Consider the following 72,089-nt stretch of genomic DNA (forward strand, 5'->3'; position numbering starts at 1 on the left):
GATTGTGTTTTTACACTCTGCAGCACTGCTACTTAGCACAGCTGGGTCTCTGTTACGGTGAAAGCCCTTTGGCCTATGCCCAATACAAATAGGACATGACAAGGATCCCTTCATGTATGCAGAGGGAGGAAAATGGGCCAGGGATTAAAGGTAAACAAAAAATCCTCTTTAGTTACACATGTGGAATATTCCTGACACAGAAAAAGTATTCCACCTGCAAGAGAAAGCCGGTCCAAAAAATACCACATAAAGGAAACTTGGATGGTTGTGTAACCACTGTAGTGTTACCAGGCAGGTCCCACTGGAAGCACAGACTGTTCTGCCAACACTAAACCACATCGCAGGGTGAGTGTGAAGGTCACTGAACACTCCTTGAATTCTGTCCCCCTCCTAAAACACCTGGACTAAATAACTCTGCATCTGAAAGAAAAACAATCATTCACTAGCCATTCAGCTTCCCTCTTCTAGGGGGAATAAGTGATGCTCTCAAGGCGGATCAGAATGCAGAATAAAACAAGACAAGCAAGCACACCTGTTCCCCAAGCTCAGGGCATTTGCAGGACACGTAGGAAGAAGAGGGAGCAGAGCTGGCATGGGTCAGCTAACTTTTCATTTTAATATAAAGAACACAATGCAGAGTTTAAGTATTTAGGAAAGGTCAGTATCCAGCCCTATCTTCACAAACCGAAGCAGAAATTAACACAAGACACCTTTAAGAACTTTTGCCTATGACTGTGGAATAAGGTACACTCTTTTTAGAGTGTTTGAAGAGGTCATGAGTAGCAAGTAAACCATATGAAGTAGGAGCCATGCCACTGGGTGCATTTTTTTAATTTTCTTCCCCCCCCCCCCCCCTTCAAAAAAAGCACTTTCTACAATTAATTTGAGCAGCAATCTCTAAAATGGCTTTTAGCTAGAACAATCTTTTAAAGTAGAAGTTACAACTGAGCAAATAGAAGACTATTTACAAACATTTATGACTTATTTACAGACACTTATGCAAATTGAGCGTTCTCCCTAAAAATTTTGACAGAAACTTAAAACAATGGAACAGTTTTCTGTGATGAGCGTATCTGACACTTCGGAGGTTAGAATAAAAGTAGCACATGAAGGGTCCCGGTGCCAGCTAACTGGAAGAAATGTTGCATCAAAGGCCTTACGCCACTAATCCCACCAGTAAGTACACCTTGTAGCTATGAAATATGGTAATATATTTTTTAAAAACTTCAAATTGCTCCTTTTGAAATTTTTTTTCAAACAAATCCATATGTTTGACAAGTCAGTTCATTTGGGGAAGTAGGTCTTTCCATTAGGAATGCTAAAGGTTTAAATACAAGAGGCCTTGGCAGGAAGAGCCCTTGTGGATGGTTTTAAACACTAAGTCAGAGAAAGACAAAAAGAAAAGAGATAAGGCCATTAACAGCTCTAGTGTCTCCCAGTACATTCCCCTGTATAAATGCTGGAAAATAAGCACATGGAAAAAAACAAGGAAATGCTCACAAAGTCCATGCTAGTTTCATGTCAAGAATGAGAGAGAGGTTCAGTGGAGATCTGGATTTTCCTGCGTTCTTTAAGTCAGCCCTACGAGACTCTGTTTTCGTTTCTTTTTCAGATTTAATAGGTTTCTGAGGGACAGCCTCAGGAAACCTTCTATAAATAGTAAGGACTTTGATTACATTACTGTCAATATTTTAGGTTTAAAAGACAGACATGGGAGCTCACTCAACCTTACTACAAATGAATACCACAATTTAAACTGCACTGTCAACATTGCAATATGCCTTTTAAAAAAACAAAACACCAACAGTATAACTTTTTGATCTCTAAGATACATTTATATACACACACTCTATTTAGTTTTTTTAAAATTCAAATCCACTTTAATTCAAAGACAAAGTTCCATTACTTCAATAAGAGCAAGATCAGATGATAAAACTAGCATATAATCAAGTTGTGTGTGATTATATCAGTAAGTGCTTCTTTACAGCTGTAGCTTTATGTTACAGTAACAAATGAAACAATCCCCATTAACACCGTCTAGAACCAAAGCTACAGCATGACTCTGCCAGTTCTCAGCAGCAGCAAAGGATGTCCAGAAATCAAACTAAAACCAAGAGCCTAAATTTTTAGTTTGCAATTTCCCCTGTGAAGAGATCAGGCGATGCCTTTGATTTGAGCACCCAACTCACTTTTGAGCACTCAGACTGCAGACTAATCCCGTATCTCAAGTGAATTTACTGAAGGGCATTAAATGCTTTGAAAGAAAGGTATTTATACCAACACACGCACAGTTCCCACAGTCACATCATTGCACAGTGCCTTGTGTCAGCACGTGTGAAGAAACGCACGTTATACGAGTGTAAACAACTAATGACATGAGACCATTCCTGTTTCGGCTATACCAGCAAGACAGCCACAGCTAACTTCTAAAGTAAGTCCTCGTTTCCACACAAATAACCACCCCAGGTTACTTGCTTCTAACACAGTGCCCATTTCCACCAAGTATTACAGTAGCATGCCTGCATCCCGCCATAGATAAAATAATGTACAGAGCTTGTACAGAGCTCCTGGCACAGCTAAAACAAGCACAGCACAGAGCAGAAATAAAACAACGGGATTTTACAGAGCGTTTCTCATACTCTGGTCTACCTCAATATATTAAATCCACTTCTTACTGTTTAAATGGACAGCAACACACCATCCCCCGTGGCCCACGGGAACCAAAGGTCATTTGGTATGTCAGGGAAAAGGCACATTTTCAACATTTACAGTAATTGCGACCTTTAAGCTGCAAGTACTACATTAGTCATTTCCATACTGGGAGACCTTTCCCATGCAGCACAACATCCAAAATACATAAGGAAATGGCAATTAGAGCTAACACTAGGCCAACCTCACAGCATCACGAGGCTTGCAACCACTTTTTACCATGTCCTCCAGAATAAGTTTGGCTCTGTTTCCTGTAAATTTAAACATACTTTGCCTTCCGCACCTCAACAGTATCAGATTTAGATTATTTTCAAAACACTTGACATCTTTGTTAAGCAATGGAGAAGTGAGTAAACCTGTGAATTATATGTATTGGCTGTCTCTAAAATACAACTTAGACCTGAAGATAAAGACCTGCTTCTAGAAGCAACTCAGTTTTACACAAAGCATCCTCTTTTACCTCCCTTTCATTCCTTTTTCTTCCCCTCACCCCTCCCAATTCTCCTAAAATGAATACACATCGAATGGATAAAGCAGTTGAATTCATTAACATTTAAGTTAGTTCTTCCAGATAGTTATGCCTTATATAGAATAAGCAATGAAGTGAGAGTATTTCAAATACAAACTGCTGCAAGCCTAAGAGTTCTTCTTTTTATTTTGAGAACAGTGTAAGTAATATGCAAATATGGCACTGCAAAGGACTCCATTGAAGTAAAAACTCATCACCTTGTGTCAAATCAAAGCTTTTTTCCTCCTCATCCTCTCAGTATAAGCATTCTTCATGTGAACTTGTGATCTAGCTAAAATATCTTGCATTTTTTACAATAATGGGTAAAAAAAGTTATATAAATGCACTTTAAAACTGAATAAAGTCTTGTAATACACAATTAGAGCTGCCAGTGTTCACAGTGCCCAAAACGTACAAAATTTATTGAATCATCAAAACAACCTTCCAATTTGCTATCACTATTCCTTCACCTTCCCACACCTCATTTCACATTATGATCTTTTAAGTGCTTACATTGGTTTGCGTTTTTTTGTAGGACATGAGGGAACCAAGGGGTTATGTTTGAAATTTAATGCAGGGAGATTGATACTAGAATCATCTGTAGCCTGAAAAAGGTACCAAAATCCAAACTCTGCTCAGCTCTGGACTGCAATCTGATACAAACTTCGTAAGTGCATCTGGGGAAGTCATTTAACCTCTCTGCCCCATTTATACTGCCTACCAGATATTTTACTTCTGTTCTAATGCTGCAAGTTACTGACATTTAAAGGGAAAAATCTGCATTACTGGAAATGTTCAAAGCTAAAAGTACTCCTCCATCTTTCAATTCTCTGAAGAGCTACAAAGCCCGGACTGAAAAAGGGATATTCTAGAAGCAGTCAAACGAGACTGCCTCTTCAGGCAAGATTTCCACAAATAAATGGGAATGCTGGGGAAAAAAAAAATAGGCAATGGAAGACACTAGGCATTAGATGCAATACATATCCTAAAGACTGCTGTAAAAATAGCAGCTTACCATGCCATGTCTTTGGAAAGTCACCACAGTGTTACCAAGCAAAAAAGGCCACTCTGGGACCAGTTTTACCCATAATACACATCTGTAGTTCATTTACCTGATGAATATAAATTACACAGCCTCTCCCCTGTGATTTCAGCCTCCTTCAACTAATCCTGATTAGTCTTCCCAGCACTTCTTATTTAGTGGTTCAGATTGGCAGCACCTAACTCAAGGGGTTAGTAATAGTGTCAAGTCACCTAATGCATACCTGAGAGAAATAATTAGACAGAGTCCCTTGGCACAAAGGCAGACACTAAGTGAAGCAAACACAGTGACAAAGATAGAGGGGAAAAAAAAAACCAAAGTCTGCTGCTTTCATACTAGTGTAATTGATGGGAGAAGCTCACTCGCCAGAATCTAACAGGTAATTCTAGCATGGACAACGGAAATGAAAAACTGCAGAAAAAGACAATATATACCCAGCTACACTTACAGCACACGGTTTTATTTGCCAAAGAAATTTAGTGTTCCATAGCAACAGACTAAAATAATTTTCTTGCACTACTGAAAATGTTAGCTTTTTTCATTTGTAATTACGGCACACCAATACTATTTTTAGTTTGATTTGATGAGGATCCCTGTATTTGTAGAAGGGACTGCTCTGAGCAATAGCGCAGATATTTCTTTTTTCTGCAAGAGATGAAAGGATTGTTTTAAAATAACCCTTTCACACATAAGTAGACAAAATAATTGAAATAAAAACTGATTATATAAGACTTCTAATTAACCCATTTGTCACCAACCCATCTGTTACCAACCAATTTGGTCAATTCATTAAAACGAATTGCCTCATTACATTTAGCAAATTATGATAAGTATGAAGCTTTAACACTGTAAGGCAACAGAAAATCTTCCCTCCTTGCGGAAAAGTTCCTAGTTGCCTAGAAAATCAATTAGCAGCACAGGCTGTTCAGTAGATCATTCACTCCATCTTTTGGCAGAAGAAAGGACTGCAATGCTATTAGGTTCCCTCTTCCTCCCCTACTCTACCAACTCTTGGAAAGCCAGGCTTCTGTAGATACAAAAGGCCTTACAACATTGTTTGTCCCACAAGCTGAAAGCTTATCATTGAATATCTGACATTTAGAAAATAAAATTAGATGTCCAATAGTGATGCCTTGCATAAAACGATGCTGCTCAAGAGCACCAAGTCTCAGCTAAGAACTGGAAGCGACTGCAAGTTTCCAGGCTCCAGCCTGATAGGTCTCCAGAGGTCTCTGTCCTCACTGAAATAGCCAGAAGTTTTCGCTTACTTAATTCATTTGAAAAACAAGATCCATACCAAAAATAAGGAATCCAGAACATCTGTAAAAGCACCTTAAAAAATGTAAATGAAATAATACTTTGACAAACATCAAAATATTATTACAGGTGAAGGAAGCCACCTTGTTCATTATTCCCTCATAATAGTTTGGGGGGGGGGGGGGGGGGGGGGGGAATTATCTTTTGCTACCAAGTCTTTCATTAGCAGCCATGCAAAACCAAAACAATAAACAAAAATGCAGAATTATTAAAAATAAGCATGTAAAGGTGCTTTTTCTTTTTAAGCTGTAGAAAAATAAAAAGAAGGCTGACAGAACAAGTAAACAGTTAACACAGCATTTTGAACACATGCTTACGAACAGTTTAAATAACAAAGACAATACCCAGCTCTGTAAACATCCAAAAAGCTATGCCATGGACCACCACGGAAGAAAATAAAATCATTTAAGGTAAGTATCACTTCTCTTTGTTATGGGAAATACTTTCACATAACTGTTACCAGGACATTGCTATTATACTGTATTGCTTTAGGCCATATTAGCATTATGTGCAGTAATATAACCCATGATTACAGAAAGCAGATAAATGGGCTTACACAGAGCTATTTCCCGGTATTCTTCATTTGAATAACACTCGTTTTCTTCAGTTACCATAAGACAAAAACATTAAGTCTTATTCACAAATCTATTTATGGAAATATAAAAATTGAATGCTCCAGCAAGAAGCTAAATTGTTATTAAATGTGTTCTCAGAACTCCTGATTCTCTCAATTAAAGTAGCCCTAATTCTGCAACACAGAAACCTGGGACAGAAATACCCACGACCAGAGCAGAAGCCACACCACTCATCTGAATTCTGATGCCAGCTTGATCCCTGACTGCACCTCACATTCCTGACAGGGAGGAAGAATTTGGGGAGCCCAAAATTTGGCTGAGATTTACCTGTAATTTTAGAAACAAAAAGTCCACAGAGAAATTCTTAATTGACTGGAAACTGTTTACACAAAAACAGCTTGGGGGAGAAGAAACACTTTGTACTTCACAGCTATAGATCAGATCAGATACATGGAAAAAAAATGCACAGCCTCACAGGTATTTCCAGCAAGTAGCAAAGCCTACTTTTACAAATGGAGGTCACAAATAATAGCTTAGTTAAATCATTGAACTATGAACAAAATTTGAGTCAAATAAAAATTGTATCTTCATACTGAGAAGTAAACAAGATAATTATAAGCAAGTTAATAAACTCTTCATTACTTTAAGAAGTCAAACATTAATTAACAAAATGAATTTCACATTTTTATGCTGGAGGATACAGGCAGTAGATCTTGTACAACAGGAGAAAAAGAGAACCCAAAACCTGAGACAGAAACATCCAGAGAACAAGGGAATCTAATGGCTGGCAATCAGGCTCAGTGGTAAGAAAATGCAACTATTGAAAGGGCAGCATATCCAGGCAGAGAGGAGGGGAGAGGTACAGAAGAGATGGAGGGAAAGGGAAGGTGGGGAAAAAATAACAGAAAACAACACACTGTGTAGAGGGAAACAAAAGTGTATCAGGTTAAAGCCATGAAAAAAACACAACTATGCTGAAACAGCAGTTGTGATAAATGTCACGGAGATGTTACATGATTACAAACAGGCAAGGAAATATTCTCAAGTTCACAATTCATGAGGTAAAATGCCTCCAGTTAGGGAAAGATCAACACAATTTCAAAACATGCAGATGCCTAAGGAAAAGCCAGACACACACCCCACACACACAGAAGAAAGTGTCATTTAGTTTTTACTATTAGGAATCATTGCTCTTTATTAAAAAGGCTGAGCTAGCTCTTCAGTATCTGGTACCAGCTGTTGATGCCAGGTACTTTGCTAAGCCTTTTTGCAGGTTACTTAGGTTTAAAGGAAACTCAGTGAAAGCTTCCCCATTCCACTGTGCTTAGAATCAGAAAGTTCATCTATTGACTGTGAAAAATATTTCTGTCATGCCTCAACTTTGCATTTCATTTCAGACTAGGAGCTCCAAAGGGCAGGTTTAATCAGAAAATCTGACTGGCAGCATCTGCCAAGACAATACATCCTCATGGAGCCGATGAATCATCCCTGTCCCTTTTAATTTGAGTGTAAGCATCAGAAGAATTTTGGATAATACCTATAGCATGTTAAAATCCTTAATCAGTAAATGGAAAGGGGAGCAGATTTTTCCAGCATAGAGTTCCAGCTATACAACCTACAGTATGTTCTGCATCTTTATGTAGGCTGATTTTACTGCCTCTCAAACATGAAGGCTTTGCTGTCACTTCCACAGAGATATCTACTGCCGCTAGATTTAAATGAGGAACAAATCAGAAAGTTATAATTTAGGAAAAATTCCTGCCAACTGTTGCAATTTTACCATATGCCAACTGTATACTGGTAACCTATCACACCCCTTCCTCCTTTTTCACGCCTTTCAGGTTCTTGTAGACTGTCACAATCCCTTCCCATTCTTGCATGTATTTAGCAAAGGTCTACACAATCATCTCTTGCTGTGTCACCAACTGCAGGGCAAACCCACAGGGCAATCTAAGCACATACGATTACGATAAGACATTTCAGAGCTAGTACGCAAAAACAAGCTAAGTAGCAAGATCGTTGCAGCTGCATAGGTCTCAGCCCAGCCTACCTTTCTAAGAGCACCAACCAGGTCAGGTGTTTGCAAACTTGAAGGAACCCAGCACTCTGAGAGCTGAGCTGTTACCAGTACTGGGCTAATTACACTGGATTTAGCTTGGCTCTATTTTCACAAATTGAACTCGTGTCTTGCTGTTTAGATGCAGCCTGAAAAATTCCAGTCCTGAAAAGGGTGCAGTTTTTTTAAACTTTCAAAGCTTTTTCCCCCCCCAGTCTCCTTCCATGCTTTACCCACTCTTTTGATAATTGTAATTTTGTCAACTCTGTAATGATGAAATGCCCTAACCAGAGGCCAAGTTCTAGCTGTAGAGTCACCTATATACTGCAACAGGAGACAGTTCTTAAATGTTAAATCACCTGTCCCCTTACTGCCTTCTCTTTGCCCTCCAGGAATGCTGATATCTTTAGGAGTTGATAACAGTTTCACTGGTAAAATTAGGTGCTTTTGGTTTTAAATATATCTATCAGCATCAGGATCTGAGCAGTTCTTGTTAATAGAGTCCAAAGATTTTCACATTTGCCTTGAACCTTCCACCATTAACTTCCATCAACTCATTTGAGGCTCACTCAGAGTGAAAACTCAGTTTTCATGCCTATCATAAGCACAACAGCTTTGCAGATTTGAGTGTGCTCCTGCCTTTGAGAATTCAACAGTAAGATGAAGCAATGAAAGAAGACTGGATAGATGAAACACAAAAGGGAACAAGATAAAACAGCATTTTGCAATAGAGGCAAACCCACAGGGAAAAAGTCACATTACGTGGACTGAAGAGACTTCCTCTAGTTCTACATTAATCTCCAGCACTCTGTTTGCCAGCTCTCAGGCATCAACGCGTCTTCTAGCCTCTTATATCACTTTCTTCCATTACTCACGAGCCCTGACAGTTCAGAAATTTTTTTCTAGATCTGGATTTCCATGTTGCCTTTGAACGTTTTTCCCACCTGAATATCTAGCTACAGGTCTACAAGTTGAGTGTGTTTAACTATTTTCAACATCTGGTTTCAGATCCCCCTGCCATAAAACAAGACAAACCAACTGCTGTCACATCCCTCCCCCTCATCCAAGGCAACAGTGTGGTTTTCTTGTTCATTTTTGCAGCTTACCATCCCTGCTTGCCTTCTCATTCCCCTTTAGAAGACGGCTGCAAAAGGACTGCATTTCTGTATTTCAGAAGAAACAGGAAATATACTTTCTATAGAGTGCAGGATCACCCACTCAGACAAGCACACACAACTGTCCACACTGCAGCAAGGTTTCAAACACAAGTATGAGTATAAAAAAGGATGAGCAAGAGCACACAACCCTGGAAGGAGCAGAGGGAAGTCAAGAGCACAAAACCTACTGAGCAAATGCTGGCTGATAAAACATTTCATGGCTTCCTAACTGCTCTCTTCCTGTCTTATTCCCTTCTTGTCCATTTTGGGGAAAGAAGAGTTGCTTTTCTGACACTATTAATACAGCACAACATCATGACAGCCTCCTGGTATGCGCTTGATGATCTTAGAGGTCTTTTCCAACCTTAATGATTCTATGACTCTATGATTCAGCACCTCCTCCATCTTTCATTTTGGGAACACAGTGATTGTCATTAGGGATCCTGTAAGTCTAGGCCTGGGATAGAAGAAACACATTTCTTCACCCAAGGACCAAATAATTTTATGTCAGCCAAATATGTATTAGCTACCTAATAGGTAGGAGGGAGAAACGCACTTTTAGGAAAGCCAGTATGTATTACATACAAGGTCCAAAACTATGCCTTTAAGAAGCCAGACCTGCACCTAGGGAAGCAACATGAAGGTGCAGGCGTGTAGCCAAACAAGGTGATAAAGAGCACAGACTTTTAGAAGAAACAAGACGAGGAAACAAAGCAAACTTCCCCAAGACAGAAGCAGTGACATGTTACAAAAGGGTATCAAACATATAAAAAGAAAAAAAAAATTTTTTTTCACCTAAGTTCAAAATCCTTCTTTTATAACTATCTTTTTATATCTGATGACTAGTCAATTTGGCTCTCCAAGTAACAAATATCCTAAGGAAAACAGACTCTTGTCTAGTTCATAGATTCTATGAAAATAATAAAAATTGGTAGTCGAATTTGAAGCTAAGTAATTTTTCTTCGTTCCCTAATACACATATACAAAAAAAGTAAAAGTATGAAGTCAGTTCAACCACTTTTCAGTCGTTGTGATACAGCAATAGTCCTGACTTTAAAAAAATGTAAAAAGTTAGAAGAAAGCTGCCAGAGAAAAGAGAAATTATTAAATATTTTAGTATCCGCACCCTACTTCTATGACATAAATCACCCAAGAGTCATACCTTCAGAAGCAAAAAAAGCCTAAGAGAAACCAAATACTTACCAGGAGAGATACTTTTCACGTTGAATGCCCAAGCTATCAAGCCAAAGTTCAGAAGAAATATTTTGGGTTGACAACCTGAATTGAATACTGAGCCATATATTCCTTTCCTCTCTACATATATAAATACAAAGTACAGTGAAAGTGCAATTGTGCAAAACAAGGACAAGCTATTCTAAGCGTACAGAAAGCGTCAGGATGATAAACCACATAAGCACAGAATTAAATCAAAGTTAATGGCCACTAGCTGGTATTTAACTTACTTTCATTTCTCTTTTCTTTCCATTTTTCCACCTAGCCTGCTCAGCTAATAAAATTGCCATTATAAGTGAGAAGCAAAGGCACGATTCAATGCTACATCAATTATTATGACTTTATTGTGACATACTGGTATTCAGCTGATCCCAGAAGGCTATACTGATGCCTTGGATGCAATTAATTTTTGATTGATCTAACTCACTCTAGTACTGCATGTAAAATGTTCACAGACATTTGAATAATTCTATTATATGTAGGAGATTACTGCCCAGAGATCATTTGAAATTAATTGCCAAGTTATTTTAGTAAATGTAATACACCATTCCAGTCCTATTGTGGTAACAGTTATGTAATTGCTTGACAAAGTAAACTAATGAAATAAATGAACTCTGACTAATATGTGGCATAACAGGGCTGAAAAAGTGAAATCACTCTGTAGATTTCTTATCTACCTCTACAGGGTTGGGGTTGGTGAGTTAACTTTACCATTGCAAAACTGAATATGAGAAGAATGACCTCATAAAAAGGATTTTGTTTCACTGACTGAAGGTGACCTAAGGGGGGGGACTTGTAAAAGAACTGATAGAAGATGACTACTTAATACCTTAAGTGTTTGCAAAACCTGAGGACAAAGAAATGATCATTATCGCAAGGGGTTGCCAGAGTTTGTTTTGGTTTGTGTGTGTATGATGAGTTTTTCTCAGGGCTAAGTATCAATTAGCACTATCTGCTACACGCAGAAAGTGAATTTTACATTTTGAGCTGCTGGCTATCACCCAGTTAAGTCACAAGACACATTCAGTTTACAGGACAGCTTTGACATTAACTGTTGAGACTTTCAAGTGATCCAGATTGATGAGTCCGCTTTTAGCAAGAAGGCTAAGAGTTTGAAGCTCTGCAAGTCAGGGCCTGGGGAAGGCAACTGCAAAGTTAAAGCAAACCAGGCGCAAGAGGGGCACAGGAGAAAGGTGCTCATTTCTGAAGGCTGACTGCAACTGCAGTCGCCGACTCTCCCCTGGAAGCACTGCATCCATATTTCAAATCATTACTCCAAAGTAAAGAAACAGGATACTGTGATACTTTCAGTAGGGTCAGTAGCCCAGAGAGCCACAGGTGTCAATACAGCCATTGTAAAACATTTCTTTTAACTCTGAACCTCGCCTCCAAGGATGTCAGAACACTTCCTGCCCTCAGCAAATATTCACTAGAAATTACAATTTAAAATTGTTATTAAAAATACAGAAGACGACATCATGAAATGGAAAAGAAATACTTAACATTTATGTATCTTACATTTTTTATTGTAGAGAATTTCTTTTTATAGATGAAGTTCCCTGATAATGATCGTATAATTTAATATCAAATCCTTTTTCAATGTTAAGAGGGATTGGATCTGCTGAAGTCCCACACGACTTAAACTTGCACAAACTAACTCATAAAGAACAACAGAAAAAACAGAATCTACAAAATGCTGACCTCTACTGCTATCCTTACCAAAGAGCAGACAGGTACAGCAAACTCTCTCAGCAACTGCTCCAAGACATGACAACTTGCACCAGCATTAGATTGCTTAGGGAATTTATTTCAGCTACTCTTTTAGTCACAAGCTCCCAGCTATACTGGGAGCGTACCCAGTAGACTGTATTTTGGCAAGCATAACTAGACTTCTATTTTAAAAAGCAGGAAGAAAAGAAGTAGTAAGAGTGGAAGCATTCTATGGAGAGGAAAGGGACAAACAAGGGAGTGAGCAACAAAAGGAAGGCAAGTTTCAGTTCTGAGATTGTTTTAGCAAAAAACAGGAAAATGCAGAGCATCATTTGGATTCTTTCTCTAGGTAGGGATATAAAAATCATCTCTGCTAAAATCAAACACAGCAGCATCATTGTGAATCCCAGCAGACACTACTAGGCATAAACAAATGAACAGTCTGTTCCCCCATTAACTCTCCTCTGTGTTTGCAGGACTAGAACTTATTTATTTGCTGTATCACGTACAGATTTTTAGAAGGAAGGTATTCTTTATGTGTTTCTTCTCAAACACATTTTTAATGTGGATTAATTTTGGGTAAACAGCCTGAAGATTTTAGTCACAATCCAGACCATGTAATACCACTCCAGCAGACTGTCATAAGCTGCGGTTTGTGTGAAATTGATAGTGCTTAGAGCTGATTAGCAAACTTGTTACATTTCATGTGTGACATTACTATTTATAATATTTTTAAATTAAAAAAATAGCAGCAAACTATCCACAGGAAACACCCTTAATATCTTTTCACAAGTTCTCCAATGTACCAGGGCTACAGATAAACATCTTTTTTCTTAAAATGTAAGTTACTAGTCTTATTAAGAAGTGAATTTGACTTTGGCTCTGCAGCAGGTATGATAGTCTCCAAATTCCAGTAGCAAAAGAACTTTTGCCCTGTTTACCCAAAGAACCATAGGTCCAAAAAAGCCGGAGTTAAAGAATGTACACGGCAGGCCTCCTCAGGGAGTCTGGACGACCTGGAAATGACGCTGAAGACCAGGATGGGCAGAGAATAATTGTCATTCTAGGAAAAGGATTTGTTCAATTGCTTTACTGTTACTGGGGCACTAACATTTTTGCTAGAAAAACCTAGCAAGCGGTCATGTTTTGAGTAGCTGGCACAGCTACAAAAAGTAGTGTCATCAGGAAGAATGAAAAAACCAGGATACCCAGGCTGGCCTGTCAGTGATCTGACCTACGAGGTAGCCCAGGGCAAAGCACTATTTTTCTGGCCAAGTTTATTCCTGTGTAAAACGGGCCACCCCCCTCACAGGCATCACTGCAGGAAGAATTCCCCAGAATTCATTGTGGCATATTTCACAGAATCATAGAATATCTCAAGTTGGAAGGAACCCAATAAGGATCATCGAGTCCAACTCCCTGCTCCTCACAGGACTACCTAAAACTAAATCATATGCCCAAGAGCACCGTCCAGATGCTCCTTGAACTCTGACAGGCATATTAAGACTGATAGAAATAAATTCTCTAGCAGCTCCAAGTAGTCACTAGCACTTCTTGTTTTGCAGGATCACAGCTTTATTTGAGGCTGGAATTATCTTTGTCTGACTTTAGAAGAAGATATGAAAAGTTGGTCAGGATCCAAACAGGTAAAGCAGGTGTCCAATGGTGTCAATGCTTTAAACATACAAGTTACATATAAGCTTTTCCTAATTATTTGAATGCTTTGTCTGTAAAAATCATCAGTACAAAATAACAAATTTATATTGTGGTACAGTCAAAAAACTGAAAAACCCTAGAGACTCCCTTGTTTCTGACACATAAAGGCAAACACCCCAAGGACGAGGTAAGAAGTTGTTACCACAGTTACTACTAGCCCAAGGAAGCATGGTACAGGAATCAAAGTCAGTTCAGATCAGCAATAGGGTGAGGGGGACTAACCAAAGCTAAGTACAGGGTGAGATCCCTTAATGTCTCATATGGATGGTATTAGCTAAAAATGAAATCTAAGAGCAAATGCAAACCATTACAGGAGTTTAAGAAACCTTACTCACATGCCTCCAGAATATTGCCTGTAAAATCACTGGCAACACTGAAAACATGGTAAGGAAAAAAAAAAGAAAGAGTTGTGGAGATTGTGAGGTGGAAATTCTATCACAAAGAAACAGCTCCACCTTTTGTTTAAGCAGCATGAGTATTTTGTTCAAACGCACCTTCCAAGCATACATCTAGGGGAAATCCAGCTAACGCAATCCATAGAACAATGGTCAAAAAGGCATCATTACAGCATCTCTGCTCTGGAGTTATTTTTTCCACTCTAGTGTTCGCAGTATTACTGGTGGTAATAACTATGCTCTCCACAAAACAGATGTTGTGTCATGACCTGTTTACTTTTCCAGGCTGAATTCAATGCCAGCACTGCATTTTCTAGTGACAAAACAACATTATGTTCAGCTGCAGTATTTTTCCACCTAATTCACAGCTGCAGGGGAAAAAAAATACCCAACCAACCAGTCAGAACCCTTCATAAATTGTTCAAAGTTACCAGGGAACTGGTTTTACGTAGTATATTTCAATTCAGGTGACAGAATCCATTTGTTATTGGAAAAGTATATTTGCTTAACACCTCCTGGCTTTGACCCTTTCTTTTTCAGGCTTTACTTCAGCACCAGATGATTTGTAAAACTTAAACGGAAATTCATGCCCAAAATGGGGAGGTATTTTTAAAATAATTAGTCTTTGCTTTTTCTTTGCTGTGACCAGATGAACACCTTCCTACCTTGAACACAAACATTTAAGTCCAGAATTAGGTAGTGGAGTGCAATTGCGTCTAAACCTTGTTCTGAATTGCTATACATGGACTTTGCTCAAATAGTACACTACTCAGCTGAAGGATAAACTGGAACATGCATGTAAACATTTCACAATTCAGAGCACAAAATGGATCTCCTTGGGGTCCCACGGCCCATATAGCAAAAGGACTTGAAGGAAAACATAGATAGCATCAAGAGAGAACGAAGAGTGGCAACAATGACACATAATATACAGGGGAGTAGTTTTTGTTGTTGTTGTTTTTGCCAAAATGATGCTGTTGGCAATGGTTGGCAGTCAGTGTATCAAAGAACCAGTGTGTACCACTGTGGGGACAGTCTGGAGGGGAAAAAAAAAGGGACATGCAATGAATTCACTCATACAGAAATTAAGAAACCTGTAGCATTCTTTAAAAATCCGTCTTGATTTGCCAAAAACAATACTGTTCAGCAAAGGCACTCTATAAAGATCCTTAAACAATTTCTCAAGTGATCTTCCAAAAGGAAGTAAGGAAAAAAGTTAAGTCACTCCATATATGTATCAAAAGAACAGCACATTTTTACATATAACCAGTGTGCCATGGCCCATCAGGAGAAGCAGAGCACTATTTCTTTGGCCAAAGGTTATCTCAGTCCCTTTGTCTAATCCTGACTTTGTAAAAGTTGTCACAGTCACAAAGATCCTGTGCATCCTGTCACAAAGAACAAACAACAAGGAAACAAAAATTAAACCATATAATTTTACAAATTATTTCAGAGGCAAATTTGCAAGCTACCCCTGGCCTTCCATAAGAAATGGTCTCCAGAAGGTATTTAGCTGAACTGCTACTTTAATAAATATTTACGGATACATCAGTGCATACTGGATTTCTCTGATGTTTAATGCTTGCTATGTAGTAACAGAAACATTTCCTTTGGTCTGTGATGTTCTAACACACATACATATTTGTTTGACGTATATGCTTACATTCATCTGGGCGAAATGTATTTGGCAGTCACTGCATGTTGTCATAACCTATACAAACATCAGTAGTTTGTGATGGCAACAAATGGCATAGAAATTGATCACGGTTTTGACATTTGGAAACAATTATTCCTGTTAGTGGCCAGGTAATTTATTGATAACTGAGATACGGCATCAAAACATTTATTAATTGCAGTGCCAAAGATTAAGGGTAATTGCATGTAATGACTTGCTCAAGTTCTGCATAAGCAGTTGTAACTTACATTTGTGCTTGTTTTCTTTTTAGGACTGTAAAGCTCATTTAACTTTTTTTCCTTCATAAAGCTTGTTTTTAGCCAAGGGATGTCTTCAGCTAATACTCCATGTCAGCAACATTCTTTAACTATAAGTTCATATGCCATCATTGTTACTTGTGATTTCTAATGACAGAGAAATACTATGTTATCACTGAAGAAAAATTAGAGTATTACTATTGGTATTATTTTTTAATTTGATGAAGTTATCCATTGAGCAAGCCCTCCACCTTTGTAAGGCATTAATTGTATTCAGACAGCAAACTTCTTACTCTAACTTTTTTTGCTAATATTCTAGCCAGTAAGCTCGAATAATATTGTGATCTGCTTCTGTCTGTTCTCTATTTGTCTGACACCCACTGGTTCCATCTTTCCCCTTCCAACAAGCAGATAAGCTTTGTATTTAGTACAAATAATTGTTACGGCAGTATTCTAATACAGCAGGCAAAGAACAACAATAACTACCAAGAATCATCATGTCGTCTTGGCATAGTCTCATTGCAGAAGTCTTTGCTCTGAACTCTTACACTTTGCACAGAAAAATTTTCTTTCATGGTCAAGATGTCTGATATTGTTACTAGACTACGGGTATCTCTACCATTCTTTCCTTTATTCTAAGGAGAGGTATTAGTTTTAGGGTCAGTTTTATCAATAGCAATCATGTTTATCAACTGAAATTGTGGTTAACATTTGAAAATATTACACAGATACACACATAAGGGGAGGGAGGGAGCTTTGGTTACCAGACACATATACGAGCCTCCTCTAATACCTACCCATACAATACTCCTTCAATGTTACATTTACCCCAGTTTGACTGCTCTTCCATTAGTAATTTTTCCTTCATATACATGTTAAACCCCACAATTCTCTGTACTCCTTACTAAAGTACTGTCAGTAGTTAGTGTTCCTCTATTTCAAACCTTTTCCCTTCTGTTTTATTCACCCCTCCTGGAGTCCCCGTATAGTTACACACTTGCTTGAGGGGACATTAATGAAGTCAACATCATCATCACTATGCTAAGCTACTTCTCTTCAAGCTGATAACACTGGTAGTGTCATCCTGTAAAATAAACCTTAAGAACTTACAATGAATATTAAGTTACTATGTTTTTGATTCACTCTTTTAAAGCTTTAACTGAAATTGATTAAATCACTTCTTCCAAGATTGGTCTATCTATGTATTTTGGTCTATTCTTCATCCTATTATTTCTTCCTGGTACACTGCACAACCAGCTTTTCCTACAATTACAGCCAGGCTGTGCCTTTTCACACACAATTAGTCCTGTATAATCCTTGGGGACAGAGCCACACATCCCAATAGATGACATGTTAGTGTTTTACCATTCCCTGAGCCCATGCCTTTCTTTCCCCGTATTGGTCACCACTTAGCAACAGCTTGTCAAGCCAATTCCAAATCTGAAAACAGTGATTTCTCCGAGTCTTCTTCTATTTTTTTAATGGCTGAAGTTTCACCTCCTCAAGCAGAAGGGATACTCCCTTTCTTTCATTTCAGTTTCTTCTTTTACCCAAATGGCTGTAAATCATACATGCACCCTCTTGTTTAAAGTAAGTGCATCTGCAAGTAAGCAATGTCTGCCAATTGCCTCTCCGCTCATTCGAGATTGAGTCCACACTTAATACATCAAATTTTCAACTATTTTAATAGTGAACATTCATACTCACACACTTCTATTTGCAATCCATACAGTATTGGTGCAAAAACCTTGTATTTTTCCACTTCTGTTCCCCAATTCATTAAACCTAGAATCCACTGTGCTAACTGTGGGCTTGCTGTATGTCTACTCTGAGTTCCTTCAAGTAGTGCGTATCTTGTTGGGAAAAGCATGGTCTGCACCACAACTTGACTCTTCATTGCCACGTGCTCCCAGTGTCCTATGGTCCTTACTAGACATGAACATTCTCACTCACATGATGTGACAGCTTCTTCTGGGAGTGTCAGAGTATTTAATCTGTCAGCCACCACCCACAATTTCTCCCATGCTTTTGCATCAGGGCTGCCCATACAGCCTGGTTAGTGGAAGAGAACTGGTCTAAATCTTGATGCAAAGAAGTAGGGGATGAGGAAAGGAATGTGTTTTCCAGGTAACTTGGTGTATCTGCATCAAAGTGGTCTGGATTGTACCAAGTGTCTCCACTTCACTCCCAAGCATTGAGGTCTTCTGGGCTAAACTCTGCACTGATGAATCCAACGACACCTTGCTCTTCCTGCAATGCTCTTTTCAAAGACCAAGTGACTCCTCTAACAAGCTGAATGATCCAATCCACAATATTGCTTCTAACTACCACCCTGAAGCTACTTAAGCTTTATTCAGCTGCCCATCTAACTCCTCAGCTTGAGTTTTTATTGTCTAGCCTTTTAGATTCCTTCATCACACACCATCTGGACTCACTTCATCACAGATGCTTGAACACGGGCTTTTTGCAGCACAGGCACGCTACTCTGCACTACTTTTCTTCTGTTCTTCCACTCTGATTCCATTTCCGTTACTTCAATAATTCAAACTCTAATTTCAAATCCACCTTTTCTTACCCTACAGAGACTAATTTTCCTTTTCCTATCTGTAATAGACTAGTCAAATTGGTTGTAGCTCTCCACAAGGCCCATACTGCAGCAACCTTAACGTAGCCTTAGATGTAATGCTCCCCAACAGATTGCAAATGCTTCTCCAGCCTTCCTCAATGCATCTTCAGCCATGAAAGCTTCCTGCTCCCACACCAGTATATCTTTCAGATGACCTACACCTCTAAATCTTCCTCTGGATGGAGATAAAGTTCTTCCCTCTTCTCCCCACCTGGTGAGCAGTCAGCCCTGGTAGAATCCTAAGTAAGTACCTCGAATGCCCAGTTACCAAACCAGTATACTGTGCATTTGTTTTCAGTTTTTGTTATTCTGCTTTTCTCTCTTCACTCCAGAAGACCTAGTTCATTTGCATTCTCCATCAATTTGCAGTGCTCCCTCTGAGTCATTTCATTGAGGCAACTTTTGTCAATTGCAAATAGACTAAACAAGCAGAATATATTCAACTTCAAAAGGATAAATCATATATTGGTTTAGATGAACAAAACCAGTGGAACTTAACAAGCTACCAAGCACAGTACATTCACAACACTCAGCATCTCTACTAGCAGACAGTTCAGCAGGGAATCTTTGCAGCTTCCTGAAATGGACCTTTGGGGTTCCTGAGTTGCCACCTTCCAACTCTGTATTTACATGCAGGAATGTATACCTGTAGGTGGTTTTCCTCCCGAATCCCTGAGCTGCTGTCTCAAGAAAGCAATCCTAGCTTTCTTATCCTGCGTGGCTTTTCTACAGACTTTTTTCACTGCTCCGACAACTTTTCCTTAGAAATCTGAGCCAAGGTGCTCACAGATGTGCAGTGTGAGACCCAGTCCGCGGGTCACAACACCTATCCCCCTATTGAGCAGGGGAGGTTCCACCCAGCCCTCATGCAACCTTTCTGTGCTAAGTAGGACTTGAGTGAAGCCTGACACTAGTCCTGTGCTTCAGCAGAGCTCCCAGATGAACACCTGTAAAGCAACTGTGTAACAAAGTCATCGGGGGGCGGGGGGGGGGGGGGGGGGGGGGGGGGGGGAGGAATACCAAAAACCATTAGTGCAATTCTGAAGGAAACACAGAAAAACCCACAGTTTCCATAGGCTAATATACAGTCAACCTCAAATGGGAGGACTGTTAGAGAGAAAGAATATTATCACACACTATGGCCTGTATTTTCAGTGCATAAATAAAAGCCTACTTGACCAGCAAAGCAGAATGACAAGCAATCTGTAGCAAAGTATACTCTACTTAATGGGCATACTCTGCTTCTTCAAAGCATGTTCTACTAGTTGCCTAGAGAAGCACTTGTGCAGATACATACTCAAGAGTTTTATTTGCAGTGACAGAAATGCATTCAGAGATAGAAGTAACTCACACACTTTTTGAGGAAGGAGACCTTTCCTCAGAGGGACACTATGTTCCTTGCACATGTACTGTACTCTACCACATTTCCCTTCTTCCCTTCCTCATACCGTACATCTCCCCATCCCCTCTGAGAGGCTGCTAAAAATCATTACACAAATAAGAGAAGGCACATGAATGCACTTTATGGTACTTGTTTTGTAAAATTATTCCCAAAAAACCCTTCCATTAGGAAAACATTAGCACTGCCAAGTCAAGCATCCAGAACCGAAAAGAAGCCACAATTAGATTTTTCAGTGCAACCTTAATTTGCTCCCTCCTCACTCCTTGCTGTCAGGTATAGCAAGCATGCCATAATACAACCTTCAGCTAGCTGACCAACACACTCCTCATTCCATCCCAGTGCAGGACTCTGGTTTTACATTGAGACTGTTTCAGCAGTCTTTTTTCAGCAAATAAAGATGAGAGATATCTACACAAGGCAGTTGGTTATGAAGGGTTTACCAACATATGAATGAAACTGTGTCAGGAATCAAAAAAAAACCCACCAAAAACCAACCAAAACAAGGAAGGAATTGAAGATATTCACAAGTGATCACAAGGCTCTTTCTCACAGTAGAGCACGACTAGGCCTCAGTCGCTCTCCGAGACACAAGCGAGTCTCTTCGGAACAGCATCAGTGCGCTGTTTCACACTCCTCCCTCTCCCAAGGAGGAGCCATGACGGAGCAAGAGTCTGAAATATTCCTCCATTCAACAAACTTATGGGCAAAACTCTGCAGTCTTCTCCTAAGCTCTCTTATGTTCTTCCCTTTTTGAAGCGTTCTCTCCAAAGTGTATCACAGAGAACAAAACAGGATTCTCGTTTACTAGCAGATTAGAACTACTCATACATCTTATCTGTGTTTAAGGACTGCTATCTCTCCATTTTTTTTTCTTCTTGACACAGCTTTAATTATTTCAGTCTTCTTAAATAGGTCACAGATATAACACGTCTGTCCTCCTGCTTATGTTCCTTTCCATTTTCTCAGTTCAGTGAGATGGCATAAAACTTTGGAAATAAGTCACGCTGGACAGAGATGTATCTGTGAATCACGAAACCTAGCTAGCAAATCAACGTACAGAGCTCTACTAGATGCTCGCTTACCACAACTAAACAGGAAGTCTGACAAAACAAAAACCGGAGTTGTTTTACCTTTCCCCACAGTTACAACAGGAAAAGCAACTATCCTACCTTAGCTGCACATGAAAGCGCACACTCAGAGTCCGTGAATGAAGCTCACTATAGCAGTGTGCAGTTACAGACATCCCAACTGAAAAGGGTTCCTTCCTTCTTGTAGATCACAGCAAGGTAGTGCATGACCCACAGTTCAGATCCATAAGCTAAAGAGAACAAACATCTTTTTGTGGAAGTAATCCAAAATGCAACAGAGATAAGCACTTCCTATCACTGTTTTGTTTAGACCTCCCAGCTGCTAACACTTTTGAGCACGCCTTGCACTTATTTTCCATGGCCCAGCTGTACATTAGATCTGGAGAGCTCCAAACTTCATTTTAAGCTTACAATGAAAATGAACTGCATTTACATAGCACTATCAGAATGCAAATGAGTTATGTATTTTGTCCCGAACAAAATCGTTACATCTCAGCAGATCTATTGATGCAATGATATGGTTCAAAAAGCCTGAGATCCTCTCTCTTCAGTATTATCTTTAAAATAAGGGTAATTAAACCACAAAAAGAGTATGACATTCAAACAGCAAGAAATACAAAATCCACAAAAAGAATTTCAGAGTTTAGATTTAAGCACTATCCAGAAGCCAGCAAATTAGGACTAGCTGACCTCAGGGTACTCAAGCTCAGGCAATCCTTCATATGAACGAACACATCAACGCCTCTTATGGGTGCTGAACTGTGGTCAACATTCAAGTTTACATCTATTACCTTTCATGCCTACTAAAGCAGATTAACCATTAAGGTAAACCTTAACTCCTAATTTCTTTTCCCAAAAACCAACAACCAAAAAAAAGCACACGTGCTCCCCCCACCCTACTTCTTTACAAATAAAGTATTTAAAATACTAGAAAAGAACAAACAGTTAAACAATTGGTTAATTGGTGAATACCTAACACTAGTATTGCCAGTTGCAGCATAATTCAGCTAACAAACTTCATTAAATATCAGGTTTGCTCCTGGCCACTTAAACAGTTTTTATCACAACAATGCATTGTTTAAAAGCAAACAAAGAAACTTGGTCATTCCAATCCATACAAACATACATTTTGACAAAAACAAAGAGGAAAGAAAGTGACTATTAATGATGCCACTTCTCACAAAAATACTACAGTAAATTTTACCACTGTGTGTGTTAGGAAATGGTATATAAGTTTCTAGGTTGATAAATGAACTTATACATAAAAGATCCTAGAAAATCCCACCAAATTTAAACATCAACCGTACCAAAGATACAAGTAACACTCTAATAAGCCTGCAACTGGAAGACAAAAACAAAATGTAAGGGAAATAAATTTTATTTGGTATTATCCTATTATATAACCATTTTATCTTACAGTTGTTTGAATGTCATTCATCCAAGTATTTAAAAAAACCACATCACATGATGTATGAAATCATAACTTTTTCTCCAAAAAAACCCCAGTTTAAGTCTCCTTTGGCTTAAACTAAAGGATTTCAGAAAAACACTGCAAGACAGCTTCATGAAATTTATAGACAAGCATCCCATGTGCCTTTGACAGACTGACAGAACTGCAAATAAAAGGAAAATTTGGTGAAGTTCAAACTCAACTTTGTCCCCGAGTTTGACAGAGTCTGCTTCTTTATAAATAAAGCAATTAACAGCTTTCATGTTAAGGATCATACAGATAAATAAGAAACCAAGAGACAGCTTCATAGATCTGTACTTCCTGTGCCTCCTTGCAGTTTCCTGCCACATAAGATATATTTAAAAAAAAAAAACAAACCACAAAACCCAGCCAACCATCACTGAACTGCTTACAGATCAAGTTTAAAAGAGGAATGTATCCTTGATTTGCAAATGAGCAATGATTAAGCCACCTTAAATGTCTTCCTGATTCATATGAAATTGCATTTTCACTTGTTGAGATGCAAGAGATATTTATAAGCCTCTCCAATATGAAATCAAACTAATTAGTTTAAAAATGCAACTTCTCTTTAAATGCATACACAGCATTTATATTAAAAAAGATTTATGAGACTAGTCAGCCCACTATTTGAGCAGTGAGATCTCACATCACCGTATTTATGACAATACTAGCAGCAGAAGTAATATCACTGCACAGCTGGGATCATAAGACTAGACAAGACAGCATGACTTCAAGCTCATTTTGTACAGAAAGTTCTTCAATCTCCAAAGCACTTTACGTGCAGGGCTATACAAAATTCCTCATTCCAAGAATTAGTTAAAATTCACTGTACAGATTGAGATATTCCCACAGTAAGGTCCCAAAGTCATAGAGAAACTATGACTCTAAAAAAAGTCTGTAAGTTCAACTGTCTTGGTTGTTTCTGAATTATGAACAAGTAAAGGAAAAGAAACCGTAGCGTTGACAATTTATAATAAAGAAGTTTCAACCCTCTGCAATGTATGGAGCTGTACTTCATAACAAACTCTGTACCTGATAGAAAAAAAGAAAAAAAAGCTGCAAGACAACTCAGAAGAGAAAAATTTAAAAGGCAAAGAACTACCAAATTCACTTAATGGGACAGAATAATGTAGAGTTTGTTTTATTTTGATAGATTTCATAACAACTTCAGAAGAATCAGCAAGTGTCTTTCTACTACCTTCCAGCCAGGCAATGGAGACACTACCATTAGCCGAGGAAATGCACCTTTCTCTTCCACTGTCACATTTTGGCTTCTCTGTGAAAATTTTTCAATCACCAAGTTCTCGTATAAAGTATGTCTGGGGATATTCTCCAAGCGAAAATTACCAGAGTTTAGAAAATGTTTCTAACAGTACCAAACTGAAGACACTGATACGAGAAAGCATTTCACTCTGTGAGCTACAGTTACCAGGATGAACTCCACAATGCCATTACAGTGAAGTAATTTTTTAAGCAGTCTGAGGATCTGAGGAATTGCTACATAATTAAACTAAAAGCTTTTGACTGTACATGTCCGAGGACACATTTTTCATTGCTTGACACTTTTTGGTCCATCCAAACACTGCAAAGGCAACACTGTTATAAACCTGCCACTTGTACATTCTGAAACTGCCAAATTCAGATCTTAGACCAGCAATAAATACACCATTAGTGAACCTAAACCAGCAGCCTAACATCTAATTTTACGACTTCTGAATCTCCAAATTTTCAACAATTGAAAAAAAAAATCAATACAAAGGTTAAGATTGAACAAGTAAAGAAACAAGACATGAGGAAAACCGGTTGTAACAAAATGAAGCATTTCTATCCAATAATGAAAATTTCAATGTGCATAAATCCTTGAAAGAAATCCTATTAAATATATTTAACATTCAATTTCACAGACAAAATAAAATTTTATTGAGACAAATTTGTTCATGCTGGCATTTAAAATCTCAGGTAAAAACCACAAACAATGGACTGAAAGCAAGAAGTTTTATGATGAACCTCCTGGAACTTCAGCATCAGTCTGATTGTACTTAACACCTTCTGTAAAACACTGCTCAAAAACCCTTTTTTCTTTTAGATAAGGCTTCAGAGTATTTTTGACAAGTTAATCAATACCCTCATAAATGAATGAAATGCTGAATGAAATAATCTTACATAGCATGGACACATGCTGTGTATTCCATTACTTTACCTGTAAACGTCAGAACTTTCTGTTCACTGCTTTACACTTCAAAACACTGACAACTCAATCTCTCTGCACTGCATTATGTTCTACTTCAGTAATAGTTCTATTGCTATTGGTCCTTGCTCTAGTGATTTATTCAGCTTTTTTTGTTTTGTAGGTTTTGTTGGGTTTTTTTTTTTTGTCAGACCATTTATTTTCTAACCGGTTAAGCAGCACACTGTGCCAAATAAGGGCATTCTCAATTACATCTTAAGATGTAAGCCATATGATGCCTTCAAACCTGTATTCCCCATTGGTAAGAATGGGAGCTCTCTACATGAAGTCTGTCAACTAGGTTATGTCAGAAGGGTGTATCTTAGATCTTCATTCATTACCAAAGAGGCTGTTTGAAGAAAAGCTTAGAAAAGAATGATGCATACAGAGAAAATTACTCAGCGCTCTTTCACTGTACTGACCAGTTTAGAAGACAAAATAATATTCAGGTGGCAAACCTTTTACATTGCCGCTCCAATATCAATGCTTCCAATAAACACATGTGGAAATCTTTTTCCATACAGATCTTATGCAAAAAATACAGTGGTTTACTGCAAGCATGTACAAGAACTGTTCTGCACACGAGCATTTCATGTTCCTTTCTTCATATACCGGGAGAGGAACTGGCTTCTGACAAAGTGGATCAGCTTGGTCTCTGTGCAGAACATAGTAACAGTGGTTGCTGCAAAGCACAGAGCACCCATGCTGATGTGAATCAGCCTTGCCATCCAACCCTTATCGCAGCAGAAGAATACCTACAACAAAGGAAACAAGCAATTGCAGGAAAACTGGTCAGCAAAAAGTAGATATGCTGTCTCAATAAAAAATAAGGTCCAACACCTCTCTTGACCATGCTAACACCACCATCAGGCTGAGCGCAGTTTTGCCACATGCACTGGTCCTACAATAAATCATCTTTAGTAGTCACAACACTTGATTTCTTAAGAAAATTCTGTCAGCAAAAAAATGAACATTCAGTAGATACCTGATAAATGTGAAAGTTACTATTATCTGACATGCAAAAATACGTTAATTGAGATATTAGGAAAACTCTGCTGGTGCTATCACACAAGTCTGCCACTTTGCAGTAATGTATTAGGCTATTTTCTAACAAACCCCACTGGAAATCTCCTATTCCAAAATATAAAGCTCTCCTTTCTAAGGCATAATGGATTTTCAATCTGTCAAATTTTTGTACATTGAAATGCTGCCATCTCCGTATTAATTAGTCTGCACAATTACCACTCTGTAGTCTGAATATATGTGATAAATGTGCTCTTGGCAATTTTTGTTTCCGTTCTTGTTTTGGTTGTTTTTCCTCTACCGCTTTTTATTACAGAATTTTTAATAACAGGTTTTTTGTGCAAAATTAGAATTATTATTAAGAACTACGGACATGGATTTATCTACAGACAGCAGAAATGTGTTAAATTTTATTTTACTTGTCAGACACACCTTCTACAGGTGGCAGAGATGACTTTGTAGCAAAGATAAAATCTCTTTATATTGTACCTTGCCCTGCCTGAAATGGAAGTCTTCCAGCCTACCCCCATCAGCCTTTTTTGCTAATGGCATTTTTCTGCTTGTGGACACAAAAGTCATTTGACACTAACTTTCACAGTGAAAGCCAAATCCGAGAAAGATGCTTACCTCTGAGAAACCAGTGATTACTCCACTTATGATATAAACAAATATCAAAAATGGTGAGGGCAGCAAGCCTGTCAAAGGTCTGTAAGTGCTTTCTTTGAAGTAATCATAGATGTAGTGGGTGCTGTGAGCTATTCGAATACCCATGTTAAAACAGTTGGCAAGGATAAAGCCTATACTGCCATGCCAGTGGGTCAAGAAGTAAGAGATGCACAGAAATGTGAAGGACAAGGCCAGCATAACAAAATTGTACCTAGGAAAAAAAAGAAACAATTTAACAATGTATACAGTTACAGTATTTATTTACTAACTTTATCTTTGAAGAAATACCACAATTTATTTTCTAAAATGAGGAACAGAAATTCTCTTACCATCTTCTAATGGAAGAAGATAAATTTGAGAACGAAGACGTTAATAAAAAAATTCATTGAAAGAATGGAAAATCCATCAAACAAATTAAACCAAGAACTACATTACGTGAAGGAAATTCTATTTTACTTATCAGCTGTATACTCATTTCAGAAAGTCAAATTTAGTAGCAATGATTAGTAATGTAAAAACCTGTGGACATTTTGCTATTTTATTTTAGGTATATATTAAAGAAAAATAACGCTCAACAACAAGATGACGCTTTATTTAGTTTCTGCTCCAAACAGTGGCTTTGAAAACAAGTTCACACTTTAAAGGCGTCACGAAAGCAGCCCTTGCTAAGTCTAAAAAGATACTACTTTGACTGTGGAAAGTAGATCTCATTGAAATTAATTTGGAAAGGCCTTGTAAGGGACAGCTGCTGTCTAAGCGAAAAAACCTTGATGGTAGCACTGGGAAGGCAACCAGGCTTCAAAGTCAACAACCCAGGATGAACACAGAATCAAAAAATAATCCAGACTGGAAGGGATCTCAGGAAGTCCTCTAGTCCTACTTGAAGTAGATAAACCACTTATCTACTCAGATAATTCTGACCCACAGTTTATATCATTCAGAAGTGTACCTGAAGTGTACCTGTAACTGTACAGGAAAAGTTTTTAACAGTTGCAAAGTTTTAATGAGTTTTAAGTGATAGTTTGTCTTAAAAACGGTATCTTCAAGTGCGTGTGTACAGAAAACAAGACTTCACATTCAAATTACTTTTCCAGTTAGTGATGTACCAAAAGTTAATTCAACAATCTTTTCATTTCTTAATTTCTGATCTTTTGACCCAAACACTTAAACATTTGCTAAAGCTTCTACATCTAAATCTACATGCAGACAGCTAACCAAGGGAGTTGGTTTTCAGTGGGGCGGGATATTTTCATGCTGATTTCAAAGGCACCAATCTCTTTATATGGTCACTACAAATAAATTTTTAAGAAAATCAATGTTTATCAACAAATACAAGCATGTAAAAAGCAAAAGTAGTGCCTGTTTGCTTGCCCATCTGTTGCACCCGGCTCTGGAGACAAGGAACATAGCTCTTAAAGTGACTGCAGGAAGAAATTTGCTCTTTGGGAAAAAAGCATTTCCAAGCACATATCCATGCACAATAATTGTTCTGTTTACATTCTGAACTCCAAGCAAACCACACGCAGATGAATTACAGGAATATTCTGGGGACACCATTTCCTACCTGTCTACCTCTTCTTTGCACATCAAAGCAAATGTAAAACATTCTGTTACTCCATTGATAGCAAGAAATAGGACATATAAAGAGTAACATCGGAGGAGATCTGGACCTAAAAAACACATTAGAATGATAAGTAGATTACTATTTCTTTTATAAAACCACTTTGTTTTTACACTCACTAAGAGATAAAAGTTGTAATGTTATCACTAATAATGGAAACTTAAGTTCATTTGAACAAGTTTCCTGTCTAGATATCTTGACAAGAACACAAATAAACAAGTCAAAATAAAAACAAAAATAAAACCCAAAACACCCAAGAATAGCAGTTGTTAGAATAAGAGAGAAGATATCCATCAAAAAAAGTATTTTATTAAAAGGGATTTCCTAATTAAAAATTAATGTTTATCATAACCCAAATCTTCTATTGTACAGAAGTTTCTGGAAATTAATGCAATAGTCATTATAAGGTACTAAAAGCAATAAAATGTATATTTTGAACACAACAGTAAGAAAAACAGAAAGGCTGTTCAATACATTCGAAACTCTGCTAGATGAAAAATGATATTCAGATTTTTATGGTTCACAGATAATTTATACATGACTTCAATATTCTCCATTCAGACCTTAATCTTTTTCTTGTCCTTTAGAGACTGTAACACTGGGAAAAAAATCCCATGCTCTTTTTCACAGGTTAGTGTGCATCCATGAATATTCCTTCTTGATGGCAGCAAAGCAGTTCATATTACCGAGACTCCTCCTGTTTCAGTTCTAAAGAACAACCGCCCAGTGAGCAAACATGGGACAGAGCTGAAGACTTTTCATGTTTGCATAAAAACATTAGACTACAGAGCACTTGGAAAGAAAAAAATATATCCAAATAAATATATCCATGAATATCTGGTCAAGTAAGTCAGTATGCATGCTCAACATTTCATTTTCACACATTATCATTAGGTAAAAAAAATAAAATTACTTGTGAGTCACTTGACTTGCATCCATATTCCTAAACATAGTTCTTTTCAGTCAAGTAAGCATGTCTAAAAGATTACGCCCAGGCACTCATTCTTGAAGAAAAAGAGGGACAGAAAACATTTTTTTCATAAAAAGAGTTGGCTGCCGGGATCCAGAATGACAATCTTTCACAACATTGGCTTTCAAAATTAGAAACAAATCTGATAGAACCAGCAGCAAGACAACTCAAAACAACATGCAAAAGTTATTAACATTTTTTCTTGGTTATGCAGACACAGGGGTTTCCTTAAAATCACTGTACATATCAAGTACTAGCTTCCAAATAACATGTAAGGGCCTAAAGCAAAAATATCTAAATGCTTAACATTTAAAAATAGAAAAGCGTCCATGGGGTTAGAATATATCAAATGATCTTAACATGAATAAAGTAATTGCAATTAATTTTAATACCCAATAAGCAATATTCCAAGGTTACGGTTTGAAGGTGCAGAACTCTAACAAGTGCAACTGTCGTCAACACAATATACTGCCTCATGCTTTCATCTTCACTGTAACTTTCTCTTAATTATAATAGATGTGAAATGGAAAATGCAAGCTACAACTCTCCCACAATGGCACACAGGCAAAATTTCCCGAGAGAAATGCAACAAAAAAGCTCCCCTGAGGTGCTGCTAAATCTTCACCCAAGATAGATCAGCTAGGAGCCGAGACATTACACAGGGCTCAGCTACAAGACAGATTGTTTTTTCTAGCAGGAGCTAATGTAGGTCAACTGACAAACCACTGAAAGAACCCAACAAAACTCCAGGCTACAATTTGTGTGTTTATGTTTCAAGAAGGAATTAAATGAACATCTACTTTCTCTCCTGAAAATCCAAGGTGACCTACGAATTCCTTGACTGCTTCTGTGGACAGATCTGTAAAACTTACCCCTCAGTATGTATAACCATAGCAAGATTGTTACCATTACGTGGTTGTCCTGGTTTCGGCTGGGATAGGTTAAATTTCTTCCTAGTGCTGTGTTTTGGATTTAGTACAAGGAGAATGTTGATAACACACTGATGTTTTCAGTTGTTGCTAAGTGCCCTCCTAGTCCAAGGACAGCTCCCGTGCCTACTGACTGAGCTAGGTACACAAGATGGGAGGGAACATAATCAGGACAGCCAGCCCAGCTGGCTAATGGGGTATTCCATACCATGTGACGTCATGCTCAGTATATGAACGGTAGGCGTGATCCAGGAAGTACCGATCGCTACTTGGTTATCGGTCAGCACGGGTGGTGAGCAATTGCATTGTGTATCACTCATTTTGTATATTCTATCATCATTATTATTATTATTATTTTCCCTCTTCTGTTCTATTAAACTGTCTTTATCTCAACCCACGAGTTTTTCTCACTCCTACCCTTCCGATTCTCTCCTCGTCCCACTGGGGGGACGGGGGGAGTGAGCGAGCGGCTGCGTGGTATTTGGCTGCCTGCCAGATTAAACCACGACAATGGTTTAGCACTATTAAAAAAAAAAAGTATTATTGTTTCTATGCTAAAACTATGGATTGTTTGGTTACAGTTTGTTGTATGGGTTCTGAGGGGATTTGTCGTTGTTGTTTGAAACAGCTGGAATTAGCAATTCTACATCATGGAGTGGTCAAACAATCCTTTAAAATGTTCTTTTCCAACAATGTCAAATTGCAGGAAGGTAGAGCCCCAAACCCGATCATACTTATTTAGAGCTCCTCAGTATATTTTAGTTTAAGGTGACTACATATTAAAGATGCTATTACAAAGGCACGAGTTCTGGATTCAGACAAACTAAGTCACTGATTTCAACAGGTGTTTTACAGAAAAAAAAAAATTCTGCTTATTTACCCAAAAATTCATCATAGCTGCAGTTTCTCTTTTTAAAGAATGGCTTCTTTGCCAGTTCCATAAATCTTTACCTGTTCCAGAACTGAGCATTGAGCCTCCGTAAATATCCAGAGCCAGCTGAGAATAGGCATAGCCAAAAACTGTGATGGTAAGGCCAATCAGAAGCACAAGTTTCAACAGCAATTCTAATACATTTGCAGCCATAGCAACATCACCCTGAAAAAAATTTTAGTCAATTACATGAATCAGAATCAATATAATAGTTATTTTCACACAGAAAAGCTACTTCACAGAAAAAAATCAGTTTTCACAGTGTAAAAAGGTGTGAAACTTATTCTTTGTAACTGAATTATCCATACACATGGTCTTAACTTCCAACAATTTTTATAAATTTATTATTCCATTCTATGTTTTACACATTACAAATTTTACACAAATGTTAGCCATGAACATGTCTGTTCAAGAAAATGTGCAAACAACACTTGCACCTGTTTATCAGTTAGTAAATGGCAAAGAAGAGCACATGGCATCTGCCCAAGGCCGCAGTTTTGAGTCAGCGGGAGGGTCAGATTTTTATTACTGCATGGGACTACAGGATTTGCCACACCAGAACAAGCAACTTCTCAGTTCTACTACCTCATTACAAGAAGCATTCTTATAATTCTTGTAACGTAATGTAATTTCAGTACATACAGCGAAAACTCATAACCATTTTGCCAGTTACATATATCAGGTACACTATGTATAAAAGATACATATACGTACATCTTTCTCAGCCCACCAATGACCTGAAGCATGGAATTTGTTTAACTGCGTGCTACGGCGCAAGTAGCAGGATTACTGCACGAAGTTGTCACAGTATCAGACAAAAGCCCAGGCTGACCTTCATGACTGATCAAGAACTTCTTTCCTAAAGCATGCACGAATATTACTCTGTGGAACAAAGCTCTTGTTTGTTTAACCATTGACATTCCACATACAATTCAGAAGCTCCAGAAAAATACAATTCTTCCCAGAACTGCACTCTTTGGAAACATTACTGTTTAATACTTAACAACTACTTATATTTTCAAGTAAGTCAGATATTTTCAGACAGCATTTATTTGATAGAAATAGCATGCTTTCATGATTTAAATAATTGCCTAAGTATATCTGGAAATACACGGTACACTAGGGTTTACATCACACTGTTGGAGCAGATGACGTTAACTTCAGTTATAATACAAGGCAGTATTACGCCACTGAATATCTTAATTTCTATTTCATTAGCATTTTACCTATTTTCTTTTCTTTTTGGTTCAGCCTCACTTGACATGTTCGTTCACCACTTCAACTGTTCAATTTTATCAGCCTTTATACTCAAATTTAAACACACATTCTGTCAATCACGGTGCTGTGATGCAACTTATCTGTAATATAAATCAAGCATTTGACACGTAATTAATCCAAAATAAACATACCTGCTTCTGATCCTTTACATTCTTCCCTCTTTCCAACACTTTAGCAAAAAAGACATAAAAACTCTCCTCAATAGGCAAAAAGATAAACCTGGCCACCAGTGAACCAAGATTATTCACGATATCATATACACCTTAAAACAAACAAACAAAAAATCATAGCAGCAACCTGTAATTTTTTTAGACACATTTTAATTCCAAGTCTTTAACAATGACATGAATTCTAATTTAAGATTTCCACCGAACAAAGAGAAAACAAGTGGAACTTAGTGCAACATTAAAGCAGTGTTCCCTAAAAATTCTGACAGTCATGGCAATCACAGCTCAAAATTACAAGGCTTGCTCCTAGATGGCAAAGCTAGGACAAAAGCATCAACTACTGACATGTGAATCTAGTAACAGCACCAAACTACATTTAAAATTCTTACTGTAGAGGAAGTTAAAAGATCCTGATGAATTTCACTGAATGAGAACAGGAATGTAGGGATTTACTGATACAGGAGAAGAGTGTGAAACTGTTTTTTCTTTTTACTTTCACTGAAGTGGAAGAGCAATCCTACATGACATTTTACCAGCACTTCCATCCTCAGCAGGATATTGCTCCAAACCTGCTAAGACATCTATGTGTATATATATATACACACAGTACAATCATTGAGAGCATACAAAGTCAGGCATATGGATAAGTGCTTTACATATTCACAGTGAAATAACAGAATAAGGTTCTGGCTGATTTCATAGGACTTGGAACCAATGTTTCTCAACATTTTGAGAGTACAGGCATTTTACTCATTGCTCTTTTAAAGACCCTTCAAGCAAGAGGCAGCTCAATTGTTCTGCAGGAGAGGGGGATCAGAAGTGGCCGCAGTTACTGGTGGCAAGCCCATATACTCAGTATTTAAGGGGGAACATACTACTGCCAGCAATTAAAAGTAATTCAAACAAGCCAAGAAACTTCTAACAGTGGGCCAACAATTACAGCTTATTTTCCTTCCCCAAGCTATAAAGACCTAAGGTGCTGGCACCTCAGTCATCTGAACGGCTACTGACATACATTACTCTGTGACCACACTGAATTCTTTTACAGAACATAATTCAGTTTTGAGATGCAATGCTATGAACAATGATGTTCTTGCCGTAACAGCTAACACAGATTCAAAGGGAAGACAGAAAACAGCAGGAAAACAGAATTACAAAAACTGAACACATAACTATAACACATCAGATACTAATGAAGTTCTTTTTTTAAAAAAAAAAGATATATGGTATCGCATATCCAATTGGAAAGTTTTGACCCACAGAAAAAAAATTAAAATCCGGATCTTAAATTAAATTATTTTCTAAATCTGTATCAATCATTCTCCGAAATGTATCTCAAAGTCACAAAGGCTTTGAAGTCATCTCAGATTTTCAAGTTATCTTCAAATACTTTAAGGCATTTTCAGAACCATCTAAAGAGCAGTGACTAAGAAAACTGTGCCACCATTCCACAACACCATCACACTTACCCTGATCTCCAAAATTTAACACGTTCAAAAAAGTCATCACGTATCGTTCACCTGTAAGTTCAAAATAAAGAACTTAAGAAAAAGTCCCTAAATCTTTCCCAGTACTTGTTCAGGCACTTCCAACATTAAGTATTCAAGAGACAAAGTCAAAGGGGACAGCACCTAACTCAGAATACCCTCAAAAACTTCATTCAGGTTGGTAACATCTCTGGAAGTCGCATGCCCACACCCCTCCCCAGCTTTCTCAAGCTTTAAATCAATTTTGTACGTAGTATTCACTGGCCCTCCTCCATCACAACTATACATCAAGCCCCACCTTCTGTCAAAATCTGTTTCAAGAAGGATTGTTTGAAGAAACTCCAAGTCAACCGTGCTTCCTTCCAGTTAACAAAGGTCTGCAAAAAAAGAAGTACTGAAATGTAATAAACAGGATTGAAACTACAGAGTAGAAATAGAAAATACAAAGCCAGTACACTACTCTAGGCTAGCTCTAACTGTAATGATGAGGAAAACCCACAATGCCATAGCTACTAACATCTAATCTAAAATATTGCTAAATTCCAACACCAATTTTTTTTTCCCTTGCTGAAAATTACTATTGTTGCAGATAAAGTACCCAAACCAGGTTTCTACAGAAAATACTATTAAGTTAGAGACTGGGGGAAAAAAAAAAAACACACTTAACCCATGTTTAACTTTCACCTTCACTGTAGATATAAATTGTTTACTGCTTTTCAAACTGTCCCCACAAGTCTTGCAACCAAGAACTGCCTTTATCTTTGCTATCTGCAAATCTTTTTCAAAATGTCTTCTTCCTCACTGTGTCTTTTCATTTCTTTTTTTGCCTCATTTTCTTTTGAGAGGACATCAGAGATATTTGAGTATCTGTAGGATACTATGTACCACCATGTTTATATTATGGAAAAGTCCAAGTACCAAAATCCATGGTAAAATCGTTCTGGTTTCTTTCCTGTCTCAGATGCAATGATACCTGGGGTCATTCCCCTGTGCACTGCAGATGTTCTACCACCAGTTAATGGTTTGTGTAAAGACACTAAAAGGTAAGTCAGCCACAAGCCCATAACAACGAAGAGGACAAGTTTCATAATGTTTTTCTGACAAGGATTTTATTGATACAAACGACAAACAGAATTTGTATGTAATTTTTTTTTAATCAGTCATATATTCTACAGTGCAGAGATATCCTCAAAATCACTCAATTAACTCCACTATCTCAAACTAATTTTCAAAGTTCTCTCAAGAAAAACTTAAAATCAAGAAGTGAACTGTGCAACCTACCTCATCTTCCACCAAGTTAGGTAATAGAGCTTTCATTCTAGCAACTGGAAATGACTTCTTTGTTGCTTCAGGAGACCCCAAAAACATCACAAAATAAATTACATAGCACATTACCAAAACACTGACATATAAAAGCTGCAAAGACAGGGAAGGAGAGAAGAAAAACAACCAGTGATATAAAATGAACTTACAAATGCAGAATTACATGCCAGAGTTCCAAATTCAGTGAGAACAAAATGTAGTAAGTAGTCCTTATTCCTGTTAAATTTTAAACTAGGTAAAAACTTTAATCCCCCCAAGAATGCTGTTGATTTTTTTTTAATCTGTAGGTTATCATAGCTCTTTGCCAACCTTCATGTTCTATTCAGCATTTTTAGAATGATTATTTAAAGTCCAAATATAAAGCAATAACTCACTCAATCAAAAAACAAGTTGACAGAGTAGCTACCATCTACATCTCTTTTTTTGACAGTTATAAGCTATCTACTACAGCCACTGCAAAAACTGAACAAAAAAATAACCAAATGTCCACATCTGAGATGGATCACATTTTCATTTCCAGGTAAACTGATATCGCACCAGCAACAACCCTATTTTTCAGGTGCCAATTCTTCATTGTAGTAAAGAAAAAGTTTTAATCCGAGTACGTATTACACGTGATTAGCACCTTCTGATAAAGTGATATAGGTTGGTGGTACAGGCTGATAAAATTACACGTGATTATAATCTTCTGCACAGTAAAATCCAAAATCTAACATTAATACTGAAGCCATGTGGTAAGCAAAGTCTTCAAGCATTAGAATGTATAACTGATTAAAAAGAAGAGTTAACATAAAGCTTATACAGAATAACATAAACTTATTGGCAAAACGTGCCTTCACAGACAGAACAAGGTGCTTTCTTGTACATCCATTAAACTGCTCGGGGTCAAAGTGCCAAGTCAATAACAAGTATTAGGAAAATACTAAATACAAGTGCTAAATCTTAAACCTCCCAGGAGCATTTTCTCTCACCTCCTCCAAGTTATTTAGCAGGCTAAATGTCAAAGGCAGCGACAAATAAAAATTCAGATGAATGAAGAATTTATAGAAAAAGAGAACACAGGAAACTTACCTGAGCCAAGGAAAAAATGTAGAGGCCCCACTGAGGGTAAAGGACTACTAAAATAACCGTCAAAATGCATTTTGACACTACTGAAAGGCTTTCAGCAATTACCTTTAAGAATGAGAAAATAGAGGAGGTTTATTTTCTGCCAACTTAACCACATACAAAAACTTAAAACACATTAGTTTCACACAGAATTTATGTAGGAATATAAGACTTTCAAAGTTGGTGTGACTTTATCACAGAGTTTCTTTCTGCTGAGTTGGCCATCTTAGATTGTAATTTCTCTGTTAATTTGCTATTCTTGCATTTCACAATTCCTCCATTGCACTTTCCCAGTCCTTTGTATGGCACTTAAGGGAGAAAATTTTACTTGAGACAATCACGTTCTCAATTGTTGCATTTCACAATTTCATGCCAACAATCAATCAAAATGCAAAATTGTGGAAGCTGTGTGCCTCTCCCTCCAATTAAAACTCATGATTAAGTATTTAATGATCACTAAGGTGATAACTTCTAAATAAACCAACTTTCCTGCTTTAACAGGTACAAATTCATGTCTATGTTACAATTATGTCATACAGCACTAAACAGTACACACAGGTTGGTTTTTTTTTATATGCTTGAGTATACAAAGATCTAGTTCAGGAATCCATTCTTTTCAATAGAGAAAGGTAATTCCACACACACACATACACCCCATGTACTTTACTAACCTTAAGTCTCACAAACAAATGAGCTTGTGCCAAAACCCAGAACGGTTCTCCCAGAAGTTCAATAACTGCAGAAAGGCCAAATGCCACTACACCAGCCTGATAATGAGGAACCACAGAAGGATCAGGTACTTCAAGCAAGTGTAGCCAGACTAAGCCCAAGAAAATAGACCAAAAAACACCAAGAGGAACCCTAAAAAGTTAACATAAAAACAATCAATAGAAACATTACTTAAGCAGAAAAAAAACAAGACAATTAGATTAAAATTTCACATATTGCCATAATAATTAAAAAAAAAAGCCGAGAATTAATTTCTCTTGTTACAATACCAAGAATAATTTTTTTTGTAATGAACATTTCAAGGCATTCTTCTGCAAGACACGGAAAACATTTTTCTGACTTGTCTATTTTCTACTCAAGAACCTAACACAAGGTCAACTATCTGCATTTCTTGTTCCCTAGGACCAAACAATTTGGATCCCATATCAGCCTGCAGAACACTGCAAACGCCTCATTGCTGCAATTTTTTGTAGTCTGTGGTTACCAGGGGTTTGGCAGACAAGCTTTGTTGGATCTTGCTGTAACAGATAAAGATGCCACCACTCCAACTGCTAGTCTCGCTCTTCCAAAAATCATTGGTTCTCCAGAAAGCACCAGCAGAGTGAACAGAAGAAAATGCATGCCTGTACCTCAGGTATGCCAGTTCACAATACTCTACTGTAGCTGAGAGCCACTTTGACTACTGACTGTAGCTAAAAAGCCAAGCTAGGCACAGGAGTGCAGACGTGTATTACCTTCTGTTGACACTGCTTCAGGAACACGAAGCTTCTGGCAGAGGCAGAAAGTTTTATATCATTGCAGCAGGATCTATTTGACCCTCCCATTATCAGATCCCTAAGGTATCTAACATCAAGCTCCTAAGACGTATTTCAGATCCTTCAAGAAAGTTAATCTTCTTTTTAAGTTATGCTTCTCTATGAGGAAAAATTTAAAAAGAAAAAGGTGCACACAGTCATTGTTAACTAACAGTTAATGCCCACTTGAAAGGCTGTCAAATAGCAGAAAACTGATTATAATACAGTGAAGAGAACAGATATAATACATTTAAAATATTAGTATTAAACCTATCCCTGAAAGGGACAATCCCTCTTCTTTACACCTCAATGCAGATGACCATGCACAACCTCCCATTCCTGGGCCAGATCTAATTAAGAGCTGTGCAGTTCCACAGAAAGTCAGTAGGGTGACCCAACGGAACACTACTATGCAGGAGTATCAGACATGTAAACTTACTTCTCAACCCACCTAACCGTAGCTGCACAGCTGCGAGATCTGACAGAGGGGAAGCAGCAGAGTGGTGGGTCCAGGAACCACAAGGGAGAAACAAGTCATAAAATCCACTTAGCTGCAATGTGCGATTACACTCTCTGGCTGCTGCTTCACATAGACTTTAAGCTATCCACTTTCTGCTATAAACAGCACTGCAGCTGAAAGAAGTAGTCCTACTTATTCCCTGTTGTTTAATTCCAACCCTTTCTTTCACCCTTTCACGTCCCTCCTATCCAACACAAACATTTGTGTTGCCATGCCATTAAACTGCATCAAGGCTCAAGCCATTGAAAAAAAAGTTGGGGAGGGGGGGAGAAAAAAAAAATCTAAAGCAGCTTCACAAATGCATATCAAGTAATAAAAGAGCAAGACTGAGCAGGCAGAGGAAAAAAGAAAAAAAAAAAACAAAGGACTACATATTTGTGCAACAGGATCTTCCTTTAACAGCTACAATATAAATGAAACTCCAGGCTAAATGACAGAACAAATGACTCCTGATAACACCTTTGGTGATGTGCTTTCCCATGTGCTCCAAAAAAAGATCCAAGTTCATAAATGCTAAAGCAACAGACTTGACCAGCTTCCTGCATCAATCCTGAAACATGACTGAGGCTATTAAATAGTCAATGCTGAAATAATTACCTCAGTAAATAAATACTTGCTCTTATTTTGTGAGCTCTCAGACAAGAATTAGAAATAAGTTCTAAGGAAGTAAATTTTTAAAGGTGTCTTACGTCAGCCACAATAGATTAATTGTTTTGGTCCAGTTTCGCTTTGTACTTCCACTCAAACAAGCTCTGCGAAATGCCTCCCTGGCTAGGAAGACAACTGTTGAATACAGTAGAGTTAGCCTAAAGGGGGTGGGGGAAAAAAAGGAGAGAAAATTATTTCTTTACATACTACTTCTGAAGGCCTTCATACAGTAGCATCACTGGCAGTGTTTACACAGGACTGCCTGACAGACAAGTCTATCAGGTATGCAAAGAAAACGTGGTAAGATGAGGTAAATTATCACCACCTCCTAAAAAAGGAGGGAAAGTAATTACCTGTGATTATTCAAATGGCAAAAATACTTTAAGCATGCTATAAACCAAAAACGCAGTTGCAAAATTTATTGTATAGCAACAGCATGTAATACGCAATTGTGTCCAGCTTGTCCTCAGCAAGCTGATGGATTAACATGAAAATAGGCCAGCAGTACCTCTGCTTCACACCAAAAAAGAAACTCGGAGACATTCAATGATCAAACACTGTAAAACAACAGTAAATTAAACAGCCTTTTGCAAAGCGTTATTAGCGACACACCCTACAGTCCATAAACCCCGAGATCCTATACCAAAACCAAACACTTTCAAAAAGCCCCATCACGCCGGGAGCCCTGTTCCCAGGGAAGCCTCACGTATGTCGGGCGAACAGCGCGGTCGGGATGCGGGACACGGGCTTCCAGCCCGGGTGCGCTTCAGCCTCCTCCTCACCTGACGTTGACCACGCCGATCAGCTCTCTGGAGAGGTAGCGCAGAGTGAAGGCGTTCAGCCCGAAGGTGACCACCCGGAACAGCACCTGTGAAGGAAGCCGCACGGGAAACACCTGCGGGCCGAGCGGGGCTGAGGCGGCTACCGCCGGGCACCGCGGAGGAGGAGGAGGGGGGCGGCCCGGGGCGGCCCCGCACCTGCAGCAAAGCGCTGGAGGAGGCGAGCCGGGTGGTCTGGCTGAGCACGTCCTGCGAGGCCATCAGCTCCCCGCCCTGCCCCGCCGGCAGGAAATGGCGCCGCCGCCGTCGCGCCTCGATCGCGTCAGCGCGGCCGGGACCGCCCCGGTCTACGGGCGGAAAGCGGGTGCGGGGCGGGAAAGGCGCTGGGAGCGGAGGTAGCGCTCTGCTCATCCAGCTGCTAACAGGCTAAACGAGTCCTTTTCAGTAATGCTTTGGACGTAAATGGTTGACTTCCAAAACGACTGGGCACTCCAGTCTGCTCGGACGCTAAAACTAACGTTCAGCACCAGCTTTCTGCTTCGCGAACAGGTATTCCACTGAAACAACCCCCAAAACTGCACACTGGTTTGTGAGACGAGAGATCAGATTAAATAGCATTTCTGACAAGCGCTATTTTCCAGAGATTTCTGAAAAATCTCCATGCGAGTTTCACCAATTCCTTTCTAAACCATGGGCAAACCCACCACTCTTCCCTGACTCCCGGAGAAAGACAACCAAAGCTGAGCTAAAACACCCTCGCTGCAGGAAAAAGAAAGCATCTTTCTTCATTCTGTGAAAAAAACCCAAAACAAAACCAACCAAAAAAACCACCTTCAAATAGCAAAGCTGAAATTCAATTGTAACAGACTTAAATTTAATAATACTGACTTGAAGTCTTCCAAACAGGTAAGACTTTAGACTCAGTGTAAATCAGCACAGTAGTTCCACACTATTTCAGATTATTATTTAAGCAGCAATATATAAAAAGATTGTATCTTTTTACGTTACAGAACATTCCCTTCAAAAGCAGGGCTTGTGGCTCAGAAGTCACATTCTTCTTAGCAATGCTACAGTTAACTAAAACTTTTCATGTCAAACAGCAGCTACTAGAAAGTGTTTTCGGGGGCGGGGGGGGGGGTGTTATAGAAGGGTGTTCTAGTTAGAGGGGAAGAAACATTGCCGCCTCTCCTCTCCTGTTAGGCAGTTTTCCAGTTTTCAAATGGAAAAGGCAATTAAAAAGGTTGTCCTGACTCAGGCTCTAGGCTTTTCTTAGTGGCAGTTATGTGACAGCAGACTTGTGCTGATGTCAGTAGGGGTGGTTGAACTGTGGGGATTAAAACCCATCACAAATTACCAGATACGCTGCACAGTGAAACAAAAATGCAGCTGAGGAGCATAAAGCATGCAGCATCTACCAACACTGCAGTAAGGATGTATATTTTTTTTTTTATATAGATATACACACACACACACACATATATATACACACACACAAACATTTTCATGACAAAAGTAGGGAACTTCAAGAAATATAACAGGAGAAATTAGCATGCTAACTGGAGGCAAAAATCCGACCTTTTCAGGCATCTGCCATGGGCAACAGTAAGTGACAACTACTGATGTTTTGTTGGACAGTTCGGCTTGTCACCTCATAAAGCTGAAACAGAAACAGCTGCAAAGCATGGGGAGGTGGAAAAAGACGAAAAACAACTGTAACTTCAACTGTTTTTAATAGGAAACAGCTTTGCCACTTACACCCTTTTGGCATTAATGCATCTAAGCCACTAGATGGCAAACGGCTTTTGAGGCAGCCAGCAGCAAGAGACACTGCTCAATCCCCAAAGCACATGCTTGAGGTTAGACTGAAAGTGAGTATTTTTACTCCACTAGCATCTTTCAGATTCTACTGCATGTTATGTCTGAACAATAGTTAGAATAGGCCAACTCGTAACAGTAATGTGGCACAACACAGGTCAAAACCAGAGTAAGAGCAATATTTCAAACTTACAAATCTACCTATCAGCTAACTTGATTTTATTCAAAACTGTGTGTGAGCAAGGCTTAACAACTGAGTTGACAGAAAATGCTTATTTTTAGTAACATAATTTGAGAATAGGTATAACTCAAAGGAGGACCAAGTTACTGAACTGGCATACAGTGTCAAGAATATGACAGTCAAAACAATTGCTTTCCAATTCCCACAGCAGGCAATGCCCCCTTAGAGCATTCCTGTGTCCTCTCACCGCAACATATACCCCTTTTGGTTGTCTTGAGGCAACCGTTTGTGGTAGCATACTCTAAAATAATTCACTTTCCTTAACAGCAAAGGAGGCAAGATAAACTTAATTACTATAAAGCTCTTTACTCCCAGAGCTAGGCTACATCCGTAACTAAACTAGGCTGGATGTTCCTCCAGCACAGAACACGCACTCCTTGGCTCGGGACAATGGGATAAATCCCTGTTGTTATTAGAGGTATGTGGAACCTCTACGGCAGAGAACCACCTCTTTGATCTACTCCAAATTTGAACTAGTCCAAAAAGACTGGACAGTTTACATACAGACCTTAGAATGAGTTGGGACTGTTCCTTCAGACTTTCAAAATCTTAGTGTTTCATGGTGCTCAGTAGCTGTGTTCCACTAGAGATAACTGTATTTCATCACCCCATTAATAACGTATTTCAAGATGAAAGGTGGACTTTGACTTCAAATTACAACCTTTATATAAGTTGAAAATTTAAAACCAGTTAAGAGCAGTTAAAGACCTTCCATAATACTACTTCCTCAGAAGGGGTCATCTTCAGCTAAAATATTACAGCTAATTTCTTTTGGGACAAAAATTCCCAAATTAATGACGAAGTGAGACTGGGAAGCAGGAATCTATTACATCAGCAGTGAGACCTTGAAACAAGCCTGATCAGTTGCGACTTCTGTTCTAAAACAAAGATCTCACTGTAGAATCAAAATCAAATCCAATATAAAGGATCAATAGCAAATTTGCATTTTATTAACCCAAATAAATACTGCACTTTATAGTTAGTAATCTATTTTAACATCTTAATTTTATTTGTGGGCTTCCTTTCCCTTAAAGGTCACTTGAGGAATCAAGTTAGAAAATCAAACGTGCTATGAAATCATAAGCAAAGTTCTCTGTTGCTGCCTGATACCTCCTAGAATAGTGCATGAAGTAATACAAAATGACAGAGTAGGCTGTGAGCTAAAGACTGTAGATTTCTGCTGCTGCTGAAAAAACTTTTAGCTTTGCAGTCAGGACCAATTTTAGAAACAAGCAAAAGAAATACTCAAAAACCCTGGTGCTGGCTGAGCAACCTTCCCCCTCAATAGCATCCTCTCCAGTTGATTCAGTGCACAGAGACCAAGCAAGATCCCTGACGCCCATAAGGAGCAGCCAAATGCTGCTGCTCACACACCCAGCCCTGTCGTGTGCCTCTGCAGCTAGAAGGTGAGCAGCTAGAAGGTGAGGCTCTGAGGGCAGCAGACCATCCCAATAGCATGCCCTGCATTAAAAGACGGATACGCACTCCTGTGCCCATCCTTTTGACCCGCAGCATGATTCTGTCTCATGGCTGGACAGGTGGATCCTAGTAAAGGAGACAAGCTGGTACAGAACTGGAGATGTGCAGTACTGGCTCTGCAGAGCTCACTTATCACAATACCCCACACTTTGTAGGGAGCGTAAAGCTTAACAGAACTGCTCTGCTTCTGCTACAAATCCAGAGTTTGCCATTTCATTAACGAGGACAAAATACTTAATTCCTGGGGCGGCAAAAGATTATTTTCCCTAAACTGCTCAGAAGCCTTGTGCCAGCCCAGGACAAATTATGTTAAGTCTGGTTTTATTTTTCTTTGTTTCTTTTTAAAAAATAACACATAGAAGAGATCTGTCTCTTTGTTCCTGATCATATAAAGCTTGTTCCTTTACCGAAATAACTAGGAGGTTGGGGTCAAAACAAGGAGTCACACAGAGACTTACCAGACTAGGCGCTAAATCTCATTAAGGTTTTTTCCCTCCTGTGAGTACCCCTCTCAGATCAGGGACATATCTGGGCCTGAGGATGTAAAATTTCCAATTCAGCGCAGAACTGCAGGAAGCAAAAGAGATTCACAGGCCATTCACCAGCAAAGGACCCACTAAGGAGTTACTGCTGTACCAGTTTCTCTCCCCTCCAACCAAAGTGTCCCTGGAGGGCTTTTTAGATTAGTTTCCCGAGGCCTTGTGTACGGAGTTAATCTCTCTGTGCATGTTAAATGGTTAGACAAAAATTTGCATTTTTTTTTTCCAGGCTGCATTATTAGTTCAGCAAGGATTTAATTTATGTCCTTTCTTTGGGATGGAAGAATAAAGGGGCTTCCTGAAGAATGCAGAGGAGTGTTTTTTTCTGTGATATGCTACATTTGAAAAATGGACTGTCTCGGCTTTCCAGAATAGCCTTTGACTCTGTAGTATTAGTGTTAATTTTGCCTCACATGTTTTCACAGTGCATTGGCCTTTAATGCACTGTTTATATGTAATTTGATCAACTGGTTTTGCTGCCTTATCAATTTCACTTTTAAATTCAACTTTTATTTATTGAAAGATTTTATGTATTAAGTATATGGAAGATTGACACTTTCTTACATGTAAAATGTAATGTAAACCAATGTTCAATTCAAAGGAAAAGCAAAAAAAAATGCAGCAAATATACAAGTCATAGTAAAATATTAAGGATGGGATAGTGCTAAGTTTTCAAAAACAGTGTCAAATGATTACACTGCATACATTACAGTATATAGGCAGATTTTAAGAAATAGCATACATTGATTAGAAGAGCAAAAATGAGCGTTCTGCACAATTCTGTCTGCTTCCAATAAGCTTTACACTTTTCTTGTTCTCTTTGCAATTTAAAAATCTGTAACCTTCAACAGACATTCTAAAATCTACAAAAACCCTCCAAGTTCTTTAATCTGAGAGAAGTAATAAATTACAGTAGTTTTATCACTGGAACTGACAAGCTCCTTGCTTAAAATTCTTGCAAAATTTGTACGTTCCTGAAACATTTACATAATCAATTCTGCACAATCTTTACTGTCCTGCGTGTTCTAAATACTAAGCATTTCCTTTCTATGTATTTATATATGTTCAACTGAAGATGCCTTCTATCTTGCCTTCCTCAAGGCTAGAAATTCCAGCCATTTTCACTATGATCTGACTAACAGTCTCTGTCTTACCTGTCTCTTAACTGGCTTAGGAAACTTTGTATCAGCCCCTCACTTTGAACACTGAATAGACTATCTAATTGCAGTGTGCTTTGGAACCCTATCAATATATAAAATGAGAAAACTATAATGGAACATCTCTCAATCTTTTTGGAAAGTTTATAATGTCAGCAATAATCATAAATGAGAAGTTCTCTTGTGGGTTGTTTCCTTTACCTTGTAAAATATTAACTGCCTTCATTTATTGTTCATGTCAGATACATGCAACTTCAACTATCACTATGATAAGTACTGTTTCTGGGGGGTAGTACACATCAAATTCTGACCTACAAACTTGAATTATAAATGTGGTGATGAGTAGGTGCTGAGGCAAAACAGGCACATTTTTCCTCCTTCCTGTGCATTCTGTAAGATTAACTTCACAGTTATACTTGCTGCTGCAGGTTTGGTGTTGACTAATGCATTACTAGTGAACATACAGAAGTGTTTTCTGGAGCATAATACCCATAGTAAAGTTATAGAAACAGATTTTGCACTGTGAGCACTTGCACTTGAAAAATCTCTACTAGGTAGTGCTTGGCATCTTTGCACTACAAAATCACTCCATAAGCTCCAGGCTACCTCCCTTGAAAAAAAATGTACTTGAAAGATACAGAGGTGCAGAAAGCCTGCAAAAGAGACTTCTACTTGCTGTACAAACACATATGTCCACAAACACTATTTGCTTTAATAGTCATATAGAAATAAGGCTCTGTTCATTAAAACAATTCACAGCTGCTGAATACTCATGCAGAATGATCCTCCTATATTTTAGAATTCAACAAGAAGTGTTATTAAACTTGCTTTTACCTCAGCATGACTTGTTTGTGCATGAAATGGCCTTAAGGCTTTTAAAATCAACAGTGACAATAACTCAATAAACATGGTAAAATATACACAGTGGAAGGACTCAACTGGCAAGTGCTTCTGAAATACACATTAGAGGAGTTTGGATTCTGAAAATGCACTGAATACAAGATATTCCTATAAAATATTCCAGTTTCTCTTTCCTTTTCTCCTTTGAGTCATCTGGAGACTTACTTTTGAAGTAGATGGAGACATGCAGGAGTTATACTTAACAACCAGGAGCATATCTGACACAAAACAGAGTAAGTGTTTTTGCTACTTTAAGTAATTCAGCATCTACGAGGAGAAGAATCACTTAATAGAATGCCTTATAAAGGTTGAGAATACAGAATTTGTGAGTCACCATACACTACCTTCAAATTACATTTGTATGATATTATATAATATTGTGCACGATCACCTGTAGAACAGAATTAATTATGAGTCAGGTATCCCTTCATGTCAATTCATTTCCATCTCCCTTGAGAGCTGACTTCCATTCTTCACTGAAATAACTCCCCTGAGCAAGACAGTGATTAGTTTGACAAATTGATAGAACAAAGTATCTCCATCCCCCTTATGGGACCTCCTCCAGCATTCGTGGCAGTTACGGCTAAGTGAAATACATTTTTTGGATTCCTCTTATTCCTTAGTGGCAAGCAAGGAATCTCTTAAACAAAACAGTCCCAGCATATGTTTATCTATTCAGTTTCAGAAACTCTCACATTATCCTTCAACAGTTAAACTTCACTTTCAGTACAAAAACCTGAAATCCAATTAGAAAAAGAACTCACTAGCAATACAGGAAGCAGAACTTAACACTGTGCTCAGCAGACCTCTCTCAACTACAAATAAGGGAAAAGGAGAGCTCCCAAAAGGCCTATTTACCTTTTAGTGGGAGGTCACTTAAAAACAACTTTTCAATAGAGGGGAATGATACTGAGAGTCAAAATCATGTCTGCCACTAATCCATATAGTCAAGTTACTGAGCTTTATTGCTTCCATTTGAATTGAAAACATGACTTCATTGCACGTCTTTCTCTTCAGACAAAAGTACAATTATTCTCTCCTAGCTCAAGGAGGCACAAGGTCATAAGACAACTCACCTTGACAAGTCCTACTGTTCTCAGTTCATTAGGAACAAGACTCTACTCTCCAAGTTTAGCTTCACTGCAATCCTAGCTGGCTCAGTCTGTAGGCTTATATGGAACAAACAAACATAGGATGGCTTAGGTCTAAGGACACCAGCATCCCCAAACATCACAGTTCTGGTGATGGACAAATAGAAAAGACAAGCGAGATCAGTCATCACATGAGATACCTTCCTGCAAGTCTTCAAACACAAGATCTTGCGTCATGCTAACAATTTCCCCAACCTTGTCCTTAAGGAGATTGTAAAGTAAAACTCCCCTCTTGCTTCCCTACTAAATAAGTTGTTCTGTTTTATTTCCTCTTAAAGACATACTTTTTTCAGCTTTGCCAATCACTCCGAGTTTATGTGCTAAGCAGTCAAGTAGAAAAAAATACTTCCCTTTGTTCAGCCAAGTTGTAACTGTATTACAATTGAACCATGATGTGTCAACAGTTTGTCTGTAACTTGAAAGAAAAAAAAAGGTAAATCCACTCTCACTACTAAGATTTGGTTGCGGGGGTGATTGTTTGGGGTTTTTTTTAAGCAACAGGTATAGTGGGCTGTAAATAACAGCAGTAATCAATGCTTGCCTCAACTGGGCTATGCATTTTTGCTTCCTCTCTCTCTCTGCAGGTTCATGGTTTAGTTGCAGAGGGTAAATATTTGCCTATTACAACAGAAGGTGCTGTCATCCTTTAATGCATGCCTGACTACACCTACATCCTGGTGAGAATATTGGTTGTAGTACTGTCAAGACACTTGGGCATAAACTTTTAGGCAGCTTACTCATAATATGGGAGGTATAGCTTTAACGTGACTAGGAAGGCACTCTAGACACATTTCCTTTCCCTGATAATTGTATCAGGGCTGCATGGGCACCTTGATGCTGGTATCTTTATATTCTCTATACTTCCTGTGTTCCTAAGAATTTATGCTATGAAGAGAAATATATATCCTACCAGATATTCCATTTTACTAGAAAGTTTGCATCCCTATCAAAAGTCACAGTTTGACTTCTTGCCCAGTGGAAGAGAGGTTGAAAAGAAACACAGTCAACTCTACAGCCCATAAGAAGGCAAAAGTAACCCAATCAAAAACCAAAAGTAGGCCTCCCCAGGTTTATCTAAGTTCAAAATTCTTGAGAAAATGTATTGTCCTTACAAAAGGGGAGAAACTCTGGATAAGCAGTGGACAGAACTGCTCATACTAAATCAACGGAGCTGGATATCCCTCTCAAAAATACTGGCGTCTACACACAGCAATGTATGTGCCTGGTAAGGCTTTTGTATTCTGCTATTGCATCTACGACTATTACTTGCATCAGAAGAGAAATACCACTAAATGGAAGAAATTTCATCTTCCTGACTTCACAAGCATTATGTTAGAAATCTAAAGGCATAGCATACAACACACTATTAATCTGAAGCCATAGTCTGTTACTATTACCTTTACTTACGGTTCTGCAGCTTGCAGGTCACAGTTCACACCACAGTTCTTTCATTAGCAGATTTCAAAAGCACTGTACTTCACCATGCATTTTTAGATCTCCATGTCCATCCTACCTAAACATAAATTTAAAATTCTTTTCTTAGAAACTAATAATATCAGAGGCTTATTGTAAGAGATTGTCACAGGAGTCATCTAAGGTTTTCATGTATGGTAGAATACTCCCACTCACATCCTGAAGAATGTAGGGAGGTTCAAACAAAAGGATCTGACCACATGTCTGAGACTAAACCAGCAATGCATATCTTCTTCTACCCACATCATACTCCTAAAAGTTAATGTCTATTATGAAGCAAGTTCCTTTCCGTCTTCATGCAAAACTCACTATTTTATCAGTCTTGCTGAGAGTCCAATAGAAAAAGCAAGAAATCATTAGTGGCAAAAAGTTACTGGCAAACTAACCCTTGAAATCCTTTCTATCAAAGACACACAGAGAACCTTGCAACATTCCTATATAAGCATTTAAGAATACATGTCTCTTCTGACTACTCCACTGACATTGTATCCTCAGACTTTGACTTTAATCACTTAATCCTCTCTCAGATATTAAATTGTACTGGGATTCTTTCTGTAATGTTGATAATGTTTTCGAATGCTATATGCAGGTTTTACTGCAGCCTGGGAAAGTGCTAGTCAGGAAATTATGTAAGAAATCAGTCTTACTGTTACTGCAATTCTGGCAGTTTTCCAGATCTTTATGTCACTAATTGCATGTGATTATTGACAAAGAAAAGAGCGCTCTTCTAACCGTGATACTAAAGAACATAATTAATTCCATTATACAGATACAGAATAAATAATTTGCACAAGATAGGCCCAAAATCTGAGGTGCCTTGGTAATCCGTAATGCTAGAAAGTAAACGATATTTTTCATTATGTAATTCTGGATTTTTCACCAGGCTATTAAAAATTGCTCTTGTCCTTGCATATTGGTTTTTCAAACATGCTTTTAGTTATTCAAAAGACCATTTACTTTAGTACGATGAAACCTGTTGAGTCTGACTTTAAAAAATGGGCAATTTTAAAATAACTTTGCTTTAAAGTGCCATTTACTGGTTTGCTTCCCTAATGTGACATTATATATTCTTTCCTGTACCAAAAGAAGTGGAATGGTTTGGGGGGGTGTTACAGGCCACTAAAATTGAAATCTACACTGGTGGAATTGCTTCTAAACAGTTATGTAATAAGTAATGGTAACATCGACAATGGAAAACACTGCCGTGAAAGCTGTTCAAAATCTTAGATTTTGTTCTAAGCATATTACTAAAATCATAGGCTGTTTCCTGCTTTTTGTGTGTATAAACACATGAAGATTCACCAGGGGGGGAATAAAAAAAAAAAAAAAATCAAACTCATTCACTTTACTTGCTTTTTCACAATCCAGACTTACATTCAGTCACTTTTCACCTCTGAGTCAAAATCTCACATCATTAAAGAGAGAGAACGCTAAACCATTCATTTGAAGGTAATTCCATTTGATCACCTTAATAATGTAGAAGCATATAAGGAAGCTACAGCTGGGTAGTGCAGTGGAAGAGAAAAGCTCAAAATTCAGCTAAAAACACAGTAAGCTTGCTCTTTGCTAATACCATCATCACTGCTTTTGTTCTACAAATGCTAGCAAAGTAACAAGCACATCTGTGTAAAAAACAAGCTCTATGCTAATAGTGGGGCACAGGCTACTCATGCATGGCTACTCTTCCACTGGTAAAGGAAAGTGCTCTTTGCTACGCTTTTTGTTTCAAAACTGAAAAGGAGATACTTCCCAATATACAGTAAACCAAAAAAAGAATAAAGTTACTTCAAAAGTGACTATATGAAATGGACAATAGAAGAATGCTCAATACTTAATTATATTGCAAAAGGAGAAAGAAAGGTCTTGAAAACAAATGAGACTTATTGCATCAATCATTTTTATAAGAATGACGATTCTATATTTAGAAAGGAAGTCAGACACTGGATTTCACAACCATATGTGGAAAACATTAAAGGAAAAACTGGAGGTGATTGCCAAGGCAGTGTGGGGCCAAGAATTGCTATTTTTTTTAAACCCACCCCGGAACACCAGGGGAGTGAAGTTTCACAAACTCTCCTATGCAATTATTGCTAAAATAAATTTGACTAGCAATATGCAAAAACTGGCAGCACTGGACTGCTACAGAGACTGAATTATGCTGACAGCACCAGAACTAGTCAGGCAATTTTGGGACAGTTTCCAGTGTTACTGCCCATCCTCTGCTGGTGTGTGAATAAATAGGAAATTTCAGACTAATTATTCCAACACAATTTGTGAATAGACAGTAGATGGAACAGCAAGACTTCCCAATCTTCCCTTGGAAGCGCATGAGAGGATTTTTACAGTTGATAAGCAGTGCATGTTAGCCGGAATTTTACTCTGAACAGTAGAAAATTTGTGACTATATTGTCAACATAGATAAAAATGAATGGCCTGAATATGCATTGTTACCATTTTCTTCTGAATATGTGTACTAAGAATAGCAAAAAGGGTCTTGCTCATAGCCCTCAAAATATTACTTCATTATTAGTTCTTTCCTTTTTGAGAACAGATTACGCCTAGTGAAAATTCGGACAACTTAAAGCCAAACATACTTTTTTTTCATCCCATCCAGTTCTGCCAAAAGGCATATGGTCATGTTGGCACTTACTCTATCCAATCCTTTGCACATTCAGAGCATCATATCAATATTGATTAATTGTCAGAATGCTCGTACGAGACAAGCAAATAGAAATATGACAGGCAGATACTACAAACAGCACTATATTCAATAAGATCATCTTATTGTTATCTTATCTTTGCTTTTCCCTAGTATTTTCAGCCTGGATAGTGAAACTTAAGTTGCATATTCTCAATAAGCATACAATACAGTATACATCTACATAACTAACTACAAGTTGCAAGGTAAATTAATCATGGGGGGGTGGGGGGAATGGAGTAGACCATTCCTTTGTAAGATTAAAAAACATCTTGGGATTTTTATTTGAAAACTATGCCATGCAATTCCTAAACTTCCTTTTCATCCCAATGTTTCCCAGAAACTTCGTCCTTCACAAGGCTGCCTTTGCCTCTGGGGAAAACACAGTATTTCCACTGTTCAAGCATTATAACTCGGCAGGGCAAAAGAGGAAATAAAGCATGTTTAAACTAAGTGAAACTGCAAGTTGCATTTAGAGACTGAAATAATGCAGATAACCTAAGAGTGAATGTCCTCCTCTTAAAAAATGGCATGAAGGTTTTAAGAGGCACAGCTTGTCAGCTGTCTTCCTTTTCATCGCTGAAGGAGCACGCTCGCTCCTTAAAAGGATGTCTCTGTGATCCTTCCATTCTCTAAGGCAAAATATGAGAGGGGTCAAATGACTCATTATGGATCAAGACCTCACAGGACCCCCTAACGCTGCATCCCCAAGCAAAGAGTGAGCACATGTAGAACTCCTCACGATACTCCCATGGGAAGATGTGTACTGAAGGAACCAAGAGGAAACTGGGAAACAGACTGAAACGGCTTAGACTCTGAAAGGACAAAACATATAGTTTTAGTTTACTGTTTTGCCTTCTCAGCAAAACAGGAATCATAAGTTGTCCAGAACCAAAAGCAGTTCTGGTAGTAAGTCATACTCCCACTACCTGGAATGAGGGTGTTGTTGCTTAGCAATCTGTGTTTATACACCATTGAAGAAATGGGAAATAAATCTGCACGTGTAAGAACACCAGAGATTTCACAACTAATACCTTTATATTCTTCTTCTCAAAATCAGCCTGGACAGTCACATTTCAAAGGTGACAGCTGTCTTGACTGACTGATTTTTAGACTAACTACTCATGCAGTGACTCTTTAGCTCTTTTCTGTCACATTATAAAACTGCAAGCATTAGAGATCTTGTGTGCATCTGCACAGAGAAATGTACCTGCCATTTACTTAAGATATACCAATGCAGGATGTACTCCAAATCAGTCCCTACATCGCATATTATTTTATCACTTCTGAAAGCACTGGCTTTAAGAGATTACATAGTATGCTCCTACACCTACATAAACATGGCATTTATCTGGGTACTGGGTTTTGTCCTAGACTCTAGGACAACAGCTTGCTAGCTGTTATTCTGGGAGGCAGATAATGTAAATAATTAACAGGCAGCACATTCTTCCAGCTGCTAATGCAGTAAAATAATTTCTCAGAAGTTATCCCAGAATTAGATTTAATACTGATTATTAAGCACTTGATAATGATGTGTGGTAAAAGACAACTGTAACAGAATGAACAGTGCACAGGAAGTGCTGATTTTTATCTTACTGGCTTTCTACCTCTATTTTCAGCAAATTCTTCAGGAGTGATGACAGTAGATTAAAAAGCATTTTTTGCATGCAGACGGTAGTTTTCTAGCCCTCCTTCCTGCACTTCTATCATGTCTCTGTTAATAGCGATGTGTTTTCATTAGTGATGGGGCATCAGTAGCTACTGCCACAAGCTGAGTCACATTCAGGTGGCTGCCTGCAGTTTCAGGTGTGCACTGCTGTTTTAGAAACAGATGTTTCCCTCTTACAGCCAACCACACAGGCTGGCTGTTCTACACAAAAACTGTCCACATCTGGCTGGGCAGACCGAAGAGGCAGTACCAGTCATCAGTACACTCAGATCCATTCCTTGCACATAGGGCATTTTTATGAGCCACCACATATTTCCGAGGTGGAATCCACCAGGTTTTGATATTTACACTTAGTTGTCAGAACCAGTGGACACTTCCCTGAGGTTTTCTCAGCCCTGAGACCTGCAGAAGAGTCCACTGTCACTGCTCACAATGGAACAGAAGTTATTTTAGCCCTTGTAAGGGCCAATGATTTCATGTAGGCTTCTGAGCAGATATTGATACCAGTGATGTTGCTAATACAGACAAACTTACCCATGTCTGGAAAAACAAATCTTCCACAAATGTTTAACCAACCAGCAGGCACTCTGCAAGGATCTGCATCTCATCATCACTTGCAGCTTGCCCAGGATCTGGAATTAGTGAATCCAAGTTAATGAAGACTCGCTATTTAGGAAAGAGATCAGTTCACAATTAAAACTGCACATCTAAAATGGGAGTTTAAAATTATCATGACTGTAGGTTTTTTAAGCTTGACTGTACATGACTAAGTTTTTTAAGTACCCAGAAACTGTAGTATATATATGGATTGGAGCATGTTCTAGTAATTTATGTAATTAGCAAAGATACAATGTTCTTTAAAAATTTAAAACTGCAGCCCCATATACTGTCTCAAACTTTGTCCAGTCACCCAAGCAATCACATTCACCCTACTATATTTGTGGACTTCAACTTTAAAAGCATTAAACAGATTCTAATCTAGTGAGATACTATGTTGACTTTGTTAAGAGCACAGTTAGGCTACTGCTACTTGAAATATTCACCAAAGTCTCCAAGTTTGTTTTAATGTCACTATTGACACATTGACAAAGCTAAAAATATCCATTACTCTGTAAGAGTTAAGTGTTGTGGATATAGCAGATCTTAAGAGCTGAAGGTGCTCAGTACTTGGATGCAATTCCTGGAAAAGCTTCAGGAAGGTCTTTCATTAATAGTGTTAAATCAGTAGGTATCATAACTTTTCAGTTGCACGGTTATTAAGCCTTGTAACATGGTTCATTTTAAACTGTGACCGGATAGAAGCTTGACTGTGCTGATAATCCAGTTATGTTTTGGGAATTACTGTGTACCAGTTGATTAGATTAAGAGATGAAGACAGAATTAGGTACCACTTGCCATAGCTACATAGCAGTAGGCTTCTGTACGCGTCACAGGATTTACTGTAAGAGACTACGCAGACAAATTCTGAAGAGACAGATGATATAGGCAAGAGCATTCCTTTGCTGTTTAGGTTAATCTGTGAATAAGAAAGGCAGGAATTTAAGGGAGAGGTATTATATTCTCTTTGATTAACAAAGAGAAGCAAGCTGGCCTAATAAAAACACACACACAAATCCCATTTTCAAAATTTTGTCCTGCTTTTGTCATCACTGGAACAACGAAAATGAACCACAACATCAGGAATGTTTTTCTACTGTAACGACATAAAATAAGCTGTGTTTATTTGTGTGTGTGGTATACTTTCACCAGCCATAGCTATACTGTCAATGCTTAAGAGTACATCAAAACAAAAAGCAGCAAAAGGATGTGATTTTGCATGGGATTACCCATACACGCTACCACACTACCAGACATTGCATTTGCAGTTTTTATAGTTATATAAACCATAGGTAAACATCTGGACTACTACTCTAACCCTACATTTCCATCTCACAATAAAATTTGCAACTGCTCTGTAAAATTTACAGTGGGAAAATTACATGCATTAATTATTGTCTTTGAAAAAGACATACTTTTTGGTGGCAGGACAGATATTTGCAGCTAATTTGCTTCACATCACTGTGCATTTTTCAGAGGTCTCTCCCAAGTATTTTAAGAGTGATTCAGCAGTAATTCCAAAACAATTCTCAGAAATTCTTTACCATGTATGGACATAGAGACTTTCCCCACCTCCCTTTTTTTCCTTTTTGGAGTATGCGCTGCAGCTTACCAAATGAGTGTAAGATTTCTGATGCAACTTGAAAATGGACTATGTTCTACGTTTGCAAATGATTGATTATTTCAGTTTGGGTTTAGTAGTTCACCATTCATGAAGAAATATTACTTACTGGTTAGAGAGAGGGCTGTGAGTCAAGACACCAGACTCGATTCCCAGTAGTGTTCAAGACCTGCGAATTCAAGCACTCATCTACATTTTAAGCGCCTTATTTTCCATTATATACAAAATACTTCAAGAAGATAATATAGCACGGGACACAATGTACTGTATACAGTAGTTAATACTAAAAACTTTTGAGACTCTCTATGAAATATTAAGAACTGAGTTATGCTTCTATTCTATAAAACATTCATAAATATGCATGGGGTTGTTTTGGGAAATGAAAGAATTGTTCCTGAAACGAAAGCTCAGGGCACACAGCTCTTAAATCTTCACTGATGGATGAAGGCAAGATGCAATATGTTTTTAGACAAATTATAAAATGCCTCATTACTAAATTATGAATTAGTGAAATTCTCACATATTTCATACATTGCTGTTAAATAGTTTACTCTAAGATGACACAGGATCTATTTGTAACCAGCCTGCAGTCCTGATATTTCTACAAGGTCTATAAAAATTGGCTAAATTAAGTTAGTTTTATGAAAATTGTATTTTAATAGAGTCTACTACAGACTTAAAAAAAACACAAACTTGTGGTTGTTACTGTCAGGAGACTGATTTTAAAAAAATAAACTGTGGAATACTCTGCTTGGTTTTGTGAAAGAAACGCTCCTGCCTATTCACTACCTGGGTAATGATATTTTGTCTTGAGATGTGTATGGGTAAATGCCTCGAGCAACATTTTCACAAGTGACAGTTAAGGATTTTAGCTGCAGTAACCCATACACAATACAGGACAAGCAGAAAATAACATATTTCTCTAAGTCACTGACCTCCCCAGATCCAGACAGAGGTAGTAAATTAACAGGTGGCCTTAAGGACCACAACAACCAATAAAAGACATAAACCACGGATACCATTAAATGCGAGACTTTGGGACTGGGCGTTGATTTTTATTGTCAAACTGTATAACTGCTGCAGGCACAAGATTCACTACAGACTTCTCTTCTGTATTGATTTTGTTGAACAGCAATCAAGAGTTCAGTATTAAATGGCATGCAGCTCAAACTGAAGCTCCTGCTTCCTGCACAGAGGTTTTAATCAATTAAGTCTTCCCATTATATATTCTCATTCACTCTGTGTAACTGCCTTACATAAAAACATAAAAGAATGATAATGTCATTTGTAATCATTAATACTCCATGAAATTCCCTTTACTCATTAATTTAGTAACTTTTATAGATCTTCAGTGTGCAAGGCTTTAGAAGCAGGCTAAAAATTGCCACAGATTTTCTGCATGACTTCTCATCTTTGCAACTTGGAATTACACAATTGTAGTGAAAGACAAATTGAAGTATCAGAAAGAGTAATTCCTTCAGTTACACAGCACTCTTGACAGTCAACTTGACCTTATTACATGGGGTCCAATTAAGATTCCTTTGCCATCTAGAGTTTTAAATGACCACTATTGATCATAGCTACAGCATCAAAGATAATAAACCCTTTCTCCAATACAAACGAAGTATCCTTTATCTTGGGCAAAGACGGTGAAATCACCAAAATAAATCCAACATAAAGCTGAAAAATTACTAACAATTACTGGCTTAACTTTACATAAACTCTTCAAATTGTGTGTGAATACTCTTGCACATGTAATTGCACATACAGAAATTCAATCTGTTTTTATCTTTGCAACCTCTTCACAAGGATGACTTCTGATAGAGACAATTTGTTACTACCATAAGAGCTGAGGAATGAAAACCTGAATCAGTGCTCAAACACTTGCTGAAAACACTGCAAAAGTAGAGAGAGATGTAAAGTATAATTATGTGGCGGGTTTGATTGAGGAGATATTTAAGTAATTAAGAATTCCAGTTGATAATATGAAATGGAGGGAACTATTAAAATCCATTTATAGAATAGAATCATAGAATCATTAAGGTTGGAAAAGACCTCTAAGATCATCGAGTCCAACCGTCAACCCAACACCACCATGCCCACTACACCATGTCCCTAAGCACCTCATCTACACGTCTTTTAAATACCTCCAGGGATGGTGACTCAACCACTTCCCTGGGCAGCCTCTTCCAAGGCCTGACCACTCTTTCAGTAAAGAAATTTCTCCTAATGTCCAATCTAAACCTCCCTTGGCACAACTTGAGGCCATTTCCTCTCGTCCTATCGCTTGTTACTTGGGAGAAGAGACCAACCCCCACCTCACTACAACGTCCTTTCAGGTCGTTGTAGAGCACGATGAGGTCTCCCCTCAGCCTCCTCTTCTCCAGACTAAACAGTCCCAGTTCCCTCAGCCGCTCCTCATAAGACTTGTGCTCCAGGCCCTTCACCAGCTTCGTTGCCCTCCTCTGGACACGCTGCAGCACCTCCATGTCCTTCTTGTAGTGAGGGGCCCAAAACTGAACACAGGATTCGAGTTGTGGCCTCACCAGTGCCGAGTACAGGGGCACGATCACCTCCCTGCTCCTGCTGGCCACATTATTTCTGATACAGGCCAGGATGCCATTGGCCTTCTTGGCCACCTGGGCACACTGCCGGCTCATGTTCAGCTGGCTGTCAACCAGCACCCCCAGGTCCTTTTCCTCCGGGCAGCTTTCCAGCCACTCTTCCCCAAGCCTGTAGCGTTGCATGGGGTTGTTGTGGCCAAAGTGCAGGGCCCGGCACTTGGCCTTGTTGAACCTCATACAATTGACTTCAGCCCATGGATCCAGCCTGTCCAGGTCCCTCTGCAGAGCCTTCCTACCCTCGAGCAGATCAACACTCCCGCCCAACTTGGTGTTGTCTGCAAACTTACTGAGGGAGCACTCAATCCCCTCATCCAGATCATTGATAAAGATATTGAACAGGACTGGCCCCAAAACTGGGCCCTGGGAAACACCGCTCGTGACCAACTGGATTTAAGTCCGTTCACCACAACTCTCTGGGCTCGACGTCCAGCCAGTTTTTTACCCAGCGAAAGGTACACCTGTCTGAGCCATGAGCCGCCAGCTTCTCTAGGAGAATGCCGTGGGAGACAGTGTCAAAGGCTTTACTGAAGTCCAGGTAGACCACATCCACAGCCTCTCCCTCATCCACGAGGCAGGTCACCTGGTCATAGAAAGAAATCGAGTTGGTCAAGCAGGACCTACCTGCCTTCCACAAACCCGTGCTGGCTGGGCCTGATCCCCTGGTTGTCCCGGACATGGCTCGTGAGTGCCCTCAAGACGAACCACTCCATAATCTTCCCCAGCACCAAGGTCAGGCTGACCGGCCTGTCGTTCCCCAGATCCTCCTTCCAGCCCTTCTTGTAGATGGGCGTCGCATTGGCGAGCTTCCAGTCATCCGGGACCTCCCCTGTTAACCAGGACTGCTGGTAAATGATGGAGAGCGGCTCGGCAAGCTCCTCCGCCAGCTCCCTCAGTACCCTCGGGTGGATCCCATCCAGCCCCATAGACTTGTGAGCGTCCAGGTGGCGTAGCAGGTCGTTAACTGCTTCCTCTTGGATTATGGGGGGCTTATCCTGCTCACCATCCCTATCTTCCTGCTCAGGGGGCTGAATACCGTGAGGATAACTGGTCTGACTATTAGAGACTGAGGCAAAGAAGGTGTTAAGTACCTCAGCCTTCTCCTCATCCTCGGTGCCAATGTTCCCCCCCCCAATAAACGATGGAAATTCTCCTTGGCTCTCTTTTTGTCATTAATATATTTGTAAAAACATTTTTTGTTATCTGTCATGACAGTCGTCAGATTGCGTTCTAGCTGGGCTTTTACCTTTCTAATTTCCTTTCTGCACGACCTAACGAGACCCCTGTACTCTTCTTGAGTTGCCTGCCCCTTCTTCCACAAGTGATAAACTCTCTTTATTTTCCTGAGTCCCAGCAAGAGCTCCCCGTTCAGCCAGGCCGGTCACCTTCCCCACCCATTCTTCTTAGGGCACATGGGGACAGGCCGCTCCTGCGACTTTAAGACTTCCTTCTTGAAGAATGTCCAGCCTCCCTGGACCCCTTTGCCCTTCAGGACTGTCTCCCAAGGGACTCTCTCAACCAGTGTCCTGAGCAGGCCAAAGTCTGCCCTCAGAAGTCCATGGTAGCAGTTTTGCTGGCCCCCCTCCTTACTTCACCAAGAATCGAGAATTCTATCATTTCATGGCCCAAGACGGCCTCTGACCACCACATCTCCCACCAGTCCTTCTCTGTTTGTAAACAGCAGGTAAGCGAGGCACTTCCCCTGGTAGGCTCACTTACCAGCTGCGTCAGGAAGTTATCACACTCCAGGAACCTCCTTGACTGTTTCCTCTCTGTTGTGTTGTATTTCCAGCAGCCGTCCAGAAAGTGGAAGTCCCCCATGAGAACAAGGGCTAGCGATCGTGAGACTTCTGCCAGCCTCTTGTAGAATGCTTCATCTTTTGTGTGAAAAGCAACCTGGAGAATGGTTAAAATATAAACAAGATATAAGATTATTCCTCCCAAATAATATGAAGCAAAATATAACAAATCATTACATACTTGAAATGTTAAAAGGAAGGAAAGAGACTAATTAAGGCTTGTAGGCAACAGATGATGGTTGTAAGCATATGAAGTGACAGCATAGTCTGAAAGAATTTAGATACATAGCTAGAAGACAGACAGTACTACAACAGGAAAGCAGCTCCCTTGATACAAAGTGAAAAGTATGAAAATTAGCTAACTAGATTAGGTGTAAATAGCTTTTCACACCTTCCTATTAAAAGTAAGGGCAATTGGGATCACTTTACAAAAATAGCTGCTGATAAAAAACAACTAGTGCACTCTCTGGGTAGTTCTCAGATTAGCCAGTCTGAATGTTAGCACATAGATGTGATAGTAAGAGAGTTTTGATCACATAAAAGTAAAAATTATTTCTGGAAAAAATGAAGGATGACTAGAAAATAAGAAAATAGGAACAAATGACCACAAAAAAAAAAAAAAAAAAAAAAAGAAAGAATGGTCTTGTCCCTTAAGTCTGCAACCTCTGAAGAATTAGAAACATGAACAATAAATAGCAAGGAGCTTCCTAAAAAAACAAGTGATAAATACTTTTTGATGCTGAGAAAACTAGGAAACAAACTGAAGCAGATGTAATACATTTTCTATTTAAAAATTAAAACCTGTTTTCCAACACTGTTGAAACTGTTTAGCTCTTTCTCCTCTGAGAAGAATGTTCTGTACAATGTATGCCATGAAGTATTCTTTGAAATTGTAGGTGGTGGAGATATGAAGCAAAACACAGTAAGTTTCTGATAAGAAGTGATAACTGGCCACGGTACTGAAGCAAACTACTACCCAATGTTGTGTGTTAACTACCAGAACTTATCACCTCTGTAAACAAAGTCTAAAGTTTTAACAAAAGACACATTCAGTTGTTTTACTGTGTTGAAATTACTGTCAATGGGAGTTAAAGAAAGAAAAAAAACCTATTACCAAGAAGTGATATCTGCAAAGTGCAAAAGAAAATACATTTCTGGAAAACAAAACGAGAAAAAAAATTAAAACAAAGATGAGAAGGAAATGAAAGAAGTAGAAAAAGAGCTTGTTTGTTGCTTTTTCCACCCTTCTCATTGAGCTGTGTGCTAACTGATGGCATATACATGGTGCCATTGATTCTATTGATCATCTACAGTACAAAGTAGGGAATGCTTTTGTAAAGTCAATTTACTTTTAATACAGATTGTATGTTCACATGAAATGGCAAATGGTAACAACTGAGAGCCAAGGCAGGTCATTCATGCACAGTAGCTTTCCCAAGCTTCAGTTGGCTGGGAAGCAGCCTAGATTGCTGCAGACCCAGCAACTGGCTGCAACAGTCAATACCCAGATAACCTAAGTCAGTGCAGATCTTTCTGTGTGGGTACCTGCCAGTAACTTCAAGAAGCTTCAATTATTTGATCATGAGCAACTCTAGCCAATAAACATAATCAATAACACAGATGTTCAGGTGTACTCTATTGGTTCCCTATCCAAGACAGTTTATCAAAATCCTTTATGAAGTGACATTCCAGTGAGAACTACAGACTACTGGCACTACAGGTATCAGGAACCTCCACACCACCAAGGACTCCTTGGCTAACAAACGTTGAGAGTAACCACTGTCTGGATGATTTGGGTTATTAGTCCATTTAGTGATAGATAATAATAAACATCTCTTCACAACTACATTGCTTTCTTATTCAAGGCAAGTCACAATGGACAACTACAAAACACGGAGAGAAGCTCAACTATGAAAAACGTGCATGCCTATCAGTTTAAGAAAAGATATGAAACAGTATGAATGCCTCCCCTGCTGCTCTAAGGTTTCTGTGCTTAAATACTGGATGATAAGTGCATCTAAACACATGGCTAAATTGATCAAATTATATAATTACTGAACAAATTTTATCCTATATGCACTCACAAAGCACATACTCTTTCCCCACAGGCCTCACTCAGAAAGTGCTTCAAACTAAACTGCCACAAAGATGAAAATAATCATTCCGCTCACACCTTATGAGGTCTGAATGGCAACAAACACGCTTCACCTATAATGTGGCATTACCTTCTGGAGGCAGGCTGAGATACTCTCAAGAGTAATGATTTTAAGTTAACATTCAACTGCGTGTTCCTTTGCCACAGCCTGAGCTGTCTACCAGTGAAGGGATTCACAGACTACAAATTTCTGTGTTTCACTGAGAGGAGCCTTTTCATGCAGGTTAGGTACCAAACCTGGTCAGCCGTAGCACTCCAGAACTCAGCACAGGCCAATAGGTTTTAACAGGTAAGAAATATTACTAATATGAGCCGATAGCATGCCACACACTAATGTTCATTAGAAATGTACTGAGGAAGCTCAACACTATCGGTTTTGTAATTCCCATCAGCATGAGCTGGATTTTGGTAATGCCTCACAAACTGACTTGCGCATGGTCCTCCTTGCGTTTCCTATTTTAGATCGCTAAAACAAACATGAGACACTAGGCACCTCAAGCACATTGAGCCAAGTGACTTTTTTAAGGGGAAAAACAACACCATGGGTCCATCAGGTTATTCAACAGCGATAAATGTTTCTATATGTAATGAAGCATGAATATTATACTAGCCCATACAAGGTGGCCACATCCCTCTTGTGTCACTAAGCAGCACATAAAGGGAATCTAATCCAGTATGTGCTAAGGTGATGATCAAAACCAATCTGAAAGTACCAGGGGAAACCCAAGCTGCACATGATCCTTCAAGCTTCATAGAAGAGTGATTTGTTCTTAAAAGAATTTAATTAAACAGGTTTTGGCAGATAATCAAGTATGATACATACACAAAGGATGGAAAAGGGTTGTACAACTGATAGGGCTAAGAGGAAAGCAACACCATCTTTTTAAAGGATTTAACTGCTCATACCACTGGCAAGAAAAAGCAATCAAAATTTGGCTGCTCTTTCAGATGCATTCCATTTCCTTTCATCTTGAGTGAGCTCTCCTCAGGCTTCCATGGAAAAGCAGCTTTTTATTGGACAGGAATAAAAACAAACAAACTGTGAAGCTAATATAAAATTCAGCTCCTTTTAAAATCAAAATAAGACCTATTCCCTTCTTCCACCCACCAAACCTTGCCAGACAAGAGCTAAGTAATATTGGGTAATACCAAGCTAGGAGAATGAGCTTTTCAAGGGAGAACATCTTTGCTCTTACTTTCCAGAACCATGTTTCAGGCTACCTTTACGAAAATGAGGGGATGATAAAAAAAGGTCACCTTCTTGCAGCCAAATTGAAGGATACTCAAAGGTCAGTCTGGAGACTCTCCGCCTGAGTCATAAGCAAACTGGGACTTTACTATCCTTTATGTTTTATAGCACAGCATGGAAATTATCTGTGCTGTACATGTTAAATTAGTCTCTCTGTTATTGTATGCAGTTGTGCTTTATAAATGAAAATTTAGACTCGGAACACACGAGATCTGTGTGGTTCTACTACAAACAGTACTTAATTTTAAAACAAACTCCCTAAAACAGCATCCATACTCGCTGTAAAAAAAAAAAAAAAAAAAAAAATTAAAAAATCTGTAGGATCACCCAAAATCTCACATCTTTTCTGGAGTTGCTCCTGTTGCTTTTTTTCTTATCAAGATTGTTCCCTATTGTACTAGAATTTGTTTACAGTTCTAAGTATTTTTTTCTTGCTGTACTCTTTCTGTGAACAAAGGCAAATATTACTCAGCACCATTTGCTACCTTTCACTACTCTCTGCAGAGACTTTTCTGTTCATTCAAGGCATCCACTTCCACAAGAGGACAACATGTTATTCTCTATCCCTTAGTTTCTCCAAAACAACACGAAAATATTATCCACATCACCAGAGATGTGGCAGTGAAGCTCTGAGGAAAAATCCATGTCAATAAGCAAGGATTAGACATACTTTACGTTTGGACTAGGAAAAAAGTGCCAAAACATCCCTGACACAAAGAAAATGAGCCACATTTTCAGATGCTGCTATGACTCCATTTGACTATGGAATGTAAAGGGGGGTGCTCCATCATCACTGATATTTATTTCCAATCGTGGGAGTGAAATGATAACTGACACCCAGTGAGAAATGAAGCACAAAATGTTTAATTGCCCACCTGTGCTTATACCTACATCATGCTAAAAATGCTGAAGGACATGACAGCCTTGTCCACATTCCTGTTATAATCCTCAAATCCTGCAGTCAGCCAGGACAAGCTTGCTGAGAAATTAATTTAGCCAAGTCAAATGTCTTTCCAAACATGGATGTGGCCATATGGTTTTCCATGTGATACATCTAAAGCTTAAATTTTCATCTGATGTACTTTAAGACACAAAGGAATAAATGCATGCATTTTCTCACTGATATGCCTGAAGGATTCTATCATTGTTAGTAATATTATTGTCCCCAACAAATAACTGTTACCTTCTTATATACACCTTTGTAAATGAATTTGTAAACTAACAAAGAAAAATCTGATTTGGAGCTCAGGCTCCCCATGAAGCATTTCCTGTAAAGGAAACTCACAGAAGCATCACTAGTCTGACTGGTCTGTGTATGGCACAGCAAGATTCTGGACTTGATCACTTATTGCTGAAGATCTTTTCCAGCACCTTAGGGTTCTGCAGTCTGTGCAGAACATTAACAAATCACAATGCTCTTTGTTTAAACCAGAATAACATCTTAGACCTAATTTACCCTTGCTTTACATACACGTAAGTGACAATAAGATGTGCCTATCACCTGAAAATCAGATCCTAGAGTGAGTTGTGGAAATAATTGAGGTAAGAAGGAAGAACATTAGGAAGGAATGATGACACTAGGGGTCTTCTTGGCTTTCAAGAAGCAAGGAGGATATTGGGAAGGAAAGAAAACAAGAGTCAGGTAGAAAAGCAATGCTGAGAGCACTCAATGGTGACAAGTAGGTATCGGATATGCACTGTATTTGATATCGAAGGAGTATTTAAAGCTGTATTTGCTCTGTAAAGAACATGAAAACCACATAAGAGACGTGGATCTATAATTCAAACAGATATCGTTAAGACAAAATATGTAAAGTCAGTAATAATGTAGAACACACACATTCAATTAATCTCACCTATCTCATTACTAAGACTTGTAGCAGGTGATTTTGTGAAGGCTGAAGCAAGAATACTTCACACTGTCTAATCTCAGCTGCAGCCCTCAAGCATTCTACTCCTATAATCATGGTTTGCTGTGGGAGGATGTGGGGGCTGTAATTGTCCCACTGAGGTCTTTTGATGGATGATTGCATTTCAGATATCCTGGCCTGCGATTCTGTAAAGTTTACTCTGACTTATCATTACATTAAAAATAAAACAAAGCACTCAGAACACTGCCAAAAACATTGTGAAAATGTCTGCTCCTAAAAAGATGCACTGCAAGAGGAAAGGATCATTTTTACTTTCTTCACGTAATTTTAAATAAAATTGAAGATACCAAGTAAATATAGTAAATTTTACAGAAGTTTTGGATGCAGGGAGTCACCTGCTGTGAAAATTAAGCTGAAAAGTCAGTAGATTCTCTTTGACAGGAGGAGTCCAGGAAGCTTCTTTCCTACATCACCTTTCTTAGGTGAACTTTGCTAAAGTGATTGAAAGAACTGTCCCAAGATATTCACACTAGCCCTTTGCCAGAGGTTATAAACAGAGTAGCAAAACCAGACATACACCTATGCCTCAGCTGTTGTTGTGCAAAGCGTAGTACACAAATGGAAATAGGTTTGTTTTCACCTAAAGCTTTAAATGGGTTCATGAGGAGATATGGTAAGGAGCAGAACTCAGTTACAAAATTTTAAACAAGTACATCTAGATCTTTTCTCTCTGAGCCCTTGGTCTAACCTGAGCACTTAGGTAATGAGCAGCAGGTCCACAACAACCTAATTTTGCTCTTAGTGTCATAGAGTTATGTAATCCGTTGTTCTTAAATTGCCTTTAACCACCTTAAAGGAAAACAAAAAAATCACAGGATCAGAAGCTATTTTGTTTATACTGCTAACTCCATAGAAATTAATAAAGTTACTCCTGATTTTCAAGCAAAATCAGTCCCAAGCTATTTAAAGTTCACATGATGTGCACAATTGAGCACTTTGTTTTGTGAGATAGAGAGATCAATAAATGACCTGAAAATGGTATTCAGGAGTAGAAATCCTACTTGCAGAGCTGTCCTATTGTAAGTGTCTTCCTTCACTAACGTTATGGAGCACACTACTTACTGTTTACACATAACTTTCTACATTAAATGCTGAATTCACAAATCCACCTACTTGCCATATGTAATTCGTAGCATACAAATGCCAAGCCACTTAAGGTGCCATTGTTTTTTCAGTAAGTGACATTTTTATGGCATCCCCACAATAGCACAAAGATCAATTCACCAGAACTCAGTGGTGGTTATCATTTGCCAAAAGAGAAAATAGCAATGGTTTGCAATCAGAGAAATGCATTGTGCTCATTGGGAATATGATGTATGACACTGTGATGCCTACCCAGTAGCACCGGAAGATATGCTAGTTTATTACAGAATTTAAAATACACGAGTGACTGTATTTTAAAGTTTCAAATGCTTATATTATACACTACACACAAAGGTGATATGAATACTCATAAAATCTAGGCCTCCATTTTAAAGCCACTACTCTGGCTATTTCTCTTAACAGAGAGTACTGTTACAAAATTGAAACCAACCAACTCTGGATGCAAATTCATACCAGTCAGTACAGTTACCCCTATGTACCTTGAAGTTACTGTTTTGTTTTATTTTGTTCCCACTGTTTTGATGAGCATCAGGTAACTATTTGATGATGTTACATATGTTGTACATATGTGCTCCAAATTAAATCTGTACAAAAAAGCAAATAAAATTTTTAGATTAAACTTTGGAAGAGGAAATGAAGTTGCATTCTTGGCCTTCTTCAATATAAGACTTGTCCTTTTTGGAAGTGTTCATAAAGCAGTCAGTTAGCTCAAGATAATGCCATATGTTCAAAGCGAAAAAACACTTCTTCCCCGAAGAGGCATGTTAGGACTACTGGTGCTGGAGGAGGAAGAAATATTTGATTCACTGCCAGCGTCTGAACTCTCAGAACACTGCTGATCGGGGCTCTGAGAACTGAGCTCAACACCAGAGCAGCTATTTATTTTTGTTAACTTGTTCATAGTTTCCCAACTTTTCAACTCATATCGCCATTATGAAATTTTAGCCTTTCCATCTTTCACAGTCTGGCTACACCTTTTCCCCCACCAGAAGTGGCATACAAGTGATATTCATAGTTTTACCGCACATTTATAACACTCATTTTGTAGCATTAGCCTGAGTATCTGCATCCATGAGTGAGCATGCACTTACATTTAATGAGTGAGGAAGTTTCTTATTTATAATCCATTAATTCTTTAAAACATTTCACTGCATAGTTTTCATAGATTTAGGGATCCCGGATGGAAGCCTTTAAACATCTTTAATCTTTCAACCCAATATTGTGATCCATAAAGCTCCTTTTTCATCCAAAACTTCGATTACCTTCAGTTGACATCCTGACATGCTAGTTCTAGCTACTGCAAATACTTGAGGGGCGTGGAATTGACTGCTGTACCCAGTAAGGTGGGAAGAGTTTAGACAGCAGCAGTTCAGGAAAATGAATGGTTTTCTAAAAAATAAATAAATAATCACAGAGTGGCAATTTTTTTTCCCCCCCATTTGCAAACCTACCCCATCCACTTGTGCTGCTGCCTGGTAAAAGACTGTAGCAAGGTTCCTCAAATTTTTAATCTGTTCTTCTTTGTGGTATCTTAAGACTCTGAGGACTGGTCTACTTTTAAAGACTGTATAGCTCTGAGTCAATTAAGAGTGTGACTTCTTTTATCCTAGTGATAAAATATAAATCATAAGTAGACACTCTGATATTGTAAAAAGCACCTAACACTGGTAGCTTATTTGGCTTACCAACATGGACTATCAATATGGCACTTGAGAGCTTAGTTTGTGATCAAAAAACAGAATGCATTGAATTATCTCTAAGCATACAGCAGGCTACGTTACTCTAAAATTTCTCAAATGGCAGGCTGAAATTGCTCCATTCACAGAGCACACAGTTGAAATCAACAGGTAATAGTTTCACTTAGAATATAGTATATTTTCATAAACAAAGTAACACACACTCATTTGTAAGGGTACCAGTAACAGCACCATTTGTGGAGCACACTCTATTAAAGTATTTTCCTAGTATCATACGTGATCCATTGAGCCTGTGAGCTTAACAATAATCCTGCTTAGGAACAAACACAAATCATATATTTTCAGTCTTGATTGGCAGGCTATACAGAGACCACTGAATTAAAAGGCATGACTGCATCTGATCCACATGGAGAAACTCTAAATGCTCAGCACAGCTGATTACATTACACTGTTCTAGAGTTACACATCCTACCCCATAAAGCTTCTGCTTCCAGCTAAAAGCACATTTGTTATTAATTTTTCCAAGACAGCTCCTGAGAGAAAACAACCCTTTCTTTCTGTTTAGATTTTTAAATAAAAAACAACCAATAAAGCAACAAAACCAAGACAGGAGATACACATCTGACTGTGTGTAGATATAAATGAAATTTATACTTTCTAATTCAGGGCAGAATAGAAAATCTCTTAAGTGCTATGAAATAGCTTGCCTGAGCACTATGTATTTTTTAAATGTCTTTTTGACAGCCCTTATTTGATGGCATCCCATCAAAAACAATGGTGCATTAAATTAGCATATGAGAAAGCAAAAGATGGTAAGAACTGTGGATTAGAATCTATTCTTAAAATTACCAGGGTTTATTCTTGGCAGTGTCACTAGGATTAAAAACTCTCTAATATATCCATAAACCATTATGAGCTTTGAAGGTAAGGAAATGGTACACAGAACTACATCTCTGCTTGCCTGGCCCCAAGGATGCTGCTGGCATCTGGGTTTAACCTGAGGTTTGAGCAGTGAGAAATGCCTTCAGTATCTCATCCGCCTTCTCCTCTTCAGCTCCTTTTGGAGTTGTTTTGGTGTCCCCGAAAATGTATTAAAATCTTACATTTACTGTTTAAGCAAGTTCTTGAAGACTCTGGAAACAGCCTTCCCTTTCTCTCCCTCTTTACTGTTTGATAATCTGTACAGATATAGCCACACTGTAGATCTGGCAAAAAATACTGTTTGAGGCTTAGCAGGCCCTTCACCTGCATCACTGCTTTGAGACGCTGCTTAGAGTTCCGCCTCGGCCACCCCAAAAATATTCTTTCTTTTTGTGTTGTGGGGAGAATGTCAAAGGGGTTTGTGATAAACAAGTGTGGGTGGGAGCCTGGGGCTCTCCTCTTCGCTCCCAAGATACAGTTCAAATATGTAGCCAGCTCCCATGCAAAATTAAGAACATATTATTAAAATATTTTTGCAGGCTGCATCTGTTCTCAACACCCACAACCTTGTTCCTGCCTTGATACTACTGCCTACTGATGTGAGTGTTTCAGCTTTAGATAAAAACCATTTAGGGAGGAGGGCCAGTAAGGTTAATGACAGCTAGCTTTTATTATCCAGGTTGAATATGGCCAAAGTTAAGGACGTCTCTTTGCATAATGACAAGATCTCTTTGCATGTACACTCATACCCAGTTTTAAGAAATAAACAAGCTCAGCCTGTGATAGTAGACAAGTTCATTACTGAAGAAGAGAACTATCACGTGAGCTTTAGTGACTCTTCCAAGACCATGCAGCACCTTCAGCAAAAATTATTGGTTTTGCTATTTCTTACTGATGTTGTTTGATGTCTTTGGGAGGGTTGGATGGTTCATGTGCTAGGGTAACTCTGATATTAAACAGGTCTTTTAAATCTGCCCATGATCCAACTAAACTTTGAAATGACAAATTTCTGTTTCTGTAACTCTGCTTCTTAGACATATTCCAGTGTTAGTCTAAACATACCAGTCAAATTTTCCAGTTGCACAGGCAGTTGTGACGGGTGCACTCGCCCCCTTAAACAAACTAGGAATAGTTTGGTACAGGCTCCAAAGGAGGCAAAGGCTGAGCCGTCGCCGGGCCAAGAACTCCTCTAGTCTCAATCTGTTCTCTGAAAACCCACAAAGGAGCAGAGTGACACAGTGAGCATCAATACATATGAGCTTGGAACACCGATCATGCCATTAACACATTAATAGTGGGTGGCTTTTCCAAGACTCATTTATCAAGGAACAAAGAAAGTTGTGAGTACAAGGAGTCTCATGCCTACCTTTCCATTGCAAGTGATTTGATTACAAGCCAACTACTTTATTCCATAAATATGACAGCCTAAGAGAGCCTTCTTTGAGCTCTCCCTGCTAGACAGCATGGCTGCATGGCGGTGATCTGCCCTTGAGCTGGGACACCTCTCAAGGTTGCTCCTCGAGGCAGAGAGACCTCTTACCAACAGCAGATTTTTGGGTAAGTCCAATTTGAGCTCTCCCTGAACTGTATCTGGACTGCACACCAGGTGACTCTTCCCTTGAGCAGGGACGCCTCTCAAGGTTTGAGATTGCTTACCTGAGACTAAGAGATCTTTCCTTGCCCAAGGCGGACAGATCCCTTACTTGTGACAGATCCTCGGTAAATGACTGATAGCATGCTGAATTAATATTAATGAAACATTACTAAGCCATGTAGCTACTCAACATTAATTATTATAAACTTTGTATAGATAATTCCATTAGACATAAACTGTTGTCCAGGTCTGAGACTAAGATTGGACCTAGCCGCACCTAGGCTCCATAAGGAGTTTAGAAAGCAAGGGGGTCCACTCTGAACCTCGTGACTCAACGGGAGGGTCTTCCTTACCCTTTGCATCTCTGGTCTCTACGATTAACTCGATTCTAACTCAATTTTTGTTTGTATGTTTCTTCCATGCAGTAATTCATAAGGTGAACCTTGCCATCAAACTTATCGAACCTTGGCAAACCCCTGTTAAACTTTGATAAATTCCATCAAATTCATTGAACTCTGTCAAATTACTATTTTACCTCAGTAAAACATATTGCTGCTTCTCTCTTTTGAAGGAGGTGCATTCAACTCATTCGTGACAGTCGTACAATTATTAGAAAATTAATTCCAGAACCACTGTACTGAAATTGTTTTTAAGAGCTATTAACCTATGTAAATGTACATTGTCAGCTTGGATTCCTTACAGCTGTTGAATATGTAGTATGTATTTTCTAAACCATGTTGACTGAATTTATGGTCAGCTGTGAACTGGAAAAATGCTAAGGGGTGTTGGTAAAGTGTACATGACATCACAGCATCATTTTTCAAGTTTTCTACAACTTCTGCTATTTACATAATTAAATTTGAACTTTCTTTCATTCTGGTACTTTTATTATTTACATAATAATTAAAACTGATGCTTTCTCAAGTGCACTGGTTTGAGAAAATGGAAAATAAAAAACAAAGTAAAAGTCTTCAGTCCAGTTAGTCCCTCTCACAGTTTCTATTACTGCTGTAATGAAAAAGTTACAGCAATCTGGACAGTTGTAATTAAACATCTTCTTTGATGTTCTTTGTCAAGAAAAATAACAGAGTTTGAACGTGAGATGAAGTGCAACAAGGGGAAAACAGGGTAAAAGCTGATGTCATCGTTCTAACAAAACATCCAAGTTTATGTATGCTTTTCCCCCCACCAACTCAGGAATGGAAAAAGCAATGGATTTTTCCACACATCCTAGGTACTTGAGGTTGGCCCTGCTTCAGGCGCGAGGTTGGACTCGATTTCTCTACCAACCTAATTATTCTGATTCTAATCCCCTTAGCAATGCACTTCAAAATGACTAGAAGCTGCAGGATGAGAAAGGTTTTGTATGACTACAGTACCTTTCCTACAGTAAGAAGTTTATTTGCTTCACAACTCTACAATTTAATTTCATTTGTTCACACCCAGATTCTACTGTAGAAATGGGGTGACAGCAGAAGCCACACTTATGCATTGTGGCATAGCAACTACAGTGGGCAGTCAACTGGGACCCTGCTTCAAGGG

At 38.6% G+C, this 72,089-nt stretch overlaps 1 protein-coding gene and 1 long non-coding RNA gene across 3 annotated transcripts; both read right to left on the minus strand.

Annotated features, from left to right (window-relative positions):
* Positions 1 to 22,828: 22,828 nt before the first annotated feature.
* RFT1 (RFT1 glycolipid translocator homolog) lies at positions 22,829 to 40,441 on the minus strand. Of its 2 annotated transcripts, XM_075159231.1 has the most exons (13): positions 40,335 to 40,441; positions 40,140 to 40,225; positions 39,399 to 39,515; positions 37,338 to 37,527; positions 36,631 to 36,732; positions 35,518 to 35,652; positions 34,535 to 34,613; positions 34,219 to 34,269; positions 32,714 to 32,844; positions 31,325 to 31,469; positions 28,418 to 28,523; positions 26,815 to 27,064; positions 22,829 to 25,919 (listed from the first exon to the last, which is right to left on the minus strand). In XM_075159231.1, exons 1-13 carry the CDS (start codon positions 40,395 to 40,397, stop codon positions 25,755 to 25,757), a joined length of 1,620 nt encoding a protein of 539 aa, XP_075015332.1. In that variant the 5' UTR covers positions 40,398 to 40,441; the 3' UTR covers positions 22,829 to 25,754. The 2 variants fall into 2 exon arrangements, with proteins under 2 accessions (XP_075015332.1, XP_075015333.1); XM_075159232.1 differs by lacking the exons at positions 31,325 to 31,469; positions 32,714 to 32,844.
* A 14,286-nt stretch (positions 40,442 to 54,727) lies between these two features.
* LOC142085991 (uncharacterized) lies at positions 54,728 to 58,865 on the minus strand. Its single transcript, XR_012674931.1, has 3 exons — positions 58,722 to 58,865; positions 55,586 to 55,645; positions 54,728 to 54,774 (listed from the first exon to the last, which is right to left on the minus strand). It is a non-coding gene; the product is annotated as an uncharacterized LOC142085991 (long non-coding RNA).
* Positions 58,866 to 72,089: the final 13,224 nt, after the last annotated feature.

The sequence above is a fragment of the Calonectris borealis genome, chromosome 10 (genome assembly GCF_964195595.1).
Source record: "Calonectris borealis chromosome 10, bCalBor7.hap1.2, whole genome shotgun sequence".
Lineage (NCBI taxonomy): Eukaryota > Metazoa > Chordata > Aves > Procellariiformes > Procellariidae > Calonectris > Calonectris borealis.

Coding starts and splice junctions, on each gene's coding strand:
- RFT1 (XM_075159231.1), bottom strand. CDS start 40,397: ATGGCCTCGCAGGACGTGCTCAGCCAGACCACCCGGCTCGCCTCCTCC. Junction 40,226..40,334: donor CCTCCAGCGCTTTGCTGCAG/GTGCGGGGCCGC, acceptor CTTCCTTCACAG/GTGCTGTTCCGGGTGGTCAC. Junction 32,845..34,218: donor GTTAAATTTTGGAGATCAGG/GTAAGTGTGATG, acceptor GTTTGTTTTAAG/GTGTATATGATATCGTGAAT.